Consider the following 72,089-nt stretch of genomic DNA (forward strand, 5'->3'; position numbering starts at 1 on the left):
TAATATTGTACTTTCCATAATCTATAGAATTATTAGGCAAGGATCAACAAAAATATAATTTATTTGAACATTATTAAAAAATAACTATATGATGAGCATTCATAGAACACTCCATCCAACAACACAGCACAGTAAATATTCTCTTCAATTTCACAAAGCATATTCTCTATGAAGAAAATGTTCTAGTCCATAAAACAAGACACAATAAATATAATATGAGAATAGAAATCATACAAACTATGTTTTCTAATGACAATGAAATTAAATTAGAAATCAAACAAGAATAAAAATTGGAGAAATAATAAATATGTGGATATTAAATAACAGACTTATAAATAACCAATTGGTTAAAAAGAAATTATAAAAAAATTAGAAAAATTTTTGTATTGATTAAAATAAAGACAACTTATTAACATATAGGAGAAACAGTTAACTGGTGAAATGGACAAATTTCTGTTACTAAATACTGAAAATAACTCAAAAAGAAATAGAGAATATGAATTCACCTATAACAAGTAAAAGTATTATTTAATAATATTTTAAAAACTATCCAAAGAAAGCATAGGTTGAAAGAAAACCCAATGAACTATACCCAATATTTTAAAAATGATTGACACCATTTTCTACAAATTCTTCAAAAAATAATAGAATGCAATACTCCCAACATATATATGAAGTTTGTTTTACCTTTATTCCAAAAATAGACCAAAACATAAAACAGGAATGCTTCAGACCAATACTTCTTATGAATAGAGATGTAAAAATTCTGAACAAAATATGAGAACACTGAATTGAACAACATACAATATTAAAGGGATTGGCCTTGGCTGGTTGGCTAAGTGGTAGAGCGTCGGCCTGGCGTGTAGAAGTCCCGGGTTCAATTCCCGGCCAGGGCACACAGGAGAAGTGCCCATCTGCTTCTCCACCCCTCTCCCTCTCCTTCCTCTCTTGTCTCTCTCTTCCCCTCCCGCAGCCAAGGCTCCATTGGAGCAAAGATGGCCCGGAGCTGGGGTGGCTCCTTGGCCTCTGCCCCAGGCGCTAGAGTGGCTCTGGTCACAACAGAGTGACACCCCGGAAGGGCAGAGCATCGCCCCCTGGTGGGCAGAGCGTCGCCCCTGGTGGGCGTGCCGGATGGAGCCCGGTTGGGCGCATGCGAGAATCTGTCTGACTGTCTCTCCCCGTTTCCAGCAACAGAAAAAAAAAAAAAAGAAAAAAAAGAAAAAAAAATTAAAGGGTTTATGCACCATGAATAACTGGAATTTATTCCAGGGACACAAATTTACTTTAACATCCATTAAATAAATGTATCATATCAATAGAATAAAGGACAGAAATCACATGATAATCTCAACAGATAAAGAGACAGTATTTGGCAAAATTTAGCACAGTTTCATTATATAAACATTAAACAAATGGATTAGAATAGAACTTCCTCAACTTTACAATAGGTGTCAACAATATACACTCAGCTTATATCATACTAACTGAGGAAAAAGTAAATGTTTTTCCTATAATATCAGGGATAAGACAGGATGTCTGCTCTCACAATTTCTATAACATTGCATTATAACTTCTTGTCTAGGCAATTTGGCAAGAAAATGAAATGAAAGTTATGCAGATTATAAAGGAAGAAATGAGTACCTCTAAATTTGTAGATACATGCTCTTGTATGTATAAAATCTTAAGGAAGTCACTAAAATAAACAATGAGAACTAATAAACAAGTTCGCATAGGTTGAAAGATAGAATTAATATAAAAAGTCAATTACACATCTATATACTTTCAATAAATAACTTAGAAAATGTTAAAATACAATTTTATTTGTAATAGTATCAAAAAGAATAAAATCTCAGAAATAAATTTAATAAAAGAAGTGTAAAACTTATACTCTGAAAATTACAAAATATTGTTGAAAGAAAAAAATCTAAATAAATGAAAAGACCTCATATTTATGAATTGGAAGAGTTAATATTAATAAGATGTGATTACTTTTACATTGATTTACAGACTCTATGACATTCCAACATCTCATCTAAATTCTATCTGATTTATTTGCAAATATTGACAAGCTGTTTCTAAAGTCATATAGAAACTCAAGAGTCCAGAATACTCAATCTGGAGAAGCACAAAGTTGAAAGACACATTCCTTGATTTCAAAATTTATTCCAAGATACTGCAATCAAGCCAGTGTGGTAATAACACAAGGAGAGGTATATAAATCAATGGAATATAATTGAGAATCCAAAGAAAAATTTTTGTCATTTACAGTCATTTGTTTTTTGACAAGGTTATTACAAGAAATAAAATAATAGTCTTTTCAACAAGTGGAGTTGGGAAAACCGCATAGTCAAATGAATAAGAATGAAGTTGAACCCCTATTTTACACTATACAAAAAAATTAATTCAAAGTGAAATAAATATCCAAATATAAGAACTATGATGGCCAAGACATGGAAACAGCGGGTGTCCTCTGAAAAGTAATTAAATAATGAAGATGTGGTACATATAAACAATATAATAATACCTAGCCAAAAGAAAAAATGAAATGCTGCCATTTGTGACAACATGGAAACATCTGGAGAATATCATGCTAAGAAAAATAAATTGGACAGGAAAAGCCACAAACCATATAATTTCGCTCACATGTGGAATATAAAACCGAAAGTAAAAAATTAATAAATGACAAACAAACAAACAAAACCTCATAGACACATCCCACATACAACAGTACGGTGGTTCCCAAATAGAAGTGGGAGTGAGAGGTTAGTAAGGGGTAAAAAGAGTCAAATAGATCTTGAAAGACGACTCGACTTTGGGTGATAAACACGCAATGCAGTATAAAGATGATGTTTCATAGAATTGTACACTTGAAACCTATATAACTTTATTAACCAATATCACTCCAATGCATTTAATTAACAAAAATGAAAATTTAAAACTAATAGAACATAACGGTTTCTTAGAAAAATAACATGGGAAATGATATTTTCAAACAACAACTCAGATAAGGGCCTAATATCCAAAATATACAAAGAACTCATAAAACTCAACAACAAATAAACAAACAATCCAATAAAAAAATGGGAAGAGGATATGAACAGACACTTCTCCCAGGAAGAAATACAAATGGCCAACAGATATATGAAAAGATGCTCATCTTCTTTAGTTATTAGAGAAATGCAAATCAAAACTGCAATGAGATACCACCTCACACCTGTTAGATTAGCTATTATTAACAAGACAGGTAATAGCAAATGTTGGAGAGGCTGTGGAGAAAAAGGAACCCTCATTCACTGTTGGTGGGAATGTAAAGTAGTACAACCATTATGGAAGAAAGTATGGTGGTTCCTCAAAAAACTGAAAATAGAACTACCTTATGACCCAGCAATCCCTCTACTGGGTATATACCCCAAAACCTCAGAAACATTGATACGTAAAGACACATGCAGCCCCATGTTTATTGCAGCATTGTTCACAGTGGCCAGGACATGGAAACAACCAAAAAGCCCGTCAATAGATGGCTGAATAAAGAAGATGTGGCACATATACACTATGGAATACTACTCAGCCATAAGAAATGATGACATCGGAACATTTACAGCAAAATGGTGGGATCTTGATAACATTATACGAAGTGAAATAAGTAAATCAGAAATAAACAGGAACTGCATTATTCCATACGTAGGTGGGACATAAAAGTGAGACTAAGAGACATTGATAAGAGTGTGGTGGTTATGGGGGGAGGGGGGAGAGGGAGAGGGAAAGGGGGAGAGGGAGGGGCACAAAGAAAACTAGATAGAAGGTGACAGAGGACAATCTGACTTTGGGTGATGGGTATGCAACATAATTGAACGACAAGATAACCTGGACATGTTATCTTTGAATATATGTATCCTGATTTATTGATGTTGCCCCATTAAAAAAATAAAATTATTAAAAAAAAAGAAAAATAACAAAACACAGGCAACAACAAAAATTAAATAAAAACTTGGACTTGATTAAAATTTAAAACTTTTGTGTTCAAATGATATCATTAAGAATGTGAAAAGACAACCCAGGGAGTCAGATAAAATATTTTCAAATTAGTATTTGATAAAGAATTTACATCTAGAATACATACAGAATTCTTACAAATTAATGATAAAAGTAAATAACTTAAAAATGGACAAATCATCTGAATGAATATTATTCAAAATTATGTACAAATGGTAATTAATTACATGAAAATATTTCCACATCATTACCTATCAGGGAAATGCAAACTCCAAACAGAAGATATAAATTCATACCTATACAGATGGATATAAGCAAAATAAAAGATAATGACAAGTGTTGGTAAGAATGTGAATACTTGGAAACCTTATACATTTTTGGTGAGATTATAATTAATGTACTCCTTGGAAAGCATACTGGTAGTTCCACAAAAGGCCAAACATAAAGTCACAATGTGACCTAAATATTCTACTAGATATACCCAAGAAAATGAAAACAGATATTCTTATAAAAACTTATACACAAATCTTTATAGCAAAATTATTCTTAATAGACCAAAAATGAAAACAATCCAAAAGTCCATGAACTGATTAATGGATAAACAAAGCATGTTGTATCCATTAAATGAAATATTACTTAGTAATGAAATAAAGTAGTAATAGATGGCATAAAATAGACAATCTCTAAAAGCATCATGCTACATGTAAGAACCAGTCACAAATACAATCTATTACATTATTACATGTATATTAGAATAGGCAAATTTATTGAGACAGAAAGTAGATTAGTTGTTGCCTAGTGCTTGGGGGAGGGGAGGAAATAAGGAGTTAAAGAGAAATAGAGTGATCTTAGTGTATATGTTGCTTTTTTCTGAAATGATAAAGATATGCTAAAATTCATAATAATTGTGAATGTACTAAATGGTGATATATACAAAATTGTGAATGTACTAAAAACTTGAATTGTATAGTTTTAAGTTGATGAATTGTATTATGTGAATTATAACTAATAAAAGTGTTATAAAGACAATATCTATTTTATAATTTTTTGTAACATTACATTATATATACTAAGTAATAAATTTATATATTTATGTCTATGAACAAAAATAACTATATACATATATTCATGTGTGAAGAAAGATAAAATGTACAGGATATACATCTATAGGTATATTGGGAATACTGAAAAATTGCTTTTATTTGTGCACATGAACATTGCATTTCCTGAAAACATTTACTTATTCTAACTTATTTTAGAATCAGTGCTGGCAAACTGAACATGTTTATGCTTCCATGAGACCTCTGATTGTTAGAAATGGAAATCCCAACTACTGAGTTTTTACCATTAAGACTCACAAAGCCATGGGGAAGGACAGTAAGAAGTGCAAAATTCCATAATATTTTAGAATTTACTTAAGGAGATATTAAGTTTGAATAAAACATGAACACTTTGATCCCATGGTTTTTAAACAAATGGTTGCTTAATTGAATACATGTCCTAAAGCACTAGGGTGATCATCTCACTTCCATAATATTATTCACATTTTTCCTCAAGTATGTGCATTTCAATACATATTTTGGCATTTTGCAATATATACATGTTACATAATCAAATGGCATGAAACATTCAAATAAAACATAGCAAATCCAAAGTGTTCTGACAAATAAAGTTATGACAAGTGTCTTCATTAGGAGATTATATTATATTATTGATATGGAAAAACCGAGTTTGTTTACAAAATTAGTATTTACAGAAATTATGTTTGTTTTCAGTAGAAATGTTATATGTATGTATTTTCCTATCCATTCACTGTTCAATTGGTAATTGCTTTTCCAAATGTCACAACTGCAATAACATATTTTAAACATGTTCTAACCATGAATATTAATCTTCTATTTTCTGAGAATTTTGACTTTATAGCCTACAATCATGTAATCTAATATTTCAATATATATTTTTTTATTTTCTATACAAGAATCAGGTCACAACCGCAGCTCATCCAATTTTGACATCCTTGAATGGGTTTGACTATTTCAACAAATATTGTTATTTTTGCTTACAACATTCTCCAAGACGTTCTTTAATTCTAGTTTATTTTTGTAAATTTTTCTAAAGTAAGTAAATGATAATCACGAAATATGTGCAGTGAGAGAATAGAAATCTGGGCTTTCCCACTTTACTTTTGCAATAATAGGAAAAAAATGTTTTTTCTTTAAATACATTTTTATTTTAAAACATTTTATTTTTAATCATGTAAATTAGTCAAAGAATAGTAATAAACCTCTGGTTTTGCAAAGTGTTATGATTCAGTCCCACCCAAAACGATTATTTTATATTCCCAAAAGATTTAACTCTAATGACTAGCAGTATGACTAAAAATGTTAGAAACTAATCCCCCTGAACTCTTGAAGGCTCACTTACTAGTGAGAACAATTACAAAGAATATTGCCAAATTAATCGGAAGAACGACTGCAGAGGTTCAGACAAGAGATGGTCCAAATAAAAGTGGAGGAAAGGAAGAAGACAAACATCACAGAAAGCAGTTTATGGTAAGCATTAACACTTCTCTAATATAACTAAAGGGGGAGCTCTGGGAAGTTAGAAACATTTAAGTCTAGCTTTTTCCCTCTATATTTGGGAAAACTAAATTTAAATAGAAATGTACAAACAGAAAAGTATCAAAGTCAAATACTATAGAAAATTATTTTAAAAGACTATAGAGTGTTATAGCATTCTTAGAGATATTAAAACTATTAAAATTCAAAGGAAAAAATAAATAAAATACCCAGATTTTATAGTACTATTTCAGATCAAATTAAACAATAAGAGAACAGACAAAAAATTAAATTACAATATAAGCAGAATTAAAAAATTTTAATAATAAAGTAATTTAAATCTATTTAAATTTAAATATTGAAAAACAATTTAAAGCAGAGCTAGAAATACTATCAAAATAATTGACTTTAAAAGTGAGGACTAAACTAGAAAAATGCATGATTAGATAAACACTGTAAAAATATCTTAAGAGAAGTAAATGTAGATAATAAAGAACAATTTTATATGTAAAGTAATAGAGAACGTGATAAAGAATAATTCAAGAGAAAGTGATGAAGTATTAAAGATTGATAAAGTTGAGCATAAAAATACCATAATTCCTAAAGAAACTTAAGGAAAGCATCAGAGAAAATTATGGAAATGTATATGTCAAGGACTTTTAAAAGGTTTAAGCTTTACATTAAAGTATTCATTATGTGCCAGAGAATGTTGACAATAAGGATCAGCAAGACCTAGTCCAGTATAATTATAGCACTCAAAAGAAAATGAAGAAAAATAATGAGTCTGTGAGTTGAAGGAAATAGATTATCATCAGACATTAGAGATTTCAATAACAACTTTAATGCAGAAAAAATAGGGTAGCATACTTAAGTTATTCAAGAAAAAAATCATAAAAACCGGGAATATTAACCTTCAAATACAAAGAGCACAGTAAAACTAATATCAACAAGTGTGAACTCAGAGAATATAGTTCTTAAGAGGCCCTCCTAAATATTTTATTTAAAAACAAACTTCAGGAAAACAAAATGACTAGAGAAATACAGAAATAGGGGAGAGGTAATAAGCATTAAATATGTTGTTTTTTTACAACAAAAAATATATAATAATTAAAAAAATAAATTAGCATGCAGTCATTATCTGATCTGATCATTTTGATAGAGTATGATGATTCAATATAGTAAAAATAATTGGTGATAACAATATTAATATTGTTAATCTAAAATAATTATATTAGAGAAAACATTGAAAATATGTAATTATGGGCTTTTTTTTTTTAATGTACCACCAATTTTTTTTTTAATTTTTTTTTCAATTTTTTATTTATTCATTTTAGAGAGGAGAAGGAGAGACAGACAGACAGACAGAGAGAGAGAGAGAGAGAGAGAGAGAGAAAGAGAGAGAGAAGGGGGAGGAGCTGGAAGCATCAACTCCCATATGTGCCTTGACCAGGCAAGCCCAGGGTTTTGAACCGGCGACCTCAGCATTTCCAGGTCTACGCTTTATCCACTGCGCCACCACAGGTCAGGCCTGGGCATTTTTTATTTTATCACTTCTATTGTTCTAGAAATCTGGAAGTCTCAGTGTAGTATTAAGGAGATACAGATATAATATGGATAAGTTTAAACAAAACAAAAACTCTGTAATTCCAATCTAGAATAAAAATATTAGTACTGAAACATGAGGTTATTTTGAGTTTAAGTATTTATACACAGTGTATATATACACACACAATTCCTAGCTATGATTTTGTATCCATATCTATCATCTATCTATATCTATCTATCTATCTATCTATCTATCTATCTATCTATCCATCTATCTATCTATCATCTATCTATCTGATCTATCTACCATCTCCTTAGCCTATCTATATATCTCCTTAGCTCTGTTATTTAAAAACATCATAGAAACAATTTGTTCCCTAGCACTCATAATGATCCTGATTTATCACTTCCCATTAGAAGAAACCAGAGATTTATGGAGAAATGACTGACTAGAACATCTTGAAATACCAGTTATCAAGAAAGTTCTTCAAGAAAATTGAAGGACTTAAGTGCCTTCTACCTTTACCCACTTAAAATAAAATTATAGATATTTAGATTGCATATATATTTATATATATGACATTATTGAATATAAATATTGAAAACTGAATATTTAACCATATATTGGGGTTAAAACACAGAGCACATAAAGTAAGACCTTATTCCAGACAAAATTTTCACAATAATTAATATTATCTTGTTGCTAATTTCTTTGAAAATGAACCTTTTTTTTTCCTTTTTTTAAAATTAATTTTAATGGGATGACATTAATAACTCAGGGTACATATGTTCAGAGAAAACATATCCAGGTTATTTTGACATTTAATTATGTTGCATACCCATCACCCAAAGTCAAATTGTCTTCCGTCACCTTCTATCTAGTTTTCTTTGGGCCTCTCCCCTCCCCCTCTCCCTCCCTCTCCTCCCTTCTCCCCCACCCGGTAACCACCTCACTCTTGTCCATGTCTCTTAGTCTGGTTTTTATGTCCCACCTATGTATGGAATCATGCAGTTCTTAGTTTTTTTCTGATTTACTTATTTCACTTCGTATAATGTTATCAAGATCCATCCATGTTGTAGTAAATGATCCGATGTCATCATTTCTTATGGCTGAGTAGTATTCCATAGTATACATCTTCTTTATCCAGTCATCTGTTGAAGGGATTTTTGGTTCTTTCCATGTCTTGGCCACTTTGAACAATGCTGCAATGGGAATGTAAAGGAATACAACCATTATGGAAGAAAGTATGGTGGTTCCTCAAAAAACTAAAAATAAAACTACCATATGATCCAGCAATCCCTCTACTGGGTATATACCACCAAAACTCGAAAATGAACTTTTGTGATGAAATAGTAATCTCCTAGATATGATAAAATTTTTGTTTCCTGAGCTACTTTTTTTGTTTTATGTGTTTTTTGGTTTTTTTTTTTTGTTGTTGTTGTTTTTGTTTTTTGTGACAGAAAAGAGAGAGCAGAGAGAGGGACAAACAGGCAGGAAAGGAGATGACAAGCATCAAGTCTTCCTTGGGACACCTTAGTTGTTCATTGATTGCTTTCTCGTATATGCCTTGACCAGGGTACTCCAGCAGAGTGAGCAATCCCTTGCTTAAGCTAGTGACTTTGGGCTCAAGCCAGTGGCCTTGGGCTTTAAGCCAGTGACCTTTGGGCTCAAGTCAGTGAACATGGGGTCATTTCTATGATTCCATGCTCAAGCCTGATGAGCTTGCTGTCAATCCAGCGACCCTGGGGTTTTAAACCTGGGTTTTCTGCATCCCAGTATGACACTCTATCCACTGCACCACCATGTCTATTCAGGCCTATGCCAACTTCTTTAAAAAATGCTAAAATACTTAAGAGATATTCTCATGGCTTGCTCACTGTATACTTAATAAAAACATGTTGATTTTTATACTATCTTCAAATAATATCTCAATAAAAATATACTGATTTTTATGCTATTTCTAAATAATTATTATAGATTCATTCTGCAAATGTATTTCTGTTTATTTTGAAGTAAGATTATGCATTCAAGTTGTGAATACCTACTACAGGTCATAGGATTTTAATATGTTTTAAGAGAAATTAAAAAATATTATCTAACAAGACATAAATAGAATAATAGATACATGTTTTATAGGATTATACTAAAAACAATTACTTCTCTAGTGATTTCTTACCATATCCAAATCTCGAAAAACAATTGTTACAGATAGTATAAAATAATTTTAGTCACAAAAGAAAGGATACATATTCATCTGTTATATATTTATAATATTTTTTTCTGAAGTGAGAAGTGGGGAGTCAGAATGACAGGCACCCGTTGGGGATCCACCTGGCATGCCAGCTAGGTGGAGGTGCTCTGTCCATCTGGAGCATTGCTCCATTGCAACTGGAGCCATTTTAGTGCCTGAGGCAGAGGCCATGGAGCCATCCTAAATGCCAGGGACAACTCTGCTCCAGTGGGGCCTTGGCTGCAGGAGGGGAAGAGAGAGATTGAGAAAAAGTAGAGGGGGGATGGGTGGAAAAGCAAATCAGTGCTTCTCCCGTGTGCCCTGGGACTTCCACACGCCGGGCCGATACTTTACTGCTAAGCCAACCAACCAGGGCAATATCTATAATAAAGTATTGGTACTTCCTAGTGTTACCATAACAAAGATTCAATATAATGCATAATTTTAAATGGACACAATCAGGGAATAATTATTACCTCTACTCCTCATACACCAACTCATCCAATTGCAGGAAACATGGATATTTTTAATATTCTAGTTTTTTTAAAGAGTCAGAAAATTATTTCATCATTATTATGCATTTACTTCAATTCAAATTTTAACTGATTCATTAAAATAATGAATATCATGGTAATGTTCTAGGATTCAGATGTTGATCGAAAAGAGTTCAGAAATTCAGCAGTAGAGTATCAGCCCAGTGTCTGGATGTCCCAGGTTTGATTTCTAGTCCAGACACAAAGAAGAAGTGACCATCTTCTCCACTTCCCTCTGTCCCCTTCTCTCTTTCTCTTTCTATCTCTCTCTTTCCATTCTGCAGCCATGGCTTTGGTTGGAGCAAGCTGGCCTCAGGAGCTGAGGATGGCTCCATAGCCTTGCCTCAGGTGCTAAAATATATAGCTCAACCCCCTTTCCCATAGAAGATTTGCTGGGTAGACCCCAGTCAGTGTGTATGCGGGAGTTTGTCTCTGTGCCTTTCTGCTTCTCATTTAAGAAAAATTAACATATATATATATATATATATACATATATATGTATATTTTTTCTTTTTTTTTTAGAGAGAGATAGAGAAATAAATAGAAAGAGAGATGAGAAGCATAAACTTGGCAGTTGTATCCTTTTAGTTCTTCATTGATTGCTTCTCAATCATGCCTTGACTGAGTCAGTGAACTTGGGCTTCAAATCAGTGACCTTTGGACTCAAGCTAGAGACCATGGAATTGTGTTGATGATCCCATGCACAAGCCAATGACCCTGTGTTCAATCTGAAGAGCCTGTGCTTAAGCCAGAGACTCAGGATCTTTATCCTGGGACCCCAGAATCCCAGGTCGATGTTCTATCCATTGTGCCACCATTTGTGAAGCTAAATATTAATTTTTAAATATTAGAATATTATGGAATGAAACAAAAGTTCTGTTTATTTTTTTTTTTGGAAGTTGGAAACAGGGAGGCAGTCAGACAGACTCCTGCATGCACCCGAGTGGGATCCACTCGGCATGCCCAACAGGGGGCGATGCTCTGCCCATCTGGGGTATTGCTCTGTTGCAACCAGAGCCATTCTAGCACCTGAGGCAGAGGCCACAGAGCCATCCTTAGCACCCGGGCCAACTTTGCTTCAATGGAGTCTTGGCTGCAGGAGGGGAAGAGACAGACAGAGAGGAAGGAGAGGGGGAGGGGTGGAGAAGCAGATGGGCGCTTCTCCTGTGTGCCCTGGCTGGAATCGAACCCAGGTCTCCTGCACACCAGGCCGATGCTCTACCACTGAGCCAACCGGCCAGGGCCCTGTTTATTCTTGATTACATCCTCACTCCCTGATTACTCTAGAAAAATAACTTCTTAACTGATTAGCAATGTCACTACTCTACAGATTTCTGGTCTTTCTTAGTAACCTTATCAATAGCTAGGTCAACGTTGCTTACCTATAACTGCATCTGTGTCAGTTTACTTTGTATGCCAGAGTCCCTTGAAACCTAAACACTTAACCCTTCTGTTTTCACAGTGCAAAGGGAAAACTTTCCACATAGAAGTGTCAGATAAGTTAGCAATTAGAAAAATAGTCAACTTGTTGATATTTTAACAATCCTGTCTTCTACTAATACTGTTTGATATTCTGATAAAACATTGCCACATTTTTATTCTACATGGCAAACTTGGCCCTAAACAGATATGTAAGACAAAGGTAATAAAATTTATGAAGATTAAGAACAAAGATATGATATTGTAATTTGTCAAAGATGTCTAAATGACTCAATAGACATACTTTTCTAATTAAAATTAGTCAAAAATTTTAAAACAAATTTATTATAGAAGACACAAAAGCATTTTAAGTAATGTTATTTATTACAGCTTTAGAAAACATCAAATGCCTATGAGTAAGTGTAACAAAATATGTAGAAAATTTCTACACTAATAAGTACAGAACTTCACTAAGTATGTATTTTTAAAAATTTAAATAAATTTTATTGGATTGGAAAGTGTTCAAAGATTAGAAACCTCTATATTTTAAAACTATCTGTTCTAGAAAACCATTAAAATAATATTTAATATCTTACAAAAGTTTGTACATTTATGTAAATCTACAACATCATTCTAAAATGTACTTGGTAATTAAAAGTCTTAATAGTCAAGTGAAACTAAAAATACCCCACAAACTGGAGAAGGTAAAAACTTAGGTAACGAAACCCATTATAAATATGAGTAATTCAAAAGTTGTGGTAAAATAAACAATAGAAAATATATTAATGGTCTTTGATTAATGACTATAGCCAAAATAATTTCTTTTTTTTTTTTTTTTTTTGTATTTTTTCTGAAGCTGGAAATGAGGAGAGACAGTCAGACAGACTCCCACATGTGCCCAACTGGGATCCACCCAGCACGCCCACCAGGGGGCGACGCTCTGCCCACCAGGGGGCGATGCTCTGCCCCTCCGGGGCGTCGCTCTGTTGCGACCAGAGCCATTCTAGCACCTAGGACAGAGGCCAAGGAGCCATCCCCAGCGCCCGGGCCATCTTTGCTCCAATGGAGCCTTGGCTGCGGGAGGGGAAGAGAGAGATACAGAGAGGAAGGTGAGGGGGAGGGGTGGAGAAGCAGATGGGCACCTCTCCTGTGTGCCCTGGCCGGGAATCGAACCCTGGACTTCTGCACGCCAGGCCGATACTCTACCACTGAGCCAACCGGCCAGGGCCAATAATTTCTTAAATAAATGGTTTTAGTTTAATTAGACATTTACATTTTAAAATGAAAATAACCCTTGATTAAACCATATTCAAAAGTCAATTATAGAAGTATCATAGATTATAGGAGAAAAGTAAAACAATAAAGAATAAAGATTTTAGATGAAAATATATTTAGATAAAACGAACTATTACATATTTAGGCAGGCAATGTTCATTCAGCAGAATACAATAAAAAGAATAGTTGAAAAATTAAATTCCATTCGTATAAAGACCTGGTATTAATTAAAATGCACCATTAAGAAGGTAAAAGTGAAACCAAATAGCATGAGATGTATTCAATGTATATATCTAACAAAGACCTGTACACAGATACTATAATTACCTTAACAAAATACTAAGAAAATTGTAGAAAGGCCAATTAAAAAACGGGTAAATGGCCTGTACTAGATCTTTAAATAAAGATTTTATATGCATTTTAAAAAGATGAGGGTCAATATGCATTTAAATAAATGGTCAAATACTTATTCATCAGAGGAATAAAAATTAGACACAACTAGACATCCAACAGAATGGGCAAAATAAAAATTATATACAGTACAAAAGTGTATTGAAGGTACGGACAAATGAAAATTCTATGAACTTCTCTTGGGAGTTTAAATTGTTAAAATCACTTTTAAAAAGTGTGCTGCAATATCTACTAACATGGAATATACATTTATTGAAATAATTGACACAAAATATTTTTTTTTACTCCAGAAATGCATGCACGTGTTTGAAACATTTCTAGAAACATTATTATTATTATTATTATTATTATTATTATTATTTTTAAAAAGACAGAGAGAGAGTCAGAGAGAGGTATAGACAGGGACAGACAGACAGGAACGGAGAGATGAGAAGCATCAATCGTTAGATTTTCGTTGCGCATTGCAACACCTTAATTGCTCATTCATTGCCTTCCCATATGTGCCTTGACCGCGGGCCTTCAGCAAACCTAGTAACCCCTTGCTCGAGCCAGCGACCTTGGGCTCAAGCTGGTGAGCTTTTGCTCAAACCAGATAAGTCCTCGCTCAAGTTGGCGACCTCGGGGTCTCAAATCTGGGTCTTCCGCATCCCAGTCCGACGCTCCATCCACTGCGCCACCACCCGGTCAGGCTAGAAACATTATTTATAATAACCAAACACTAGATAAAAATCCTCAACAGTAGAATACATAAATAAATTGTGGTACATTCAAACAACATTGAACAAATCTCATAGAGTAGATTTGAAATAATGTAATTTATTACAGCATTAAAAAACATCAAATACCTATGAATAAATGTAACAAAATGTACTTTTATATACAAAAGTGAGTAAATTTTTAAGTATAATTTGAATATATAAGGCTATAGTTAAAATAATAAATATCACTATTTTTATAAAGTTTTATGATTAGCAATAGAAAACATATTTCAAAATACATATTGAATTGGTAAAACGATTAAAAAATTAAATGGCATTTATTTACTTTTGCCATCAAAATAGTGGTTGTATAAAATGGGGAGGAAAGGAATTTTAATTACAAATAGTCATATAAGTACTATTAAAATTCTGGCAATATTTAATTTTTTGACTAGGTGGACATTCTGTAAGGCACCTTTAGAATAATTTGTTGAAAGTTACATACCTTTTTGTGTATTTTTATTATGCATATTATATATTTTGTAATGGGAAAGTTAAAAATTTTTATATAAAGCTGACATATATGTGTGACATTAAAAAATGTTACAGATTAAGTTGCCATTTGAATTTTTTCTCATGTAGTTTCTTAATGTAATGTTATTTCTGTGCAGTAAAGATCCATAGTACTACTGTGTCAGAAATCAAGATATAGAGATAATTAGTGAATTAGAGGCAGTACCATGACCATAACTGTGGTTTTTTAGTACTATTTATGTATTCAAAGAGCTAAGATATGAAAGCAACCCAAGTGTCCATCAACAAAAAAGTGGATAGAAAAGTGGTGGTACTTATATACAATAGAATACTACTTGTCCATGAAAAATAATAAAACCTTGCCTTTTGCAACAGCATAGGTAGATCTAAAGAGTATTATGCTAATTGAAATAAGTCAGACAAAGAAAAACAAATATCACATGAATTTCCTTGTATGTGGAATCTAAAGAACAAAATAAAATAAAAACTGACTCAGAAATACAGATAACTGACTGACAGTTGTCAGAGGGGAAGAGGATGAGAGGCTGGGTAAGAAAGGTGAGAGAATAAAGAAGTACAGATTAATTGGTACTGAACAGTCACAGATATGTAAATTAGAGCATAGGGAATATAGTCAATAATGTTCTAATAACTATGTGTGGAGCCAGGTGGTCATTCTAATTTTTTTTTATTTTTTGTATTTTTTCTGAAGTGAGAAGCAGAGAGGCAGAGAGACAGACTCCCACATCAGCCTGACCGGGATCCACCCAGCATGCCCACCAGGGAGCAATGCTCTGCCCATCCTGGCAGTTGTTCCAACGCAACCAGAGCCATTCTAGCACCTGAGGCAGAGGCCATGGAGACATCCTCAATCCCCTGGCCAACTCTGCTCCAATGGAGCCATGGCTGTGGGAGGGGAAGAGAGAGATAGACAGAAAGGAAATGAGGAGAAGTGGAGAAATAGATGAATGCTTTTCCTGTGTGCCTTGGCCAAGAATCAAACCCAGGACATCCACACACCAGGTCGATGCTCTACCATTGTCCAACTGGCCAGGGCAGTCATTCTAATTCTTAAAAGAAGATAGACTCTGTGAGAATGACATATTGTGTCATATTAATAAATTATTCCAATTTTAGTTTGAAAGATTCTTTCTAAAATATACTAGTTAAAGGTATATTAGCAAAGAAAACAGTTTAATTTTAACAATAATGACAAAGTCTAAGTGACAGTTACAATAAATAAGATAATTACACTTAAAATTGGAGTCAAAGTTCCTAAAGATATTTCAGGTACAGAGATAATTTTCTCTGATTTATTATCATTTGCTTATTATCTTTCTTATTGATTTGAATTTTAAATATGTTTTTGTACACATTGAATAAATTATAATTTACTTGATTGTCATTTCTTTAAATATAGTTTAACCTTTTAAATAATCTTCTAACTGAAAGGAAGTTTTTACTTTCTCTTAATGCAATACCCAACTTTTCAAATATTCACAGTATTTGAGGACCTGCTGACAAATATTCAAGACTACCTTCTATTTTCTAAGTTATGCTATTGTATAGTAAAACAAAAAATAAATACAATCCTTTTTTTAGTAACACTTCATACACAGCTCCTTAAAATGTCAGAAACTTACCTAAAAGAAACATATTTACTTTTAACTTCCTAATGAGAAAAAGCCTGAAAATTTTACTAATAAATGCCGTACATATTATATCCTACCATTATATGATGGATGTCATAAAACAATGACCATTTTAACTAACTATATCTTTTGGAGGCTTTCTTAATTTCATAATTTTTTTAAGCAATCATTTTACAAAGATGTTGGCTTATCTATCAGTGTACTTCTCAATCTTATCTCATCTTGGTACTTGGAAAATTATGGAATAAAACTGCATTGTGAGCCTGACCTGTGGTGGCGCAGTGGATTAGAGCATCAACCTGAAGTGTTGAGGTTGCTGGTTTGAAACCCTGGGCTGCCTGGTCAAGGCACATACAGGAGTTGATGTTTCCTGCTCCTCCCTCCTTCTCTCTCTCTCTTCTCTCTAAAATGAATAAATAATATCTAAAAAAAAATCTTAAAAAAACAAAACAAAACAAAAACTGCATTGTGAGAGTTTGGGATTAACCTGGCTGTGATAAGTGTATTATACTAGTTGAGAAATCTTTCACCATTACAAACTAGATATGTTTTTACATCTACTGGTCTTAAAAGTCAGTGGTTGCTTGGGAAATAATAATATATGTATATGCTTTGCAAAGTTGCTGACATGATAAACATTAGAACAGATTAGTTAAATTTACATAAGTATATTTTAGGCAGTCAACTATATTTCCAGAGGCACATATTCCAGAACATGGATCTGAGCCAAACACCTAGAACATCTATGAGGGAACCACATCTAGTGTTTTTCACTAGACCTAGATGCTCCCATATGTTTAATACAATTGATTTTGTTGTTGTTTTGTAACTTGAAGTTTCTAAGATTTGGGTACCTTAAAGAAGGAGTGAATTTTAAAGACTGCTTAGTTCTTATGGAAGTGGTTACTTGGCTTCAAAATCTAGTACATGTCAATTATGCATCAATTGACAATTAAGAGATTATTGAGATTTATTATGAGAGACACCATGTAATGAATTTTAAATTACAGGACACTAATATAATTATATTTTTAACACTAAAAATTGTAAGGAATATTTAGCCACTTAATAGGAATTTTAAAAGCCAGTCATAACATGTTAATAATTATGACAACTAAGAGTATCTAAATAAATGTCACTTTTTTATTAATTGATATTTAATTTGCTATAGGCTGCCTTGGTAAATGTTAATTAAATGCCAAAAAATTTCTTATAATTTTAACACATTAATAATCTTATAATTATACCTTTATTGCTTATATAATTATGAGTTAATTACACAGGTACTAGATTTACTGTAACTTTCATAGAGAGTTTGAAATATCCATTTTTCTCCATAGGTCAATAAAGTTGATTACCTAGTAATCACTGTTGATTATAGATCAAAAGCTGTTGGTGAATAAATATATATATCTACACAACATAGTGAATGTTATATAAAAACTATGAGAAATAAAATCTTTCATCATTCTTTTTATTAATTTATCATTTACCTTAGAAAATATATAAAATGAAATATGTAAAACAAGAGAATTGTTTCTCCTTGGACTTTAAAAATGGTGTAACATATTGAGTATTTCTTTCTCTCAAAATGCCTTCATATGTATAGTCTAATTTTATGTATGTAATAACTTGATAAATTTAATGATGCTCATTTTCCTAAAAAGAAAACTGGTTTGGAGATTGTTTTTCCAACATATTTCTACATTATTACTACTGCTTCCACACATTTGACATTTTATTCCTGGTATTTTCATTCCCACTTCCTTCCAACTATCAATTTCCAAACTAAGTAAATGGTCACTATCGTTTTTATTACTATTTCTAGTAAATAATAAACATATAAAAAACCCCATAAATATGGTAATTACTTCTTCAACAAAACCATGTTATCTAACTCTACATTCCATCATTGTGGTCAGGTTGGATAAAGAGATCATGCCTTATTCATCTTTCCATTTCTCCCTGAGGGTATAAGACATGTAGCATTTGACACAAAAGTATTAGTGAATTTAAAACTTTTATTCAATCAGCACAACAAGACACAGCTGAAAACAAGAACTGGAGAGGAGAGGCAGTAACTCATGTCTCTATGGAGTTCTGAGATATACCTCCCCCTATCAAAGAAGAGAAAACACCCCACCTCCACAAAGAGTAACTGGCAGATCAGGCCTTCAGAGTGTCAGGTTACACTTACTGCATTCTTGGATACAGTTTCAAATAAGCCCCCTGCTGAGATCAGTAAACAAGACTACCACCCTGCTAATAAAACTGAGAAGAAAACAAACAAATCAAGACTTCAAAGCAGCTCTACTAAAAAAAGCCAAATCCAACAATGAGGTACAAATAACAGTTGATGCCAACCCAAGAAGACCTAGAAATAACAAAACTAAAAATTGGAGGCAGAAAACACCAAGCCTAGACTCAACCAGCTCTACAAACAACACACTGAAACACACAGATATAATAAGAAGACAGAGAAGTGCAATCCAAATGAAACCACAAGAGAAACCTCCAGAAAATAAACTGAGTGATATGGAAATAACCAAACCTCCAGATGCAGAGTTTAAAATAATGATTGTTAGGATGCTTAGGGATCTTAGAACAACAATGGTTGGTCATTACAAACACCTAAATAATGAAATAGCAAATATTAAACAGTACATTGAAATATTAAAAAAGAATCAGTCACAGATGACAAATACAATATCAGAAATGAAGACCACAATGGAAGGAATTAAAAACAGGATGGATGAAGCTAAGGATCGAATCAGTGAGTTGGAGGATAAGTTGAACAAAAGCATGGAAGCGAGTGAAAAAAAAAAAGAGACTCAAAAATTCTGAGGAACCTCTAAGAGAGCTCTGTGACAACATGAAGAGAAATAACATCTGCACCATAGGGGTTCCTGAAGAAGAGAAAGAACAAGGGATAGAGACTTTGTTCAATCATATCATAGCTGAAAACTTCCCTCAATTAATGCAGGAAAAACTCTCACAAGTTTAAGAAGCACAGAGAACACCATTAAAGAAAAACTTAAAGAAATCTACACCAAGACACATCATAATAAAAATACCAAAGTTAAGTGATAAAGAGAAAATATTAAAAGCTGCTAGAGAGAAAAAGGCTACCACCTACAAAGGAGCCCCCATAAGGATGACATCGACTTCTCAACAGAAACACTCTAGGCCAGAAGGGAATGGCAAGAAATATCCAAAGTAATGCAGAACAAGAACCTACAACCAAGACTATTTTATCCAACAAGGCTATCATTTAAAATTGAAAAAAAAAAAATGGAAAGCTTCCTTTACAAAAAAAAAAAACCTCAAGGAATTCACTACAACCAAACCAATGCTACAAGAAATGTTAAGGGGCCTGTTGTAAACAGATCAAAGTGGGAAAAGAATATAGCAAAAGAAGAATACAGCTTTAAAGACTAAAATGGCAATGAACAACTACATATAAATAATAACCTTAAATGTAAATGGATTAAATGATCCAATCAAAAGACATAAGGTAGCTGCATGGATAAAAAAACAGGACCTGTACATATGCTGTCTACAAGAGACACACCTTAAAACAAAAGATGCACATAGACTGAAGGTAAAAATAGAAAAAAATATTTCATGCAAATTGAAATAAAAAAAAGCTGGGGTAGCAATACTTATATCAGACAAAATGGACTTTAAAACAAAGCCTATAATAAGAGATAAAGAAGGACTTTACATAATGATAAAGGGGGCAATCCAACAGGAAGATATAACCATTATAAATATCTATGCACCTAATATAGGAGCACCTAAATATATAAATATATGAATCAGACTTTGATGGATATAAAGGGTGAGATCAACAGCAATACTATAATAGTAAGGGATTTTAATTCCCCACTAACATCACTAGATAGATCCTCAAGAAAGAAAATTATCAAAGAAACAGCAGACTTAAAGGACACACTAGATCAACTGGATTTAATAGATATCTTCAGAACCTTTCACTCTAAAGCAGCAGAATATACATTCTTTTCAAGTGCTTATGGTATATTCTCTAGGCTAGACCACATGTTAGGGCACAAAAGTGATCTCAACAAATTAAGAAGATTGAAATCATATCTAGCACTTTATCTGATCACAATTACATGAAACTAGAAATCAACCACAACTAAAAACTCAAAAATTCTCAAGCACATGGAAGCTAAATAGCAGTATGTTAAATAAAAAATGGATTAACAATGAGATTGAAGAAGAAATAAAAAAAATTCCTAGAAATGAATGATAATGAGCATACAACAACTCAAAATTTATAGGACACAGCAAAAGCAGTACTGAGAGGGAAGTTCATAGCACTACAGCCATACTTTAAGAACCTAAAAAAAGCTCAAATAAACAACTTAACCCTGCATCTAAAAGAACCAGAAAAAGAATAGCAAGTAAAGCCCAGATGTAGTAGAAGGAAGGAAATAATAAAGATCAGAGTGGAAATAAATGACATAGAGTCTAAAGAAACAAAACAGAGGATCAATGAAACTAGGAGCTGGTTCTCTGAAAAGGTAAACAAGATCAATGAACCGTTAAATAGATGCACCAAAAAAAAAAAAAAAAAGAGAGAAAGGACTCAAATAAATAATATTAGAAATAAGAATGAAAAAATAACAACTGACAAAACAGAAATGCATAATATTGTAAGAAAATACTATGAAGAACTGTAGCCAAAAAACTAGACAACCTAGATGAAATAGACAAATTCCTTGAAACATGCAATTTACCAAAAATCAATCTGGAAGAATCAGAAAACCTAAACAGACTGATTATAACAAATGAGATTGAAGCAGTTATCAAAAAACTCCCAAGAAAGAAAAGTCCTGGGCATGATGGCTTCACAAGTGAATTCTACCAAATATTCAAAGAAGAACTAACTCCTATCATTCTCAAGCTATTTCAAAAAATTCAAGAGGAAGGATGTCTTCCAAGCTCCTTTTATGAGGCAAGCATAATTCTGATTCCAAAACCAGACAAAGACAGCACAAAGAAAGAAAATTATAGGCCAATATACCTGATGTATATAGATGCTAAAATCCTCAGCAAAATATTAGCAAACCAGATCCAGCAATATATGAAAAAAATCATACACCATGATCAAGTGGGATTTATTCTGGGGAGGCAAGGCTGGTACAATATTTGCAAATCAATCAATGTGATTCATCACATAAACAGAAAAAAGAAGGAAAACCACATGATAATTTCAATAAATGCAGAAAAAACATTTGATAAAATCCAGCACCCATTCGTTATCAAAACTCTCAGCAAAGTGAGAATACAGGAAACATACCTCAACATGATAAAGGCCATCTATGACAAACCCACAGCCAACATCATTCTCAATGGGCAAAATTAAAAACAATTCCTTTAAGATCAGGAACAAGGCAGGGGTGCCCCCTTTCACCACACTTATTCAGCATAGTTCTGGAAGTCCTAGCCACAGCAATCAGACAAGAATAAGAAATAAAAGGCTTCTAATTTGGAATATAAGAAGGAAAACTATTATTATTTGCAGATGATATGATATTGTATATAGAAAACACTAAAGTCTCAGTCAAAAAACTACTGAACCTGATAAATGAATTCAGCAAGGTGGCAGGATATGAAATTAATACTCAGAAATCAGAGGCATTTTTATACACCAACAATAAGCTGTCAGAAAGAGAAATTAAGGAAACAATCACCTTCATTATTGTAACCAAAAAAATATAATACCTAAAATTAAATTTAACCAAGGAGGTTAAAGACTTGTACTCAAAAAATTATAAAACAATGATAAGAGAAATCAAGGAAGATACAAACAAGTGGAAGCATATACTGTGCTCATGATTAGGAAGAATAAACATCATTAAAATGTCTATATTACCCAAAGCAATTTATAAATTCAATGCAATACTAATTAAAATACCAATGACATACTTCAAAGGTATAGAGCACATATTCCAAAAATTTATATGGAACCACAAAAGAATACGAATAGCCTCAGCAATCATGAAAATGAAGAATAAAGCAGGAGGTACCACACTTCCCGATACCAAGTTATACTACAAGGCCATTGTACTCAAAACAGCCTGGTACTGGCATAAGAACAGTCATATAGATCGATGGAAAAGAACTGAGAACCCAGAAATAAACCCACACTTATATGAACAACTGATATTTGACAAAGAGGTAAGAACATACAATGGAGTAAAAACAGCCTCTTTAATAAATAATGTTGGGAAAATTGGACATCTACCTGCAAAAAAATGAAAGTAGACCACCAACTTACACCATTTACAAAAATAAACTCAAAATGGATAAAAGACTTAAATGTAAGCCGTGAAACCATAAGCATCTTAGAAGAAAACATAGGCAGTAAGCTCTCTGACATCTCTCGCAGCAATATGTTTGCCAATTTATTTCCAAGGGCAAGTAAAATTAAAGACTGGATAAACAAATGAGACTATATCTAACTAAAAATCTTTTGCACAGCTAAAGACAATAAGAACAGAATAAAAAAACAAACTACACAATGGGAGAACATATTTGACAATACGTCTGATAAGGGGTTAATAACCAAAATTTATAAAGTACCTGTAAAACTCAACAGGAGGAAGACAAACAATCCAGTCAAAAAATGGGCAAAGAAATGAATAGACACTTCAAAGAGGACATACAGATGGCCAATAGGCATATGAAAAAATGCTCAACATCACTAATTATTAGAGAAATGGAAATTAAAACCACAATGAGATATCACCTCATACCAGTCAAAATGGTGCTCATCAACAAAACAATACAGAATAAGTGCTGGCCAGGATGTGGAGAAAAGGGAACTCTCCTGCACTGCTGGTGGGAATGCAGACTAGTGCAGCCACTATGGAAAACAGTATGGAGATTCTTCAAAAAATTAAAAATCGAACTGCCTTTTTCCAAGTTGTCCCACTTTTAGGATTATACCCGATGAACACCACAGCAGTTTCAAAAGGAGGAATGCCCCTCCATGTTTATGGAAGCATTGTTCACAATAGCAAAGATCTGGAAACAGCCCAAGTGTCATTCAGTGGACAAGTGGATTAAAAAGCTGTGGTACATATATAATATGGAATACTACATCAGGAAATGATGTCATCGGATCTTTTACAACATGGATGGACCTTGATAACATTATACTGAGTGAAATAAGTAAATCAGAAAAAAACTAAGAACTGTATGATTCTGTACATAGATGGGACACAAAAATGAGACTCAGAATCATGGACAAGTGTGTGATGATTACCAGGAGGGGAGGGGGGATGGAGAGGGAGGGGGTTGGTGGTGGGGAGGGGCACAAAGAAAACCAAATAGAAGGTGACGAAAGACAATTTGACTTTGGGTGAGGGGTATGCAACATAATCAAATGTCAAAATAAGCTGGAAATGTTTTCTGTGAACATATGTACCCTGATTTATCAATGTCACCCCATTAAAATTAATAATAAAAATAATTAAAATTAAAAATATATTTTATTCAAGTCAGGTTTATTTTTTATTTCTCCTGGTGATTGTAACAGAACCACAATTCTCCTCAAATTTTAAATGTTAAGCCTGATGATCCTTTATTAGTGGGACAATATTTTCTCCTAGAAAGAGTTTTCCACAATAAGTCTATCATAATTGACTCTCATCTTCAAACTTCAACCCATTCTCTTATGCTTTTTAACTGCTCAAGAAATCACCTATATGTCTTATGGTAAATCTTTCATTTATGTTTTTGATTATCTTTATTTACATCTAGCATTTATAGGAACTGCTGATCTTATAAAATGTACAAATAAAAAGAATATATCACTAAAAAGAATAAAATTTGCATATCAAAATCACAGAGAAACCTTTTTATTACTGAATTTAAGAAATATTTAACTGCATGTTCTAAAATAAGGTAATCATAACTCAGTAGCCTATAGATATCAATTCATAATAGTCTTTTTCAAACATATTATATTGATGTGCTGAAAAAAAATTGGGTATTATGCCATCTACCATCCAAATTGTGCATTTGGAAAATACAATAAGTGGATTAGAAAGCTTTTGTGATGCCTGACAAGGCAGTGGTGCAGTAGGTAGAGTATCAAACTGAGATACAGAGGACCCAGGTTCAAAACCCCAAAGTTGCCAGCTTGAGTACTGGCTCATCTGGTTTGAGCAAGGTTCACCAGATTGAGCCCAAACTTGCTGGCTTGAGCAAGAGGTCACTCGCTCTGCTGTAGCACCAACCACCCTGGCCTGATTACGGCACATATGAGAAAGCAATCAATGAACAACTAAGGTGCTGCAACGAAGAACTGACACTTCTCATCACTCTCCCTTTCTGTCTGTCTGTCCTCTCTGTTTCTGTCACAGAAAACAAACAAACAAACAAAAAACAAATTATGTGTTTTGCTCTGCATAGTGTATTAAGATTAGAATTGATTGTTAAATAAGCAACAATCATTTATTTCATATTTTAATTCTTAACCTTATAAAACAATATTTTATTCACGTTTACTCAGTTTAATCAGTCACTCTTGTTGCTGAAACAGTCTGAATATTCTGACAACGAAAGAGACAGAGTTTCATAGTACTCAGTACAGAACCTGACGTTTGCCTGGTTTTCAATTTTCTTCATAATCTGTTGTTACACAATTTACTCAATTTACCCTCTCAGTTCTCTTTAACATGCATATAGTATTTTAACCTAATACTACATTCATTTCTTGCAAGTCTAGAGTTTTGACCAAAAGATCTTTTCCGAGTGTTCAAATTGCTCTCATTTTTAAAGGACCAATCAAATTTTAAATTTTATCATCTTTATGACTCACTGTCAGATAAGTCTGCCCTTCACTGAGCTCCTTTAATACTAACATCTCTCAGTAAATACTGTTTAATTGATTATTCCTTCAATGTTACTTGTCTCATATGTTATTTTATTTTTGACAAACTATATCATTAGTTTTTTCAGATTAATAGGCATGATTTCTGTTTTATTTTTAATAATCTAAAGCATTGTATTATGCATATAGCAGAAATAACCATTAATTAATTTAATTTTTTGGAATCTTATATAAGTGCAGCATTTTTTGTCTGTTTTATGATATTTTATTTTTCAATGAATTTATTGATATGACATTGGTTAATGCAATTATATAAATTTCAGGGGTACTATTCTATAGCACATCATCTATATATTCTATTGTGAGTTTACCACTCCAAGCCAAGTCTCATTTTATCATCATTTATTTGCCACAGCATTTTTTATTCTGTGGTTTGTTGGTGGAAAAAATAGAATTGCCAAGAGTCCTTTTAAAATATATTATCCTCTGTTCTACTCTGGACTGGGAATCACAGAGTGAGGCCCAACACTTTTTAGAAGTAGCCTCAGATAATTCTTATGCACACTATAGACTTGGAATAACTGAGTCTGGTGTTATGTTCTAATACACAAAAATTATTCCTCACCTTATCTTACTGTTGATCAGCATTAAAGGGAAAGGCTCTTGCAATTCATCAAGTATTTTTAGACTCTTTTACTGACAAGATATTATTAGGATTAATAGTAGATGTATTTCAGTTTTTTATATACCCTTTTCATGTATAACATTCAGATTACCACAAAAAAGAGAATATCAAAAGAAAGTTTCTTTGATAATCAGATCTCATAGTTGGTATGTTTGTATAATCTAGTTTGTATAGTGAAAACACTTTATATGCTAAACAGAAAATTTATTTTAAACCAGAGTAGATAAACAGATAAAATACAAGACCCATATATATACTGTCTAAAAGAGATCCATCTCAGAGTGTAAGATACATACAAACTAAAAGTAAAGGGATGCTGTCCCTATCTGTCCCTCTCGCTGACTCTCTCTGTCTCTGCCACAAAGAGATAAAAAAAAAGTAAATGGATGGATTGTATTTCATGTAAATAGAAATAAAAAAACTTGGATAACAATCCTTATATTTGATAAATTAGACTTTAAAACAAAGGTTATAGTAAGAGACAAAGAAAGATATTATACAGTGATAAAGAGAACAATCCAACAAGACAATATAAATATTGTAAACATTTATGTATTCAGTGTAGGTGCACCTAAATATGTAAAGCAAATCTTGATGGACATAAAAGGAGATATCAAGAGTAACACAGTCATAATATGGGAATTTAGCATAATATTGACATCAATGGATAGATCTTCCAGACAGAAAATCAACAAGGAAATTCTGGCATTAAGAGACACATTAGATTAGCTGGATTTAATTGATATTTTCAAAGCATTTTATAGCAAAGCAGAAGACTACACATTCTTTTCTTTCTTTTTTTTTTTTATTTTATTAATTTTTAGAGAGGAGAGAGAGTGAGAGAGAGAGAGAGAGAGAAGGGGGAGGGAGGAGCAGGAAGCATCAACTCCCATATGTGCCTTGACCAGGCAAGCCCAGGGTTTTGAACCGGCGACCTCAGTGTTTCCAGGTCGATGCTTTATCCACTGCGCCACCACAGGTCAGGCTACACATTCTTTTCAAGTGCACATGGGACATTTTCTAGGATAACCAACTCTTAGAATATAAAATAAGTCTCAATAATGTTAAAAAGATTAATATCATATCAAGTGTCTTCTCTGACCATAATGGTATGAAATTAGAAATCAATCACAAGAAAAAAACCATAAAATACATGAAGACATGGAGATTAAATAACATGTTACTAAACAATGAATGGGTTAACAATGACATCAAGGAAGCAATCAAAAGATACCTTGTGGATGAAAATGAGAACATAATAACCCAAACTTTATAGAACAGTGCAAAGACATTCTTAAAAAGAAAAGTCATAGGCCCTGGCCGGTTGGCTCAGTGGTAGAGCATCGGCCTGGTGTGCGGGAGTCCCGGGTACAATTCCTGGCCAGGGCACACAGGAGAAGCGCCGGTCTGCTTCTCCACCCCTCCCCCTCTCTTTCCTCTCTGTCTCTCTCTTCCCCTCCCATAGCTGGGGCTCCATTGGAGCAAAGTTTGCCCGGGCGCTGAGGATGGCTCCATGGCCTCTGCCTCAGGCGCTACAATGGCTCTGATTGCGGAAGACCAAGGCCCCAAGATGGGCATCTCCCCCTAGTGGGCATGCCAGGTGGATCCTGGTCAGGCGCATGCGGAAGTCTGTCTAGCTGCCTCCTCGTTTCCAACTTCAGAAAATACAAAAAAAAAAGAAAAGAAAAAGCCATAGCACATGAATGCCTACCTCAAGAAACGATAAGAAAATTAAATAAATAATCTAGCTTTACACTTAAAGGAACTTGAAGAGTAATAGCCAACAAAACCCAAAGTGAGTAGAAGAAAAAAGGATAATACAGATCAGAGCAAAAATAAACAAAATAGTGCCTAAAACACAATACAAAAAATCAATAAAACCAAAACAAACAAGATTGGCAAACTTTCTGCAAGACTCATTAAGTAAAAAAGAAAGAGGATCCAAAATAAATAAAATAAGAATTAAATAAATAGAAATAACAGCTGACAACAAAGAAATACCAAGGATTGTAAAAAAGTATTATGAAAAAATATATGCCAACAAATTGGAAAATCAGGATTAAATCGACAAATTTCTAGAAACATACAATTTTCCAAAACTGAATTAGATTCAGAAAACCTAAATAGGCAAATTATAGCTAGTGAAATAGAAGCACTAATAAAATATTCTCAGCAAATGAACATTCCAGACCAGACGGCTTCTCTGGTGAATTTAACCAAATAGTCAAAGAAGAATTAACACTTACCCTTCTCAAAGTATGCCAAATAATTTAAAAGGAGAGAAGACTACCAAGCTCATTTTATGAGGCCATTATCTTAATTCCAAAACCAGATAAAGATACTACAAAATAAAATATATATAGACCAATAATGATGAACATAGCTGTTAATATCCTCAACAAAATATTATCAAAGTGGATCTAACAATACATTGCAAAGATCATACACCATGGTCAAGTGTGATTTATACTAGAGATGCAAAGATGGTACAACACCTGCAAAACAATAAATGTGATACACCACATGAACAAAATGAATGATAAAAATCTCATGATCATACCAATAAATGCAGAAAAACAATTTGATGAAAATCCAGCACTCATTTATGTTTACTATTCTCAAAAAGTGGGTATAGAGGGAATGTAACTCAATGTAATAAAGCCCATGTATGACAAATCCACAGCCAACATCATACACAACGGACAAATATTTACAAGTATTTCCCCTAAGATCAGGAACAAGACAAGAACGTCCACAGTTATCACTCACGCAACATGGTACTTGAAAGCCTAGCCAAATTAATCAGAAAACAAGAAAAAATAAAAGATATTAAAAATGGAAATAAAAAAGTAAAACAGTCATTATTTGCAGATGACATGATACTGTATATAAAGAACCTAAAAATTTCACCAAAACTATTAAAACTGTTAAATGAATTCAGTACAATAGTAGGGTATAAAATAAATATCCAGAAATCAATTGCATTTTTATATACCAATAGTAAACTATCAGAAAGGGAAACTAAGAAAATCCCTTTCACAGTTGCTTAAAAAAAAAAAAAAAGAATAAATTTAGCCCCTGGCCAGTTCGCTCAGTGGTAGAGCATTGGCCCGGCATGTGGAGAAGAAATCATCTGCTTCTCCACCTCCGTCTCCTCTCTATTCTCTCTTTCTGTCTTCCCCTTCCTGCAGCCATGGTTAGATTGGTTTGAGGGAGTTGGCCTTGGGTGCTGAGGATGGCTCCATGGCTTCCACCTCAGGCACTGAAACAATGGCTTGGTTGCTCAGCAATGGAGCAACACCCCAGATGGGCAGAGCATCGCTACCTATTGAGCTTGTCAGGTGGATCTCAGTCAGGGTACATGCAGAGATCTATCTCTCTTCCTCCCCTCCTCTCACTTAAAATAAATAAATAAATTTAACCAAATACATAATAGATCTGTACTCAATACTCAGAAAATCATAAGACATTGAAGAAAGAAATTGAAGAAGGTACAAATAAATGAAAGCATTATCATGTTTATGGATGGGAAGAATTAACATAATTAAAATGTCCATATTACCCAAAGAAATCTATAAATTCAATATAGTTCCTATCAAGATACCAATGGTGTATTTCAATAAATGAGAACAAATATTCCAAAACTTTACATGGAACCACAAAAGACCCTAAATAGCCACAGCAATCTTGAGAGAGAAAACAAAGATGGAGAAATCATGCACCCTGATATCAAACTATACTATAAGTTTATAGTAATCAAAACAACAGGGTACTGACATAAAAAACATACAGATAGATCAAAGAGACAGAACAGAGAAGATAGAAATAAACCCACAACTGTATGGTTAATTAATATTTAGCAAAGGAGGCAAGAACATACAACGGGGTAAAAATAATCTATTCTATAAATGATGTTGGAAAAATTGGACAAATATTTGCAAAAAAAATTGAAACTAGATGACCTCCTTACACTATACACAAGAGTAAGCTCAAAATGGATTAAAGACTTAAATATTATATTCAAAAGCTATAAAAATTCTAAAAGAAAACATAGGCAATTAAATCTCAGATATTTATATAGCAATATTTCTTATAGCAATATTTTTTCTGATATATCTCCTCAGGCAATGGAAACAAAAGAAAAATTAAATAAATGAGATTATATCAAACTAAAAAGTTTTGCACAGCAAAAGAAATCATTTACAAAATGAAAAGACAGCCCATTGAATGAGAGAACATATTCACCAATACACCTGATAAGGGTTTAATATAAAAAATTTATTAAGAACTTATAAACCTCAACACCAAAAATAAACAAAATCCAATTAAATATTGGGCGAAGGACTCAAATAAGTATTTTTTTAAAGAGAATATACAGATGGACCATTAACATGAGAAAAGATGCTCAACATCACTAATTATCGGAGAAAAGAAAATTGAAACCATGAGATATCACTTCACACTTGTCAGAATGGCTATCATCAATAAGTCAACAAACAAATGTTGGTAGCCTAATGCACTATTGGTGCAAATACCATTACAGCCACTGTGGAAAACAATATTGAGTCACTTCAAAAAATTAAAGACGTAACTGCCTTATGACCCAGTGATTCTATTAATACTTCCAGGAGTTTATCTAAAGAAATCCAAAATACTAATTCAAAAACAGTACATGCATCCTTATGTCCATTGAAGCATTACTTAAAATAGCCAAAATTTGGAAGTAGCCATGACGCTTATCAGTAGATGAATGGATAAAATGCTATGGTACATTTACACAATGGAATACTATTGATACATAACCATAAAAAGAAGGATATTTTTACCTTCTGTGATAGCATGAATAGATCTGGCAAGCATTATGCTAAGTGAAATAAGAAAGTCACAGAAAGACAAGTACAATATGATTTTATTCTTATTTGGAATCTAATGAACAAAACTGATAAAATAGAAACACACTCATACATAGAAGTAGGCTGACTACTGTTGGGGGTGGAGACTGGGTGAGGGGGCTGGAGAGATTGAGCAAAATTGACAAAAAAAACTTATGGACATAAACAACAGTTTGGTGATTGTGGGGTATGGTGTAAAATGATATAAGGGCATTTACTTTTGGGGTGTGAACACATAGTACAGTGTACAGAAATGTGTTGTAATATATATTAGGCACTTCAAAACTGTATAATTATGTTAACCAGTGTTACCCCAACAAATTCAATGAAAAAAATAAAAGTGACCTATTCCAAAAAAGAGATTAAAAAATATCAATGTATATCACTTTTTTCTCCCTAAAGATACTTTTTTTTAAAGAGGCAGAAACTTATACAAAATATAATTGGAGAAATGTATTTATCCTGTTTGTCTTTTGTTACTTTCCTATGGGTTATAGCCAGAAATCATTTTGTAAATTTTATGAAGAAAAAAATATGCCTTGTAATCCTACATAGGTGAGACTCCATTCTAGAGTAAAAAATTAAATTTTATTGGAAACCAATTACTCAGAAGCTTTTCAGCTTAAAAATAGTTTTTAAAATGACCTATTCATCACTGTTAGTTTAATTCATGGTAGGCTAATCAATTTAACTTTATGAACATACTTTACAGAAGAAGGTGGCCCATAGATAGAAACTTTGATTTTATTTTTAAAAAATTTTTGTGTGTAGAGGAAGAAAATGTACTTTCCAGATGTGCGTTTAATTTGTAACTAATACGTGTGCCATTCTCCAAGCCACTGTTTAGCTTCATCTTGGTACACAGGCACCATTCCCACAGAAGTGGACATCTATATGGACACCGTAAATGAACAGCTGCACCATGCTAATCCATGTATCATATATTTGCAAATTGTTATGATCATTGCTCAGAAATTGCATCAGTTGCAGCTGCAGCGTTCTGAAAATATTTCAGACTTGTGACGGCTGGAACAACACAGAAATTATAATCATCTGACATCCATCACCAGTGCTGCTTCACTTGATTACATCAGTCAACAAATCCTGTGTAAGAAGACAGTGAAATAAGAAATAGCACAACCTTATCAATGAAAGAAATCTTCATCTTTTTTTCCCGATTCTAACTACTTCAAATTTCTACCATCTTCCTTTTCCATTTCAAACAATATCAAATACACAAACAGAATAAGAAAAAATATATATAGAGATTTTTAAATGTCCATTAATGTACTACTTTTTAAGAAATGAATCAATAAGGGGCCCTAAAAAATCCTTGTCCCATGTGATGTAAGGTTGCTAAATATTAGTCTGAATATGATTTTATTTTTAATAGAGACTTATTAATCTTCTTATTTTTCTCTTTTATCCCCTTTGTTTTCTATTGTTTTCTTACTAAGAGACTAAGTATTTTCAATGTACAGGATACATAGAATTTCTTTTTCAATGCTGCTGTTTTATCTCTTAATACATATACTATGGTTCAATAATGCCCTACGGAAGGCTATCCAGAGCATTGATGTCTATGATGTCACAATACACAATTCAAGCTAGTGCATTTTATTAATAGCTCAGTTGTAACCTTTGTATTACTAGTTTTTCCTTAATTTCTCAGACAAGCTAGGTGACTTCATAAGGTCTACCACCAAGCAAAGTGATTTTACTTAACATGTGCTAAATAAATATTGTGGAATAAATTAATAAATAAATCTATCTGATGAGCTGTTATAAAATTATATTTTGTCTTATCAAATTAAGATTCAATTAGACAAAAAATCCTAGTGTTGTAGCATGTAACACAAAACTTTCCATTGCCTGACCAGGAGGTGGCACAGTGGATAGAGTGTCGGACTGGGATGCCGAGGACCCAGGTTCAGATCCCAAGGTCGCCAGCCTGAGTGTGGGCTCATCTGGTTCGAGCAAAAGCTCACCAGCTTGGACCCAAGATCGCTGGCTTGAGCAAGGGGATACTCGGTCTGCTGAAGGCCTGCAGTCAAGGCACATATGAGAAAGCGATCAATGAACAACTAAGCTGTCGCAATGCGCAACAAAAAACTAATGATTGATGCTTCTCATCTCTCCATTCCTGTCTGTCTGTCCCTGTCTATCCCTCTCTCTGACTCTCTATCTCTGTAAAAAAAAAACAACCCAAAAAAACCTTTCCATTGGCTGACCTTTGCTTGTCTTTTACCGTGGTTGCAAACTCCATGATTTGCTGTACCACATATTATGTGGGAACATTCAGGATAAGAGCAGTATTTTAAGTCTCGTATATTAAGTCCTCTCTGTGAGAATTTTATCAATTAATAACATATTTCAAATGACACTTTCTCCAGAAATCCATTTAAAGTATATAATTCCTTTTTTATTTTTTTAGTAAAGTTACAGAGTTGGACAACCACTACCAAAATCTAATATAGAATATTTTCATCACCTCATTTGATTCTCTTCATTTCTTTCTGTAGATTTGTATCAATATTGCCATCTGGTTTTACATTTTTTCCTCCAATATATCTTTGTTCTCACTTGTCTCCTTTATATTGATATTGTATATTTATATTGTATAATACTATGCAAATTATGTATATATATGCAATAACAAAAGTAGATACATATTTTAATTAATTTTTTAAACAGTTAAGAAAATGGAGAGGAAATATATAATTACACTGTTTTTTGTAACTACCTACATAATTTATTTTGTTAGCCCTCTTTGTTTTCTTATGTAGCTTTGAATTTGTCTGCTGTCAGTTGATTTCAACCTGAAAATTTTTTCATTATTTATTGTAATAGAGATAGCACAAATTAGCTTCATTTCATTTCCATTAGGATAATTTCCTTTTATTATTTCTTGTAACATAGTCACAACAAATTATCTTTATTTTATTTTCATTTATAAATGACCTTTAGTTTTTACTTTCAGAACTTTGAGTTTTGCTGCTCATTGCCTCTGGTCTCCATTGCTTCTGATAAAAAGTCAATGATTAATCTTATTAGGTTTCCCTCAAATGTAATGAGTAGTTTTTCTGCCTTCAAACTATTTGCTTTATTTTTGGCTTTCAACATTTAACTGTAAGTAGCTGAGTGCAGATCTCTTTGTATTTATCTTACTTGGAGTTAGTTATACTTTTGTATGTGTAAAATAGTATTTTTCATCAAATTTGGAATATTTTTTATAGCCATTACTTGTTAAAATATATTTTCTGTCCCTGATCTTTTTTTTCTCTTTTTGATATCATGCGTACGTTGGTCTTCTTCATGATTACCCCCATATTTCTGCGATTCTGTTCATCATTGCTTTATTTATTTTTAACTCTTCTTTAGATTGATAATATCTATCATCTATATTCAAGTTTGCTGAATATTTTTTTGCCTGCAAAATCTACTGTTGACCATTTAGTTATTTTCTATTTTAATTAACTCTAGAATTTCATTTAGTCATTTATTATAATTTAGATCTCATTATTGATATTCATTGTTTGCTGAGAATTTGTCATTATGATTTCCTTTAATTCTTTTCATGTGATTTCTTTATTTCCTAAAACAAATTAATATCAGCTGCTTGGAATTATGCTAAATACAAAATTGGGTCCCACAAAAACAGTTTATGTTATACTAGAAAGCCCGGCGGTCATACAAAATGACCGCTGTTCTAGATACTATAAATTGTAATTAAAATGATTTGTGCAAAGGTGTCTGCTAATTCAAACTGAATTACTCAGGGCAGGCAGTGAGGATGCCCCTTTGCTTAGTGCCCCATGGGGTTTCCCCCTTCTACTTGCTTAATTGCTTAAAGTAGAGTGCAATGAAGGAAACCACTGGCGGTACATTTCTTAAGAGCCACCGCTAGCTTTATAAGTAAGGTCTCAGGAACTCTTTTATTCCATTCTAAACATGCCGAACTGGCTTCTGAGGGATCAAGTATATATAATTGAGCAAACTTTCTTTTCCCGTCAGAAGGATGCAAAGTTCCAGTTTGATGGTAAACTTGACCATGAAGTCAAAAGCAATAAAGTCCTGGTCCAGGCAAGTCAATTGGTTTGTTTCCCATGGACGCAAAAGCAAACGAAATATTAATGGATCGAATGCTATCCATGTACTGTTTGCTATTTGGATGCTGATTAGTCAATAATTTATTCAAGAGTGGTGGATAATTCTCAATTAGTGGAACTACAATGTTTCCATACTTGCAACATTGAGAAAATCCTTTCTTGCCACGGTCAAATCGATTAGTTTCTAACTTGAAGTTTAAGGACTGACAGTGTTCACATTTAATATTCATGTCACCAGAGGAATGCTCAAAAATTAAAGTTTCTCTGTTTGAAATTCTTTGAATCCTTTTTGCGTTTCGGTCAGCATTACTCTGTCATTTTTTTGCATTTCTCTCCTGCCTTTGTTCAAGGGACTCATTTTGTCAAGACAGGCTTTTTTGTCTTGCATCTGAGGCAAGCCTTGTTTCTCTATGCTCATCAGTCTCATTTTGTCGAGAAAGACGCATTTGCTCTGCGACTGAAGCAAGCCTTGTCTTTCTCTGCTCAGTAGTTTCTTTTTGTTGAGAAAGCCATTTTTGTGCAGCTTTAGCTCCTTTTCTCTCCTCTTCAGTGCTGTATTTTCTAGGAGGCATTCTTAAAAGAAATTACGTTAAGACATAGTTTATGTAAAACAGATGATTGCCAATGCAAACAAATGTTCACCTTCCCCCTGACCTGCTCAATTTGTGTTCAGCCGTGGCAACTTCACCCTATTGGCTAGTACAGTTACGCAAGCAACCAATAAGCTATCAGCGACAAACAGACACTTAAGCCGCATATAATAAAGATATCTCTCTCCCATTTGTATAAAGTACACTTTCCAGAACTTTGCATATCTCATTATTTTGGGTTAAAAACTGTATCTTGGATAATATGTTCTCAAAACTATGGAGACTGAGTCCCACACCCACAAACCCATATAAGGAGTAGTTTTTGCTTTTGTGGTTAGTTGCATTAGTCATTTTTTTATTTATTAAGTGACTTGGTTGAACCTGTTTTGTAAAGTTTATTTTTCCTGCAGTTTTTTTTTGCTTAGGTTTTTCTCTTGTTTTTATCTTTTACCATGCTTATCAAGAGTTGCCCTTTGGTCAGCATAAGTCACTTATTGATCAAGAGTTTTTTAAGCCCAAACTCCTTACTCTATTGTTGCATATGTTAATTACAGTTTGTTTTTGGCAAATTTTCAGCCATGAACTAGTAGCTTGGAAGTTCCCACTCTAGTTACTTCTGAGAGGACAAAACCTCTAATACAAACACAATTTTTCAGACTCCCAAGAGCACATCTAATTTTATTTTTAAGTATATAAATTTCTTAGAAGTTGTTCTTTGGTTAGTGTAGCTTAATGGTCAGCGAACATTTGATTAATTAAGTCCCCTGTGCAGGTGGTTTTCTGCCCTTTGTTAATGAATGTGTGTGTTACTTGGTGACTGCTTTCAAGTATGTTCTATATCTTGTTCTGAGATTGAGTACAGACTGGTTCACAATCTTTCTGATTCTTTAGGTTGAGTATGATCTCAAGGCAGTTCTTCCTGTATTTTTCCCTATTGCTCTCTCTTAAATTTTTAAATTATATGTTGTCTCTTTTGTTGTTATCACTGTTATGGAGCTATCAGACTCTCTTGATTGCTCTTCCCAAGATCATCATTATTTTTGACAATGAATGGAGCATCAGTCCTTTTGATAGTGTGCACCCAGAAGACAGTTTCTGCAGCAAGGGCCTGGGAGAACATGCGTAGGTGACCTGCTTCCTTAGGGTAAAATCACAAGCATAGACTGGGAGTTAGGTGGAAAGTGAGCTACTTCTTTCTGCCATTGAGTTTCCATTGACATAGCTGGGGAATAGATTGTAGTATAAATGCTATACTATCACTATTTTTACTAAGGCTTAGAAGATTTTCTTTAGTAAATGTTTTTCTATTGACTGTATAGGCCTAGGAAAATATCCAGAGATTATAATTTATTGTTGTAATTATGTCTACTTAAATTGTTGTTGTTGTTGTTGAGGACAGTATCATCAAGTTCTTACTCCACCATTCTAGAAATATTAATAGGGTTTATTACAAGAATGTAATGCTTTATAAACATTCATCATATTAACAGACCAATCCATTTAATAATATGATTAGATTATCAGTCTCAAAACAGGACTAATAAAGATAGTCATTTGCTAAAAAAAACTCTAATTTTAATGGTTGTTTTAGGCTTTTCATAGCATGAATGAATAGGCTATACAGCTAACTAATCAACCAACCACTTTATTAGGTTTTATCTACCATATAAGTTTAACAAAGAATATCTATGGTTTTATTTTTGTCTCTATTTGTATCATTATTATTTTTATGATTTATTAAAGACTCATCATTTCTAAGAAAAATAAAATACTGTTACATTTAATATAATTTTTATGGAACAATCCAGAAGTACATCAAAAGGATATAATAAAGTAAGACTCATTCTTGCCCTGGCCAGTTGGCTCAATGGAAGAGCGTTGGCCTGCCGTACAGAGGTCCAGGGTTTGATTCCCGGCCAGGGCACACAGGAGAAGCGCCCATCTGCTTCTCCACCCCTCCCCCTCTCCTTCCTCTCTGTCTCTCTATTCCCCTCCCATAGCCAAGGCTCCATTGGAGCAAAGATGGCCCGGGCGCTGGGGATGGCTCCTTGGCCTCTGCCCCATGCACTAGAGTGGCTCTGGTCGTGGCAGAGCGACGCCCTGGAGGGGCAGAGCATCGCCCCCTGGTGGGCAGAGCGTCGCCCCTAGTGGGCATGCTGGGTGGATCCCGGTCCGGCGCATGCGGGAGTCTGTCTAACTGTCTCTCCCCGTTTCCAGCTTCAGAAAAAAAAAAAAAAAGACTTATTCTAGGAATATAAGAATTTCTTTTTATTAATGTACCTATTAATATAATTTACTATAGCAATAGACCAAAAACTTTTAAGTGTATCTTTATCTCCTTAGATTCTAAAGCCTAAATGATAAGAAAGATAATTTGTAAAAATCTCATTAAACCACTTCCTCATAAAAAGTATTTTGTAATTGTAATCTGATTTATCATCAAGGAACAACATAAGGACCCTTTTTATCATAACAAACATATAAAAGTATGTAAAATATATAAAGTATAAAAGTTATACAGGAGAAAGTAAAATTATTTTTGTAGCTGATATTAGTTTTTATTTTGAATACTGAAGAGAATTAATGAAAACTACAAGTGATATGATAATTCAATAAAAAGGTAGGCTAAAAGAACCAGTGAAGTAAAAAATAATGGAATAGATTTTTATATATATATCAATATATATAAACAAAAAGCAAAGAAAAGGATGCCTAAGAATTAATAAAAAATGTATAATATTTCTTGGAATAATAATTTTAAATGTTACCAAAAGTCAAAAAAGAAGATGAACAAATATAAAGGCATGGGTGCTTCTGTCTAAAGTTGCATGGCAGGTAGAACTGAGCTCTAAACAGTGGGTGATTTGTTAACTGAAAAGCCAGTCTGTTTGATGACCAGATATTCTCTCACAAGAACTGAGTGTTTGCCTGACATCTCTACCTTGTTAAAGCAAACAGTAAAAAGTATATATATTCTGTCCTATGAAGGCATATTAAAATTTCAAAGGAAGTAATCTCTGTAGGAACTGAACTGCAGTTTTCAGTGTGGGGCTGAGTATTTTTTTTAATACCATGCTTTAACTTCATAGAGATCTCCAACAACAACCACCATCTACCCAGAGGTGTAATAATTGATGTACAGTAACTCCTAGAGGAAGTAAAACTACTCTAAGGCACTGGATTGTCATCTTGTAAATGAGAGGATATATAGCTGAATCCTACAAATGAATTTAATGTGCTCTATTTACTGATATTAAAATATATATATATATTAACTTTGCTTTGTAAGGTTAAATAACAGTATCTTAAAAAGATATTTATTTTTTATATAAATAATGCCCAAATATAGTGCTTCCATATATGGGTAATGCTAATAAAGCATTTTCTTTTTCTGGAGGCCAGAATAGAAATGTTTCAATGGTTCTGCTTTTATAGAGGAAATTTATTGTATTAGGCCACAGCTGTAAATTTTTTCCCTCCAATTCTATAAATTTCTCCTAACTATTTAAAGGTTTATAACTGTGATTATTCTTGTGTGCTAACATTAAACTTTAAAAAGTTTAATTTGGAGATTATTTGGAGAAATTCATCTTTTTTACTGCCTCATAAATAGTTCTTTGATGAAATGAGCAGAGGCTCTGTGTCTGCCCGAGGTGAATACAAATGACACCACATAGACTAATGCTTATGGAGATGAAACAAATGCATTGATGACTAAAGTTATCAGCTGGTGCTCAAGAGCAATGGAGAGAGATTTGCTAAAAGATGTGAAATGGCATGGTTCTCAATCCTTATGTTTGTTTGTTTTTTATTCTCCTTATTCTCTTTTTCATCTTTTAGTTCTTCTTCATTTTTAAAAAGTTTTCAATATTTCTAACTAGCTCTACTAAACAGGGGTAGCCAACACTGGACATACAAATTCCCAGTCCAGAATATGTAGTTTATGGCTTCTTTTTAGTTGTTATATTTCTGTGCCTTTTGAATACTATCTAACAGAGAAGGAAGAGCTATATTATATATTACTAAGAATATAACTGCTTTGCAAAGTTCATTTGTTGTGTCATACCATTTCATGAACAGAGGTGAATGATAACTTCTTTAGTTTCAAAGTAGACTATGAACATTGAGATAACTATTGGAACAGTCATGTGAACAGTTTTTCATAGAATACTGCTAAGTGTACACTATACATAGTAGTTCTTTTAAACTCAATTAAGATAAAATAACCAGTATATTTTATTTTATTAAATCAAAAGAAAAATTGAAAATTTGCTTCCTAAAGGTACATGAAAAGATATGTGCATACCTTGAAAAACATTGAAGATTCAGTTTTCATTTTTAAATTACTAGATAATTTTTAAATCTATATTTTGCCACAAAATGATGCATTTTTATTTTGTATAATTGTTTGAATTGAAAATTTTTAAATTAATTTGTGCTATATTTACATCCTACCTTAGTCCAAAAGTTATTTAAGATGACAAATATTAACCTATAGCTTAAATTAATGTTTCTTCTATAAATGTAATATATACATATGTAGGATATCTATTTTTCTAGTTTTAAAATTAATATATGGTAAACAAAAAATAAAATACAGAAAAATATATTTAAGCCAAACTAAAATATTCTGATTTTCTTTTCAAAATAGTCTGTTCACTCTGTGGGTGTAATTCAAATACAATGGAAATTGTTTAGCTCAGTGAGACCTGAATCATATATCTCACTTATAGAAATATTAGGTAATAAATTTATTTTGTTTTACGCCACTAATTTTGTGATGATTTATTATAACAGTAAGAGAACACTAATACAGTAAGAAGGCAGCCTAGGTATTATAATATGTGTAAAGGTATGTATTACAATTTACCTTTGAAATGACAAAGAGGGAGAAATGGAGGTATAATATTATAAATGTCTTACTATATGCATAAAGTAATATAAAATCACCTAGAGGCAGTTATTATAAATTAAGGTATATATTATAAAATCTACATAAACCACTAAAATAATAAGACAATTATATACAACAAGGAAACAAACTCAATAAATTAGAATTACAAAATGATAAATTAATCTAAAAAAATTGGAAAAAGAGAACAAATACACCAAACAAAGGAGATCAGTAGTAAACAAGATATAACAAGATGATAGATTTAAAGGCAAAGATGGCAATAATCACATTAAATATAAATATATACAAATTAAATATCAGATTATAATACTGAATAAAATTGTACTAGCACTTATAATGCTGTGTATAAAAAATGATGAATACACAACATAATCAACAGTTCAAATGCTATAGAAATGTTACCTGAAACCTATGTGCTATTATTGATCAATGTCACCTCATAAATTTAATTTTCTAAATAATGTTGTTTAAAAATATTTTTTAAATATAGATATAAATTTAAAGAAAATATATGGAAAAATATACACTATGATAACAATAATTGTAAAGGTATTGGTCAATCATATTAATACAGACAAAGTAGATTATAGATCTAAGAATATTTTCAGAAATAAAAAAGATATTTTATAATGGTAAAAGGTCAATTATTGAAGAGGTTACACAGAACTTCAAAATACATGAAAGAAAAATGATAGAACTGAAAGGAGGAAAAGCCAAATTCACAGTTATTAGGACAGGTTTTAATGTACTTCTCTCAGTAGTAGATAAATCAAATAGACAGAAAATCAGTAAGTGTAGAGAAGATTTTATCAATGTTATCAAAAAGATTAACCTAATTCAAATTTATATATTATAAAATATCAGCAGCAGATAGATAATCTTCTTAAGGATATATGAAACATTTGCCAAGATAGACCATATAATGTGATATAAAATAAGTCTTAGTTGTTTAAAAGGATCCAAGGCATGTAAAGCTGACCACAATAGAATTAAAAAAGAAATCAATACAAAAAGATCTCCAGAAAATCCAAACATATGAAAACATCAAAATAAAAATGAGATAGCATTCTGAATTGAATAAAAATGAAAACACAACATAAAATGTATGGAGTGCTGTTAAAACATTACATCAAAAGTAATGAATAGCAATAAGGCCTATATTTGTAAAGAAAAAAATGTCTTAAATAAATGAACTCAGTTTTCATGCTAATATACTACAAAGATAAAAGAAAATTAAATGCACATTAGTAGAAATAAAAAAATATCAAAATGAAAATATAAAATCAAAAAAAGAAAATAAATTTAGGAAAATCAATAAAACTAAAATTTTATTTGAGAATATGAATAAAAAGTACTTCCAGCCTGACCAAGTGGTGGTGCAATGGATAAAGTGTTGGCCTGGGATGCTTAGGATCCAGGTTCAAAACCCTATGATGAACAGATTGAATGCAGGGTCATCCAACTTAAGCGCTGAATCACCAGATTGAATGTGGGGTTGCTGGCTTAAACATGGAATCATAGATATGACCCTATGACCCCATGGTCACTGGCTAGAGCTCAAAGGTCAATGGCTGGAAACCCAAGCTTATTGGCTTGATCCCAAGGTTTTCGGATTGAGTAAGGGATCACTAGCTCATCTGGAAGGCTCTTCCTAGCCCACCCACCCATCAAAGCACATATGAGAGAGAAATCAGTGAACAAGTAAGGTGCCACAACTCCGAATTGATGCTTCTCATCTCTCTTTTTTCCTGTTTGTCTGACCTTGTTGGTCCTCTCTCTATCTCACTTTCTTTCTCTCTCAATAAAATTTTTAAATGAATAAAGGAGTTTTCATTATATATATATATATATTTAGATACCAGTTCTAAATATATATATATTTAGATACCAGTTCTTTATTTGATATGTGTTTTGAAAATACCTTCCCCAAGTCAGTGGTTTACATAAAAATTGGTTAGAAAACTGACATCCACAAAAATGTTTTCTAATGTTCTTCTCTCTCCTGTTTCACCTATCATAATGGGCTTGTCTTTCTTCTTCCAGGAAGAGCCTAGTGAGTCCCCTCCTCGAGGACCAATATTCCCTGCTTGAGTTGTTCATTACTGGGCAGATATGAGAAATGTTGGTGATCATCCATGGCTTCATCTGGCACACTCAACACAATGATCCCACCTGACCTGACTTTAAAAGACATGAGTGCTCTCTCTCTCTCTCTCTCACCCCACTGAGCAGAGCACCCTCCCTCACAGAACCTGAAAATGCTAGAAATGTGGGCTAGAGGCTAGCACAGGGCTGGGTCAGTGGTCACTGCTGGAGGACCTGGCGGTGTGGTTTGGGCACTGTGGCCTGCCACAAAGCCCCAAGCCTGACTTTCTATGTGAAACCCTCAATGAAACCCTCAATGAAAGCCCTTGTTAGGTCCCTTCACTTCACACAAGCTCTAGTGTGTCTTGCTGTGGCCACTGCAAGGACTTCTTCTGGATTGAGCATGTTCACGGCGGTCCCTGTGACTAACTCAGTCTCCTTAGACCTGCTTTTATGATGGAGAGAAAGCCTCTCCCCACTTGGAAAGATAGTGAGCAGACCAGCTTGTCCAGGTCTGCACTCTCTTGTGATTGGATGCTCAGCTCAGCTGAGTTATGGAGGAGGGCGGGGTTCTTGTGGACTAGGAGGAAGAGGGGAGGTAGGAGACATGGAGCAGAACAGAAGCATGTCAGGTGGAACATTCCAGTTGAACATGTCACTCCAAGGTGACTTCATGTCCTCCAGTCCCTCCTCTTCTCCCTTCCCTGAGGACTGAGCCCCAGGAATCAGGGCCCCTGCTTTTCAAAAAAGAGTTAAAATGGACAAGGTGACCTTGGATGGAGGAAAATGTACCCAATGCCTTAAAATCCTGTATAAATTAGACCAAGAATCTCGACTTCTAGGAACTGTCTTAAATAAATAGAAATTTCTGGACATAGATGTTCCCTTCAGCACATGATGGGAGTCAAAATCAGAAATGACCCATGTTTTACAGAATAAGCTTTGAAAATTCTGATGTGGGGACACCAGAAAGTGCAAGGACACTGGTATTGTTCAGCACTAGGAAAATGAGGTTTGGAAGAAGACATGCACAGGAATCCTCGCTGCCCAACACCCACCAGTGCGCACACACATGTAAATATGCACAGGAACCCATATGTGTACATGTGGAGTGGGAACACTGATGCGGACACATGCATATGCCAACACCGAGTGTGCAACTGTGGACCTACACCGGGTCTTGCACATTGTCCTCCCAGAGGAAGGGACTTCCCTATTTCCGTCCAGGGAGCTGCTTGAGCCTCTGCATCCTCACTTTGTCCCCAGTGCTGGTTGCAACCAGAACTGAAGCCTTCCATTGTGATGGAGACAGGGGCTTCCTTACTGGTCTTTAAAGAGCATGTGTTCCCATCGGAGAGGTAGGTCATCATCTGACGTGCACAGTCCTGTGCACTGCCTCTCATTAGAAGTGCTTGCCCTCAGTCCCTTTAAAAAACACCACAGGAATGTAAAACCTCTCTCTGGCCTTGGGTTATGAGGAATGATTTTCAACTTGTGGTGCGTCTTCACAGATTTCTGCATTTTTCTCATTTTTTTAGGCCCAGGAAAGGCCAGCCTTTGCCTGACTAGCTTGTGGCCCTGGGGTCACCCTTAGCACAGCGGTGTCTACACCTAGATAATGCACACATTTATGACAAGGGCATCTTTTCTGGTCTGTATTCCACCTGGAATTTCCATTTTAAATGAAAAAAGTGGCATTTCAAATAAAAGCAAAGCAAAAGTATGTGAGAAGACACAATAAGGCACATTTTATAAGAGTCCACTTATTTAAAAAAAAAAAGTCCAGAACAGGTAAAGGAGCAGAGACACAAAGCAGGTGAGGGGTTGTAGGGTGGGAGGAGTGGGGAGTGAGTCTTTTGGTGCAGGGTTTCCATTTGAGGTGATGGAACATTCTGCAATGAGATAGAAGCGATGCTTAAAGAGTATCATGAAGGTATTTCACACTCAGGAATGACACATCTTAAAACATAAACAGTAACTTTTGTTACTTAGAATAGATCACTCTATGGAAACACAAAAGATAGAAAATGAACAAGAACCAAATATAAAAGTGCAGAACAATTAAAAAGTTAAAATAATAAAAGCATAAATCACACCATGGAAAAAAATAAAAACGTAACATAAAGAAAAGATAAGACCTGTGGTGGCGCAGTGGATAAAGCATCGACCTGGAAATGCTGAGGTCGCTGGTTCGAAACCCTGGGCTTGCCTGGTCAAGGCACATATGGGAGTTGATGCTTCCAGCTCCTCCCCCGCTTCTCTCTCTTTCTCTCCTCTCTCTCTCTCTGTCTCTCTCCTCTCTAAAATGAATAAATAAAAATTGAAAAAAAATGTTAAAAAAAAAGAAAAGATAAAACTATCAAAGAGAGGTGGTAAAACAAAATTTTTTGATGTTTGGGACAGTTTGTTGAAGAACAAGCAGATCTAGAGCTGGCCTAATGGGTTGTTCTGAGGCAGCTCCTCCTGTCTGGCTATAATCATTGCACCTGATTTTCTACCAGACCACCCCATCTCTGCCTGGCAGACAAAATCTCCCCTAATTTTCATAGCTATTCAATAGATGTTAGGTTGATGCCTCTTACCAGCTCTGGTTCCCTGGGCTGAGGATCCCAGTATTAGATCAAGACCCCTAGCTTCTCTGGGGGTACCTTTGCCACTGAGATATCTCTGTGGAGTCTTTACCATCATGTGAGAAGGTGGGCCAGGCCTTTTCACATCTCCTCCTTCCTACCAGTCTAGATGTGGGTCCTTTTGTAGTGCTTGTTTATAAGACTTCTGTTCAGGAACCTTCCATTGATTATTCAGGGTGATTATTCTCATATCTCTCTCAGCCCTTTCATCTCTTGAAAACATCTCTTTTGATTGACTGAATAGCATGAGGATATTCTGCATTCCCCTTTGCCTTTTGGGTCTTTATTTCCAAGAACAATTCTGAAATGATACAATATATCTCTACTGTATAGGAAGAATACATATAAAAATTTTACATTGACTTTAATTTTGGTCTTAATTATACTGTTCAAATTATCAAAATAAAATTTATTAAGAAAATGGAAAAATAAATTTTGGGTTTTGTCCTGGAAAAGAGTGTAACATTCACCTAATCCACCTACATCTTCGATCTCCTGCCATCTGTGTGTCTATTGTAAGTTCAGGTCTTTGTCCAAAGCTGATGCTCATTTTTAAATCAGGTTGCTTGTCTCCATATCGTTGAGCATTAAGAGGTTTTATTATAACCTGATCATGTGGAGACATGGTGGTTAGAGCATCAGCCTGGAATGCTGACTCAGGTTCAAAACCCTGAGGTTGCCGGTTTAGTGTGGGCTCACCAACTTGAGCATGGGATCATAGACATGATGTCATGGTTTCTGGCTTAAGCCCAAAGGTCATTGGCTGAAAGCCCAAGGTTGTTGGCTTGAGCAAGGGGTCACTGGCTTGAGTTCCCCAGTCAAGGCACATATGAGAAAGCAATCAATGAACCACTAAGGTGCCACAACTATGAGCTGATGCTTCTCATCTCTCTCCTTTCCTGTCGGCCAGTCCCTGTCTGTCTGTCTCTCTCTCTTGATCATTCAAAAAATAAAAAATACTTCCACCTGAAACTAATATATAGTATACCAACTATACTTAAATTAAAAAATAAACTTCTAACCAAACTAATCAGAAAAAAATAAAGATATACTTTTTTTTTTTTTTTCTGAATACTGGAAACAGGGAGAGACAGTCAAACAGACTCCCGCATGCGCCCGACTGGGATCCACCCAGCACGCCCACCAGGGGTGATGCTCTGCCCATCCTGGGCATCGCCATGTTGTGTCCAGAGCCACTCTAGCACCTGAGGCAGAGGCCACAGAGCCATCCCCAGCACCCGGGCCATCTTTATTCCAATGGAGCCTTGGCTGCGGGAGGGGAAGAGAGAGACAGAGAGGAAGGTGCGGCAGAGGGGTGGAGAAGCAAATGGGCGCTTCTCCTGTGTGCCCTGGCCGGGAATCGAACCCGGGTCCTTCGCACGCTAGGCTGACGCTCTACCGCTGAGCCAACTGGCCAGGGCAAGATATACTTTTTCAAAATTAAGAATGGAGAGTTGCCTGTCCAGGTAGGTGGTGGCACAGTGGATGGAGCGTCAGACTGGGATGCCGAGGACCCAGGTTGGAGACCCCAAGATCGCCAGTTTGAGCACGGGCTCATCTGGTTTGAGCAAAGTTCACCAGCTTGGACTCAAGGTCTCTGGCTCGAGCAAGGGGTTACTCGGTCTACTGAAGGCACATGGTCAAGGCACATATGAGAAAGCAATCAATGAACGAAGGTGTCGCAACAAAAAACTGATGATTGATTTTTCACATCTTTCTCCGTTCCTGTCTGTCTGTCCCTGTCTATCCCTCTCTCTTTGTCTCTGTAAAAAAGAAAAAAAAAAGAATGGAGAGTTTACATCACAATTGATTCTATAAATAATAAAAGTATAAGGTAATAAATCTTATAAACAATTTTATGTCAATAATTTTTAAAACCTAGATAAAATAGACAATTCCTTGAAAGGCACTAACTACTCTACCATACTCAAAAAGAAATTGATAGCCTACATCATTCTATATCTATTAAGGGAATTGGATTTATATGTAAAAACCTTCCCACAAAGAAAACTCCATAACCAAATAAATTTATTGGTGAATTCTACCAAATGTTTAAGGAAAACATAGTGCAATTATATAAAATTTTTCTGAAAATTAAAGAGAAAGAAAGTCCCAAGTAATTCAATGAGGCCTTGATAACCACCCTCCTGAATGACATTAACTGAAATACAGTACTTTTTTTGAATATATGTGCAAAAATTCTAAACAAAATTTAGAGAAAAAAATCTAATATCATATATAAAATACATACTATACATGAATATATGGGTATTATCATAGGAATAAAAGATTAGTTTAAAATGCAAATATCAATCAAAATGTAATTCAACATATTTACATTTTTATAAAAAGAAGAAAAACCATGTGATCATCTGAATTGACATAGGAAAAAATTTACAAATCCCAGCATTCACTCAAATGAAAATCTCTGAAACTGAGAATAGTAGGGAACATCCTGCACCTGATATGCATATTCTCATAACTTTATACAACTTCCTTTTGCACCATGCAATCTCATTTCCTTTACCTTCTGTATTTCTTCATTACCTTGTCATCTCTTAATTTTTTAAAAACAGAAGTATTAAGGTATGGTTACCATAAAATAAACTATCTATATATATTTTTATTATTATTATTATTATTTACAGAGACAGAGAGAGACTCAGAAAGAGGGATAGATAGAGACAGACAGATAGGAACTGAGAGAGATGAGAAGCATTAATCATCAGTTTTTCATTGCGACACCTTAGTTGTTCATTGATTGCTTTCTCATATGTGCCTTGAGCAGGGGGCTTCAGCAGACTGAGTAACCCCTTGCTCAAGCCAGTGACCTTGGGTCCAAGCTGGTGAGCTTTGCTCAAACCAGATGAGCCCGCGCTCAAGCTGGTAACCTCAGGGTCTTGAACCTGTGTCCTGCTCATCCCATCCAAAACTCTATCCACTGTGCCACCACCTGGTCAGGCAAACTGTGCATAATTAAATTGTACAATTTTATTATTTATCAAATGAGAGGCAGGGAGGCGGAGAGACAGATTCCCATATGTGCCTCAACTTGGATCCTCCGGCAAACCCTGTCTGGGGCCGATGTTCTTCCCATCTGAGATACTGCTCTGTTGCTCAGCAATCCAGTTGTTTTAGTACCTGAGGCTAAGCCATGGAGCCATCCTCAGAGCCTGTGGCCAACATGCTCATTCAAGCCATGGCTGAAGGAGGAGAGTAGAGAGAGAGAGAGAGAGAGAGAGAGAGAGAGAGGGGTGGACAAGCAGATGGTCACTTCTCCTGTTGGCCCTGACCAGAATGGAAGCCAGGACTTCCACATGCCAGGCTGATGCTCTATTGCTGAGCCAACCAGCCAGGGCCTAAAGTGTACAATTTAATAAGTTTTATATATATATATATATATATATATATATATATATATATATCTGAAAAATGATGACAATCATGATAATTAACATAATAATCATCAACCCAGTGACTGTGCGTACCCCACTGTATTCTCTTATTCTGGTTCTGTCCACCCTCGCTGCTCATCAGCAAGGAGTCATGGATCAGCTGTCAACATAACATTTCCACTTAGTTTAATATACTTTTTAATTCCTTTTTTGATTTATTCTTTGATATATTTATTATTTAAAATGTGTATTTCTTAATCTCTGAGTATTTGGGAATCCTCCAGAGATCTTTCTCTATTGGTATATTATATCTTATATATTTATTCACACATTTATCAGTGCTCAATATTTATTTGTGATATCATTTTTTTAATATTTCATCTCTGAAGATGTGTCCTATATAATATGTCATGATGTAACAGAATATTAAAAATTTAGTGTGAAGTCCAAGTAAAATATGGAGGGAGCAAAAGTAGGTTTACAGTTTTAATACAAATAAATGATACAGTAATTAATAAATAATAATACAATAGTAAACTGTGTTTTCTGTAACCACAGTTGTAAACTTATTTTCCAAATTTTTGTATATATAATAGATGTAATATTTATTTTAAAAGAAATTAATTTTATTTCATGTAACATATTAATGTCAGTTCACATAACACTCGTCACAGATAATTGATCATTAAGCATGTTAATTATTAGTCATTGCACAGTTCAGGCCCCCAAAATACATTTTAATAATGATCAGTTAATAATAAGGCAAGACTTCAATAACTAGATCTTCATAGAATTTAATTATATTTATTAAATAATAAATTATTAATATAAGATGTTAAGGATTTACAACCACATACTAAACATTGCTTTATACACTCATAGTGTCTTTTCAAAAATCAGTAATGTATTTTTAACCTTAATAATGATCCCATTAATTTCAATTTAATGCCTAATTAAGTATGTCTAGGGTAAATAATTTAGTTTATAGGTATACAGATGAAAAAAAATTGAAAACCAACATAGCTTTCTGAGTAATTTCAGCCAAAAGTAAATTTTTAGATACAAATTAGGATAAATCTCTTCTCTGATCATATATGTTTAGATACCTCATAATTCTTGGATATTTTTGCTTTCAAAAAATGAAGTTTAGGTGTCATTAAAACTATAATGAAATCTTTTTAAAGTAGTAAAAACTTTTTCTTCCATATGTTTCATGATGCCATATACCAATTGAATTAATCAGAATGTATAGATGTGATACACAATAAAATCTTAATTAAAACTACTTAACCTGAATTAGAAACCATAAATATTTATATAACATCAATTTTCATGGAGTATGAAATTTTATAGGTTTTATTAGAAGTTTCATAAAATAATACTATACAACAATATTCTAAGTGTTCCTTAATGCAAAACTATTGAAGATGTTGCCTTAGTATTTATTTTTGCGTGTGTATTTTTCTGAAGGAAGAAGTGAGGGGGCAGCAGACAGACACTCACATGCACCCTACTACGGTCAACAGGTTATGCCCATCAGGGGGCAATGTTTGGCCCATCTGGTGTGTTGCTCTGCTGCAATCAGAGTCATTTTAACGCCTGAGGTGGAGGCCATGGAGACTTTCTCAGCACCCCGGCCAACTTTGCTCCAATGGAGCTTTGGCTGTGGGAGGGGAAGAGACAGATAGAGAGAAAGGAGAAGAGGAAGGGTGGAAAAGTAGATGGGTGCTTTTCTTGTGTGCCTTGACCAAGAATTGAACCCGGGACATCCACATGCCGGGCTGATGCTCTACTGCTGATCCAACCGGCCAGGGCTCCTTAGTATTTTTTGTGTTTGTATAAAACATGAAGATTAGGCTACTAAATACTTTAAACTGAAATTGTTTCAACGATATAGCACAGAATTTTTTTATTGATTCATTATTTTGAGTATCTAAAAATAATTCATCATACATTAAAATATAAACCGAGGCATTTTAAAAATGTTAATAGTTTATGAGAGCAAAAATAATCTCAATTCCAGCAGTACCAAACTGAAAGAGGTTAGGAGGACCCCTCAGGTAGGAGCTAGGAAAAAGGCTTGTACAGAGATAAGGAAGAAGCATATGAGGGAATTTGACTGGCTACAGCTTAAAACCTCATTTGGCCGTTTGTGACTTGATTAGTTGTCTATAAATTTTGATTTCTTAACCTCGAGGCATTTATAAGCTTAGGTTTTTGGTTTTCTTACATAAACCAAAGCATTAAAACCCCTTTAGTCTAATGGCTCCTTGTGTAATTAATTTAACATATAACATATAATGTATATGTTATATACATTATGTAAATACCACTCTTGTGAATGCTGAATCATATTTGAAGATTAAGACTATGTAAAAAACATTTTCAGTCTTAAAGGATGTAATATACATGCAAATAAAACCACTAAAATATAGCTATATTGTGATAGGTACAAAAATAGTGAAGAGATGAAAATATTTGGGGGTTTAGAGCAAAAAGTAAATATTTCTAAAGGAAAGACTGAAGGGAGGTTTTGTAATAGAATGTATCATGTTCTTGGTAACATTTTGGAAACAGAGAAATCATCAAATAAAGAGCTGAAACTATTCTAAAAAGAGTTAAATTATGAGAATGGAAAAGACTTAAAAACTTAATACAAGTCCAGGAAATAATTAACTTTAAGTTTGTCAGAGGTAGACTATGAAATGAAGGAAAATAGTGTGAAAAATAAGTTAGCAATTATCAGCCTAAGAGTGTGGATATTGATGAAATTTTAAAAAATGAGTAAATTATAATTTTTCAAAGAACAGGTAATATTAATTAATCCAAGTGTTTTTATTGAGTTTGTGTAACTCATATTATTTATTTAAATAACTTTTAATATATTTATTCTTTAGCAGATTTATTTCTCTCTCTCTAAAATTAATAAATAAATTTAAAATCTTGTTTTTAGTGTTATTTTATTGATTTTTAGAAATAGAAGAAGGAGAGAGAGAAGCAGAAACATCAATCTGTTCCTGTATGTGCCCTGACACATACAGGCGACCTTTAAGCTTCAGGACCAACCAAGTTATCTGGCCAGGACTAAAATCAATAAATAAATTTACAAACTAAATACTACAGCAGGGAATAAATGAAACCCAAAATGTTTCTTCAGGAAACTTAATCTAAAGTCAGGATGACCTAGAGAGTATAACTAATAACCTCTTATATCCAATTCAATCAAAAAATATTAGGCTCTGAAATTCTGTCTCCAGTTATTTTCTTAACTCTCTTCCTACATTGTTTCCATCATGTCACTCACCTCAGGTCCCTACATTTTTATGGTGCAACACCTTCTCTAGTTGTCATAAAAAGTGGCATCAAATGATTTCAAATCTCTGGTTTATAAGTAATATAATGCAAACCGAACTAGTTTAAAAGGGAAATTATTGATTGATGATGTAACTAGAATATTAAGTGTAAGGTTAGCACAGGAAGCAGTTAGATGGAAGCACTCCAACAATGTCTCCTGGCAACAGTATTTATTTATTTTCTTTTATCTCTCCAACTCAACTTTCTCCTGATTCCCTCCGTATTCAGCAAGACTTCCTGTGATTTCAAGACACTTATCACAGCTTTAGATCCAACAGACCTCAGCTTGAATCAAGTGCTAGAATGTTTGTTTCTTTCCTAAAAGCTCCATCAACAGTAATATTTTGTTTCCATGGTTCTGATGGACTCAAGTGTTTGTCGTGAATAGTTAATGAATTGCTCAGATGGCCCTTGGCCTGGTACACGTGCTCTATTCCCCACTTATTGGTGAAAAGGATGTCCCCAGAGAACAAATTGATGATGCTGTTAAGAGATGAGAAAGAAAATGAGAGAAAGCAAATAATAATTTTAAAACAACCAAACCTAACTTTTAACTGATCCCAATCTGATAAGTGGAAATTATTTTCTTCTGTAATTTCATTAATTTTGTAACAAAACTGAAATAGTGTTTTGTCAAAATATAAAGTTGACTTTAACTAAAATTTTATACTTTATGTATTATCTGTGCTTTCAATAATAGTGTCAATTGTGGGGAATTTACATGGCAAGATGAAATATTCCTGACGCTTACTTCTTTTCCAACTCAAAAAACTCATTTTGTTTAGTGTCAAACTTCAAACTTCATGAAAGGCGATACTTGAGGTTTGACTTAATATTTCAGGTTCAGAGACTTTTAATTTATCTTCCCCTTTTACTATTTTGCAACAGCACTATCAAATGAGGCCAATTGGCTCCTGGTACAATTTCTGGATCCAGATACCTCATCTCATTATTAAAATATCAATATATATTTTGTCTTTTGCACTGCACTTATTTCTGAAAGTAGTCATTTAAAAAAAACTCTAATTTTTAGAAAAGTACTTTTATATGTATGGTAGTAGTGCTACAAGAGAAGACTTTATAATATTTATTTATTATTTATTTATGTATTTATTTTAAGTGAGAGGGGCAGAGATAGAGAGACAGACTGCCATATGTGCCTCTATAAGGATCCAACTGACAGCACCCATTTGGGGCCAATGCTCAAATCAACAAAGCTACTTTTAGCACCTAGGCTGATGCGTTTGGACCAATCGATCTATCCTCAGCAACCAGGCCAATGCTCCAATAAGCCACTGGCTGCAGGAAGGAAAAGGGGAGAGAAAGTGGAGGAGAGAGAGAAGCAGAGAGTTGCTTCTCATGTGTGCCCAGACCTGATATCAAACCTAGGACATCCATATACCAGGCTTACACTCTATACATTAAGCCAATTGACCAGGGCTTATAATCTTTTTTTTTTTTTTGACTATAAATTAAGAGTCACCTCTAGTCAAAAATTGTGTACAAGATTATGAACCAGTTTACCTCTACCTTTTCTGCCTCAAAATTATGATCTCTCATCAGACTGAATAATCCCATTACAGTAATCAAAGAACTAGTGGCAAGAGAGTTTCATACATTATTATGTAGTACACAGAAGGAATGGAAAAACAAATATCCTTCTAAATGATAAGACCATCTAAGACTTCACACAATATTTATTGAAAATGAAGTGAATCTATGTTGTGTTGTTTTTCTCCATCCTACTTATGTTTTAGAACACACTAATATTTAGAATGTTTAGAAGTGTTATAATTATTTTTAAATAAGTTCAATTTTAAAATTGATCTTTATCATTTATGTTATTTTTCTTTTATGTCATTATATTTATATCATTTTTCTTTTATGTAATTTTTCCAAGTCTACTTATATCTCTTTTGTTTAGGGTCTTTTCTTGTTGGTCACCTCTCTTCTCCCTATCTTACACATTGTTATTGTAAGAACTAAGCTGATATTCTGTCTCTATAATCTTAATACTCAGGGGGAAAGAAAAATTTCCCTTTCCTTCCTTTAGTTCTGTTGACTGGTCAAATAATTAAAATGACGTAGAATAGATTAACAGAAGAAAATCATATTTAATATGTACATAAGGGGAGTTTGCACAAACATGAAAGATTCCAAGAATAGTAAGGCAAAATGAAGTATATATGTCCTTCTGGATTAAGGAGGAGATTGAGTTCTGCAACTTCAATAAGAAGTAGAGCAATTCACAGGAAGATGAAAAGATTTAATCTTTGGAAACAAATGTTTTCTGGGCAATATAAAAACAATGAGAGGAAGAAAGACCTTTGATCAAATGGACCTTGCTAAGTTCCTCCCTGTCTATTACACCTATCATATTAAAATACATTTGTCTGTGGTGATAGCTGTCTTCCTGAAGCAGGTCTTCTATGTAAATTCTTTTAGACAAATACGGAAGGTCAAATGATCTTTCTGAGTATTTTTTTTAAATTAATCATCCTAAAATAATTCTTAAGTCAAAGAGAAATGTCTAGGGGTGGCAAATTTTGTTTCCCTACAATAGCTTAAATAATATTTCTATGTGAGATTCTGTGATCAGGCACACAACACTCAATAAAAGTCTTCTGTTTTATGATACGAAGCGAAATAAGTAAATCAGAAAAAACCAGGAACTGCATTATTCCATACGTAGGTGGGACATAAAAGTGAAACTAAGAGACATTGATAAGAGTGTGGTGGTTATGGGGGGGAGGGGGGAATGGGAGAGGGAAAGGGGGAGGAGGAGGGGCACAAAGAAAACAAGATAGAAGGTGACAGAGGACAATCTGACTTTGGGTGATGGGTATGCAACATAATTGAACGACAAGATAACCTGGACTTGTTATCTTTGAATATATGTATCCTGATTTATTGATGTCACCCCATTAAAAAATAAAATTATTATATAAAAAAAGTCTTCTGTTTTATTCTTTTTTAATGCATTTTCTTTTCTTTGATCTGTCAGCAGAGAACCTATTCACAAGGTCAGAAACAAATTTTTCAAACCTTAATGCAATTAAAGTAAAAAAAGGCAGTCATTTTTACTCCCTAAAATTTTGCTCTGATGCAAATACTAATATATTTTCTATGTATTTATATGTAAATTTATATTAATTATGGGCATTTATATTTATCAAAATACTTATGCAGATAATTATACTTTTTGTTCATCTCCCATATTTTTTTACACAGATATAAATAATTTGGGATTTACATAGAGGTTCTATCATACTAGCTGCAGTATTAAAATATGGAAAAAAAAGTCAAAAGCTGCATAAAATTTTGTATTTCTTAGAGGAAACTCAAAGACACAAAATACAATGTTACATTCTTCCACTAAGTAGTTGCCTTATTTTATGTTAAACATCAAAAATGGAAAAAAAATATTTTAATTAAAGGGAAGCAGTATTTGTCACCCCAGAATCTTCTTTGGCATAAGAATTATTTCCAGTTGATTATTATTAAGAAATACCAGACAAAGTAGAGACTGAAAATAGAGTAGAAGTTACCCTTGTGTAAGAAAACTTTACATTTATAAGGAAAATCTCTTTTGTAAGATTGCTTCCCTTTCTATACCAAAAAGAAAGGAGTGATCAACTGTCTAAAAACTCTTACAAAAGAAGGCAGAGACTTAGAGCTGCATAACAACCGAATTCTTGTTTACAGTCTTTTTCTGGTAACCTCCAATAATTGGCTTTCCCTGTCCTCAAAATCGTTCTTTTGTCTTTAGCTGTAGTTGATATATCAGGTGGTGGCTTTAGCCATTTTAGGGAGTTACTCAATTTTCGTAGGTCTCTCCATGTATGCAGGAGGCATAAATGTTATTAAACTTCAGTTTGTTTCTCCCCATTAATCATTTATTCCAGGGAAGTCTCATCCATAAACCTAGAAGAGTAAAGGGAAAATTATTTTTCCTTACCTACACAATCAAAAAGAACTAAACTTTAACTCTCAGGTGGGGTTTCAGAGTTTGCTACAAGAATCAGTATACTTCTGGATTGTCCATTGTGTTTACTGAAGAAACACACCCTTTTTTTTGGTAGATGCTAAACTCTTTTTTTTTTTTTTATCCTCAGCACTGTATATCTGCTGAAAGATCCATTGAGCTTTCAACATTCTTTACAGGCTCCTAGTTCTCTTATGTTATACATTTTATGAATAGCAAATCATTTCTGGAGAAACTGGCACACTGTCCAGATCATTCTCTGATGTCTCCCTCCTCTTTGGGTTTTGGACTCCCCAATTCCATCCTCCTTTTAGCAGGCTAGAAATTTTTTCTTTTTCTACCTGTCCTATGAAGATTGTCTAAAGTTCCGGTGGTTTCCTTCCTCATGGCAGCCATGCTTAGCTGGGAATCTGAGACTAGTTACAGCTTAAGAAACTGTAGAACGCCAAAGGGGGAAAGTGGCAAAAGGTGATACAGGATTTTGTTCAATGACCTATTCTTCCAAAGATATTGGCCTCTTTAATTTGACTGCCCTTGAAGCTCATTAATGTTTATAAATAGATTTTTGGAAATATTTCATTCAGCTTTCTAGGGCTTCTCAGCCAGAGTACCAGTCTATTAAAATCCACCCCATTATAGCCAGAAGAAGCCCCCTTATTCTAAAATAATCTATTTTTATTTAAACACATGTGTGTTAAATATTAAACCTATATATTTGGCATTTTCTAATTTCTATTCAAAATCTGTTTATATAATCATACATACTATAAGGAAGAAATACATCTTTGGATTGTATGGATAAATAAATAAAAGTTTCAGAAACTTTTATTTCTGAAAACATTGGCTACAAGTAGAAACTTATTTTCAAAAGCATAAAAGCTTTAAATATGTGGCAAACATCTTATTTATACACTCAATAGCTCTCCCTCCCCAGTTTATGTCAGTAGAAGCAGAAAAATAAAACAAAACAATTCTGATCAGTTACTTAGTATCCAAGTGTTTTAGCCACTGTCCCCAGTTTAAATGGGTGAAATTTCATTAGTTTCAGCAGTACTCAGTAACCCTATTTACCTTGCCAATGACTGGACTACAAAAAAACCCCTAATGCATTTCTGGCTAAGGAGATGTAATGAAAAACCTTCTTCACAGCCTTAAGGTATGTTTCCTCCTTTTTTTTTTTCTTTCTTTCTTTTTTTTTTTTTTTTTTTTTTACACAGAGAGTCAGAGAGAGGGATAGATAGGGACTGACAGACAGGAACGGAGAGAGATGAGAAGCATCAATCGTCAGTTTTTTGTTGCGACACCTTAGTTGTTCATTGATTACTTTCTCATATGTGCCTTGACAATGGGGCTACAGCAGACCAAGTAACCCCTTGTTCGAGCCAGCGATCTTGGTTCCAAGCTGGTGAGTTTTACTCAAACCAGATGAGCTGGCAACCTCGGGGTCTCGAACCTGGGTCCTCCGCATCCCAGTCTGGTGCTCTATCCACTGCGCCACTGCCTGGTCACGCTGTTTCTCTTCTTTTAAGTGTTATATAAAGATTAGATGCTATTCTAACGCTCTTCTGTTTTGGGGACAGTTTCGTTTGAAAATGTTACTTTTGGATGTTTCAGTAGACCTAACAATCTGGAACCTTAGGGTTAAGGGAGAAATCAACAAGTTACAAATGTCAGAATGGTAAACTGAAAGGAACTGGTGTCCATAAAAATTTAGTTGAGTTACTGAAATAATTTGCCTTTGATTCAGAATCCATCACTAGGCATCATAATAAGGGAAAAATTTTGGCCCTGTTGTATAATATACTTTAAGTTGTGTCACTTTTAAAGTCAAAAGTATTCTTTTATAGGGGCATCTCCAGATACCATATTACTATCTTCATACTTGTATATGTTAATTAATAAAAAAACTAAATGCAGTATCACAAAGTGAGATTATTACTTTTAGCTCAATTTAATATTTTTTTTCAATTTAATATTAAGAGTGAAAAATTACTTAAGGTTGCCATTTGTCTTTTAGTAGGCTTCTGTTTACCCCAATCTCTTGTAACTTATCTATTTTTGTTCTTTATTGCTTTATTTCTAGATTCTTACTTGACGCTTTTGCCCAAGAGTCTCTTTCCCTGAAATTTCTCTACTGCTCTGTCACCTCCATCTGTAAAAATGTTACATTTGTTCAATCTTCATATCAAATGTCTTCTCAAAATGTTTTTTTTCTTAACCAATAAAATTGTTGTTGTTTTTTTTTATTTTTGTACCATTCTTATGCCCATTCTTATAGTTGGCTTCAAATTTTACCGTGGCAACATTATGTAAGGTCAAAGACTGCCTCATGTATCACTGAGATCTTTGGAAAAGGGAAGCTTTTTTATTTGTTCTTCTATCAACAGTTCCTGGTACAGGTTATGTGTCTAATAAGTTTTTATTGAGTGAATGATATTAAAATATTGATTGAGAAACAAAATTATCCCAGAGACTCTCTCCTCTCAGCTCCTTACCTGGAATAATTTACATTGCAGGTATCTCTGAGAGTAGTTTCTCCCTGTGGATTCATTTAACATTTAACTTTTGCTTACAAGAACAATTCAATCTTGAAAGAAGTATCTACCATAAAAGTGTGGTACAAAAATTAGCTTTAAAAAAATTCAATTTCCTTTAAGAGGCAAACAGATAGAAAAATAAATGAAATTAGCATTCTTATCTCTTCTCCTAGCATAGATCTTAAGACACTCTGAATGAGTTTGCAAGATTAACATGCTAGAATATCACATAAGAGTTGTTCACAGCTTCATGGATGAATTTAAATGTTATTCAGAAATATCATCAAATAATGTAATTTTTTAAACTAACACTGACATTGCAAGGATTAGAATGCAAGATACCTACTAATTTCTGGAAGTATTTGCTGGAATTAACCTTGCTGTATATAAATATTCCATAATATAGTATATACCACTTACTTCTCTATTAGAGGTAGTAATTAATTTTTAATCTAAATGCTGAGAACTTATAGTTTCTTAATTTAGAAGGTAAGAACATACTGCAGAGACCTCCATCTCTGACTAACTTTTTTTTTTCCAAAGAGAACACATTTTATATATTTTGAGATTAACAATCTTATTCCTCCATAGCAAAAACAGATGTGACCTAAGTCTAGTGGCATCTAGAAGGATATTACTTTGTGGACCTAGCAACTAATTTCATTCAGTTCTCTAATTCCTTTAATAGTGATGATGAAGAACGAATTACTAATATGTACTGAATGCTTATTGTGTTTCACGTATCATTCTTAGTACTCAGCATGCATTATTTCACTGAGGATCATAGACACAACCGTGGGAAATAAGCTAAGAACCCTTACTTTTATCATTCTTGAAAACACTCTGCCTCCAGTCATCTTTTAACTTTCATCTTGTACACCAAGTCATTTTGTAACTATCAAAAAGGGGGGCAAATTAGTCCACAACATAAATTTTACATTTTATTTTAATCAATGTACCTTGTGATAGTACTTAATCATAAGGACTTAAAATCTGGGCAAAAAATGGAAGCGCTTTTCCTTTTTTCTAATTTATTATATTCAATTTCACCAAGTCCATACCAGATATATTTTGTTTATGTTGTCCACAGGATTAACTGAATCACTAGTCCTTCAGGAAATAAAAATAAAAAATGAAGGAAATTATAAACAATGAAAAATGTTTCCTTAAGTGGCATAATGGGGGGTGCAGTGAAATGAGTGATGCAGTTTGGTTTGGCCTTGGCCACGAGCTGCATAAAAGTGTGTGGCTCTGAGCTTCAGCTTTGCATCTGTAAAATGAAGAAGAGTGAATCCCATTTTCCCTAATGTCCATTTAATTTAAAGTATTACATGGTACTAGGAAAGAAAACGAAAGAAACTAATTTTTCCAAAGACTTGAACAGAGTTGAACATGTTAATGTTGAGATTTTCTGAATATTTGAACACTGGGAAAGGAAAGTAATTTATTTTGGGCTTTTTGCCTTCTGATATTTTATACTATAATCAAAGAAAAGTTAGTATACTTGGTATTGAATAGAAAACCACTGAATGATACTTAGACTTAGGCTGATTCCCGTTACCTATCATTACAGGATGATGCTATAACAAACACTAGAAAGGAAGTTCACTGGAGTTTTCGCAAGAATGAGAAAACTTGGTCTACCACACAAAGCAAAATATTCTACTCAGTCGCTAAATCAATGAATGTTGTTATCTTCTCAGTCTCTTCAAGCCTCAATGTGAGACAATAGGATAGCCCAACTTCAGAATTGTCTTCTTTCTTTTCACAGCTTTGGTGGGATATTTTTACTTTCTTTAGCACCTGAAGGCAAAATGTTTTTTAAAAGGTTGCAAACTATTCTTTGTTTTGCTTTTGTAATTCTTCTGTGTAAAATATAAAATAGTAGTTTTAAAGACAAAAATCACAATATAGAATTAATTTGCAGATTCCGAAGCTCACAATTCTGTCATGTTTAGTTATGAAAACACTAAAAGAAAACCACACAGAAATAAGTAGAAAACCTCTGAACCACAGAGAGAACTTGCAAAATGCACACACTAATTTCCAGCCTAACAAACAAAGTACAGGCTTTCATTTCAGACAGCATTAAAAGTAATAGCACATAAATGAATGCTCGAGGCAAACTATTTTGCAACGTCAATATAAACACATATTGAGCACTTACTATTTGACATTTATTATACTAAGTGCTATATCACCACCATGAAATAGAATTATTTTATAAATTATTACTATGAGTTATTATTTATTTTCACTTTAGAGATGATGAACCTGAAGATCAGAAAGGTGACATAACTTACCCCAAGTCATACAGTTGAAAATGATGTTGCCAGAATTTAAACTCAGGCTATCTTAGCATAGAGCTCATACTTGAAGTCATGACATGTTATCACTTTACTGACAAAGGAAAAGGATAATAATTGTAGCTTAATAATAGATATAAAATATTAAATACACATTTAAAATATCAATTAAGAAAGGAACAGACTGGTCAAATATAAACAAAGATTTATCTATTAATGTATTTGCTATAACTACATGTTAATTTCTTCAGCATTTTATTCTTTCCTTGGATTTAGGTAATTTGTGAGCATTCCATGGCAAAGCATATTAGTGAATTTACTGATCATAATTTTTTCATATATATAATTAGGTTGTTTTTTTTGTAAGAGGTGCTGTGATAATTAAATTTCTCTCAACATCTGACATATTTTGCACACTCAATATATGATAACTACTACTTTTAGTCATTGGTTAATGACAACATAACATAGAATGTGCTCCAATTATGGTATGAAGATTCTAGCAGATTATATCACATTTTTTTACCTGATGCTTGTCAAAGTTCATAATGTATTTTATCTTTTAGAAAGGGTTTACAAAAGGTATTTTTATATTTCCAAATATATTTGAGAATAAAATGAAATGTCATAATCTATGACCAAGATTAAAGCAAATAATTCTTTATTTGAATTCATCCAAAATAGATTGTTGGTTATTTGAGGTCATTTTCTAAAATGCGGATGCAATGTAAATGATCACATTAAACATAAATTACCTATATCAGAAGCAAACCATTCATACAACACAATTACAGATATCATTGTTTTTTTAAAAACAATCCTTTGGCAAATCTCTTTGAAATATTAAACCTATCTAGAAAATATATTTTTTCATGTCAACTCAACTTGAAAAAATGTCTCTTTTTTAATCTTAAGAGGTGAATCTTATGAATAAAGAACTGATAGATAAGCTATTTTAAAATGATGTTCATTATCGCTATAATCATTTTCATCTTTTGAGGTAAACACCTAAAATGCCAGATACATATAAAAACATTAATTTTAATTTTAAAATATGGCTGATCTGTTGACTTATATAAAGAACATTTTCAGGAACAAGAACAAAAATCAATGAAGTATTGTAGCTGAAGATTGCCCTAAAGGTATTTGCAGATCGCTGTACTGAATTAGGACATAAATGCATTTAAAGGTGTGTCTAAACAGGGACACAACAGAACCTGAATCTATATCAGAATAACCTGTTAAAAATACCTTAAGCCAAGACCCAAGACTGAGAAGAGTCAACACTTTCAGTAAGAGATATAAGCATCAATCCCAGCACTCCAGTCCTACTACCATCATACACAAACATCCCTATGAAATCTACGAAGAGAGACAGTAAGCATACATGGTCTTCTTATTCAAGATTTACACTGACAACTTGAATGCTGCACAAGTAAGATTTAAGGTGACTTAAAAGTTGGTCCCAGATTAGTAATATTTCCCAGAGCCTGACAAAGGAATCACAAGTCTAACATAGAGAAACTATTCATTTATTAAATTTATTTATTTTAATTAAATTTAGTGGGGTGATATTAGTTAAATTTACATAATCTAATACATAATCTGTATATTGCATTGTGTGTCCTTTTCATGCTTCATTTATATTTCCTTAACTACACCTTTCACTCTTCTCTATATTCTTATAGGCAATGGCTGAAATGTAAATATATGTCTTTGAACTGGTATATAATATTGTAACTACATAGTGAGGTTTTGGGGTCTATATATATTTATTTAGATACATTCTACTTTTGTTTTATGTAATTTACACTGTGTGGGTTTTTTTTTATTTACTTATTGATTTTAGAGAAAGATGAGGGGAGAAAGAAAAATATCAATTTGTTCTTTCTGTTCCTGTATGTACCTTGATTGGGGATTAAACCTACAACCTTGGTGTATGCGGATGATGCCCTAACCAACCAAGCTATCTGGCCAGGGCTACTCATTTCTATGTTTTAAGAATCTATTCATATTACTGTGTTTCCATCTAGTTGTTTTCTACAATATGTAACTGTTCTTTTTTTTTTTCACAGAAACACTATTAGATAAATATCTTACATGTTTCCTTACAGAATTTTATGAATGAAAGAGAACAAATATAAATTAGAGAAATGCTTGCTCTTAGGTACTTACTAAATTTGTTACTCTAAACATGGATCTTTAAGTCTTCGATTTATTTAATCTGACTTGATTCTTTTCACTAAGATTCTAGAGCTTATGGTGGTTGAAACAATAAAAGCCAATTCTTAATTTGTGGTTGGCATTTTAAGGTTTGCTTAAGTCTTTAATCAAGATTGCCAAAAAGGAAGACATGTTGTCATTACTACAAAATGTCTAGGGAAATGATCTTTGCTCTTTGGCTCTTAAGTCATGCTAGTAGAAAGATATGAAATTTGGTTTCTGACCTGAACCTAATCTCTACCTCTACTGCTTTTTAGCTATGTAGCATTGGGCTGGTGACTTAACTGACTTAGAAGCTTTAATTTTATAATCTGCAGTATGGGAACAGCTATTTTATATAATCATTGCCACAGTTAGTAGAAATGATATACATACAATGTCTATCACAGAGCAATCCTGATGCAAATTTTATTCCTCTTCTCATACTCCCCCTTTTCACCTTCTATAATGCTTTTAGGATAGTGGCTTTTGAGGGCATTAACTATTTTGAAAGGTAAATGAAAGTAATCTACCAGTTCCTTTATTAAAAATTATATATATATATATTAAATACAAAATATCAAGATGATCTTAGACATTTTTTAAAGACTAAATATGTTATTCAAAATATTTTCAAAGTTTTCATCAGAGCCTCTGGCATGTTACACTTTTTCTGGAGCATAGACCCAAAATATAAATGGATTCACAATGCCATGGTTGGGATGAAGGAACTGTTTATTGGGAACTGATGTAACTAGGCCAGAGTTAAGCTGAACAGTCACAGCACTACAGCATAGCAGAACACATTATGCTCTTTTCCACTGTTAAGAGATAATGAATGAGACCTTTCTCTATGCCTTCTGCAAATCATAATTTGCTTTACATGCAACATTCATTAATGTGTTTTGTTTTCTTGTCCTGAGGCACACATTTTTGTCTACGCCTTTGCTAAATGGTTTCATTTTTTGCCATTATTTATCATTTGTCCTTGTCAGATTTTTAATTGTATATTTAAGATGCTGTTGGTCTTCACTAATGAAAAAGCATCAAAGTGTTGTGAGTGTTGTACCAAATAATTTTTGAGGTCACTGAGTATCAGAGGAAATTTAGATTTTTAAGATACAAGGTATGTATCACATTTTATTTAAAGGCAAACTTAATCAGGTCTAGGAAATAACCAGTTTTGCTAATAGCTATTGGAACACAGACAATTATTAGCTCTGTATTGTTAATGAAGTGACATTAGAATAGTGACCAATGTTTGAAATGGGGAATTTTAGGAAAATAAAATTAGAGCAAACAAATAGACACTTTTTCCATTTCTTTTTTATGGAGACAGCAATATTGAGAAATGAATACAATCAATTTAGAACAACAAGAGTATTCTTTGCGATAAAAAAACCCGAGATCTAGAAATTTTTTCATTTGTACAAGATCATGCGATCGTACACTGATGGGTTTTTTTTCATACCATTCTCAATCCAGTCAACTTTAATGTTTAGATTTTTATTCCTTTCATTTTTTCTTGTTTTAGTTTTTTTGTTGTTGTTATCACTACACTTTTGACATGCTATTGTTTGGCCCCACTAGTAGCAGTATAGTTTCCACACCGATGTCTCTAGGATATGGAGGTTTGGAAGTGGAGATTAAAACATTTACAGAAAATTTCACAGAGCTATATTGAGGTAGCTTTTTTGAAATAATTTTTCTTACAAAGAAGTATTAACATACACATATACAAGTTGCTTAGTTACAAAAAAAAAATCTGAATTTATATAGATTAACATTGTCAGTTGAAACATGACCATAGGAGCTTATGTAGATGACACAATGTATAACTATTTGATTATGAACTATTTTTATCTTCAAGATAACTTTCATTTTCTTATTTTGGATTAATTGTTTCTGAGCCATGTCCTTTTTTTCTCAATGTTGTGATATGAGACTTTTTTAAAAAGTGGTTTTATATTTTTTCTTGTGCATGAACCATATCGTAAAACCAGTTTGTTTGTTTTTGTTTTGGCCTTTTCCCCCCTTTTAATGTGAAAAACTCTGAGACAGATGAGTTAGTGGAACAAAGCATTCCCAATTCTCAGTGTAAGAAATCTGCTGACACCTAAGCTGGCATCTCTTGGAATTTGTTTTTGGCTGATCTTTACATGACCTTTGAAATCCTGGCATCTGACCTACCTCAGGCTTGGACTCCATGGCTCTAAGCCTAGCATCTTCAGGGACCTGTCCTCCCAATCTAGTATTTTCTGGATCTATCTCTTTGTCTTAACCCTATGAAAGCCAAGATATGAGAAGCTAATATTTTTGGACCTCTTTTTCAGTATTAAACCTATGAAAGATATAAAGCAAAATACTACACACCTCTTCCAAGTGGTTTTTTGGTTGTTGTTTTTTTTTTTTTTTTTGTCCTAATGAATGCACCATTGCTGGAAGATATGGTCATTGAAGGAAAACTATGAGCTAAACTGAAAAAATGCTAGATACTAGGAGATCTTTCATACAAAAAAAAAAAAAAAAGGAAAAAAAAGGCCTCAGCCAGGTGATTTAATATTTTACTTGAAGAGTTCTAAATGAAAGATGGTTCAAGTTAACAGATAGATTAAAATTTTATAAAATGTCCAAGACTATGAGTTCAAAAACAATATTTGTAATAATTCATTGTTTCACACTCCAATGGACTTATTGATTCTGGCTTGAGCTTTGACAGATGTGCCAACATTCTCCCAGGGGAAACAGTGGAATCCTCACAGGGCTTCTGCCTAACCAGAAGAAAAAAAAAAAAATTCAGCCATCTCTTAATAAAACATAAGCTCCAGAGATTTGCAACTCAATTTTATAGACCTAATGAGTTTGAAGATGTTTGGAATAAACAATGAAACTCTGGAAGGGGCTTAGCCAAATTCTGGCTAATCTCTGTGTCCTCTGTGGTTTGCCTTTCACACATGCAAACTCCTTATAGCTATTACTAACCAAGATCATTTCTGCCATACAAAGCCAATTGAAAATAAGTCAAGTGACAGTCCTAGTTGTATATTTTTAATTTACGAAGGGAAATTCTCTGGGCAGTTTTCATCAGCTTCTAGCAAGTTTAATTGGATGAAAACATTGCTTTCATGATCTTTGATACCATGTGTTGGTACAAATTAATGCATAGCAGCTTTTAGTCACGGAATTTTGCTTTTCAAATGCCTCAAGAGGGTTAGGCTAGACAAAGAAGGGTCCTTAACAGGATTATTATAAATCTCTAAGGGTGCAAATTGATACTTATAAATATCAAGATTCAGTACCAAACAAAAGAACAAAGTTCAGATAAACACATGCATAAAGAAAAATTCACAAAAAACATATAATGTATTTAAGACCATGCATTCAAGAGTCTTACATTAGATGAAATGGTGACAGGAACTTTTATAGGAAAATTTGTTTTAATATATTATAGTGTATGAATCTTATCTATGTGGTATCATAGCACATTGACATTTTCTGACCGATTTGAATTTATATAAGAGCTAGTGGCCTATTAACAAATTTGGTCAATAGAAAGCATTCAACCTTGATTATTTTTTGTATGATTACATTGATTACTTTGATAGAATAATCTGTAGCCTACAAATTAAATTAATCTTCTGCAGTAGGAGAAGATAAATGGTAAGAAACTGCAAATTATGATTTAATATATTTTTATTAAGATAATTATAAAGATATTCATATCTAGATTTTTGTGGTTAAAAAACTATTATGCTAATATTTCCTGAGATGTTCAATTTTTGGAAGGCAGACACTGTCTAACCATAATCACAAATTTCTAAAGCAATTACAATTATTAGTTAGAAAATATACCTACCTCTGCAAATCAGAATACTTAGATTGGCTTTACTGACATTTGCTTCCTAAAAAAAGTCTTGCATCTCTTGATAAATTCCTACAAAAGAGCAAGGAGAATCCTAAGAGAAGTGTCACAGTTTTGATAATGCACATTATCCACTTTCACTGTCTAGGGTTATATCTGCCAAACAAAATGAATGTTTATTTCATCTACTAACTTTTCTGAGCATAGACATAGTCAGACTTTACATCTTTCATTGATTAGACTTCAGCTGGTAAGTTTATGCTTTCATGTTTTGAAAAAAGATTATTACTTTTAAAAAACATTTTTAATGACTCTATGAATGCTTTTTGGAAACATCACAAATATGTATCAGGGTTGTCTCCACTTCCTGTTTCATTGATCATAGCAAACATCACACACTACGGTTTTATTAGAAAAAATATACCCAAGCAGTCTCTTATGGAAGAATCTCCTAAATGGCAATCCACTTTCAATGTTTCTTAGTGATTCCAGATTCCAATGGTAACACTTTCAGAATTTACTTAATTCTAGTGGACATGCTCTATTTAGTAATGTGGTCCATTTTTTTAAAGTAATAGATTCAACTAGACAACGGTCATTTGAACAAAAAAATAAAACAGTTTGAAAGCATTCAAGTGGTGTCTAGCAACATTTAAACTTTCTTTTTTGGTATAAATTATGCATTCAATTAAAACATTGCTAATAATTCACTTGCCTGAATAGTTATAAACTTTAAATATGATATATAGATATTTGATTCAACTCCATTTTTAATTAAAAAAAGTGAAATGATTTTTAGCATTAAAAATCTTTAATAATGTTTTAAACGAAAAACCATGCCAGTGGTTGTAAAGAAGTAATTCTAATGCTGAATAAATCAGCAAAACACATTTTTAATATTTAGAAAATGCTTCCTAAAAGAAAAAAAAATGCATTTGTATGCAAGCACATGCATTCTCTTTTTGTGCAAGTCTCAAAAATGCATTCATTTTCCTGAATATTTAATTGACATTATACATTGCAGTGAAGGATTCACACATAATCACGTTTCTGTGAAAGTGAAGGCTCCTGTTGAACAGTACAAACCTGAAGGCCAAACCAGGAAATTATAATAAGCAACTAGGTAAACATTTAATTAAAACATGTGCTGCAATGATGGTGGTATAAGGGATTGATTCTTAATAGGTGCAGAAGAAACAAATAACAAAAAGAAATGCTGCTTGAGTTTATCTTTCTCTTTGTCCCCAAAAGTTCACAGTAGATGAAGAAATGAATGTTTTCCCAAATCCAAGAGAACAATTTCATTATGTCTCATCATTCTCTACTTCTGACAACTTCTTCTCAGACACCTGTGGATCACAGTTAACACTGAAGGGGAGAGCTGGGCATTGAGGAGCTCAAGGTGATGCTGTGCGCACACCTAGGTAGTTTTTTGTCTTGTTGCTTACTGACACTGCTCAACTGGATGCTGCTTCTTTCTGTGTACCAAATGCGGAAAAGTTTAATAGGTTTCAGACTTTGTCTGAAAAGTAGTTTTAATTCTTTTGATTCATAAAAGGCAGAATTTAACTCTCCTTATAACTGTAAAATTATACTGAATTCCCTAGGATCCAGACCAGGAAGCTATTCTTATTATCACATTTTGTATAGAACCATTAACTTTTCTAATTTATGCTAATTTCATATTCTCAAATTGGGCACAGAACTCCCAGTGTCACTCCTGCCTCACATCCTTGCCATTCTAGAACACTATCCCCTTCATGGATCTAGATAGATTTAGTTAAAGGCCTTAAAGAGTAATTTTGTCTTGTATGTTAGTGTCCACATCTCCTATATTGATAATTCACATTAGGAGATAGCTCAAGCATGTCAAAGGTAAGGAGGAATCAGTCAACAAAAATTTCAAAAGAAAATAAGTTTTATTTATACGTGATTTTCAAATCATAAAATGTAGCTCTTGGTATGCAATAAAGATATGTTCCAAGGTGCAGGGACAACAGGGTTTTAAAAAGAAGAGTTGCTAGTGAACCAAAGTTAAAAACTCATATCGTTCATTTTCTGATTGGTGGGGGTCACTGGACTTACCATGATAAAAACAATATAATTAAGCATTTATCAACATCTTAGTTTCGGTTCAGGTTCACAGAACAAAAGCTTTTGGAAAAGAGTTCCTATATAAAGGGTATTGCTTATTAATGGTTCAGGGAGTATACGGTAATTTATCAAACAGCACAATCAGGACAGAAGAGCTGCTTGCCCTGTAGGCAGTTTCAGAGCCCCAAAGAGCAAAGTTAGGCCTTGTAAGTAGCTTCAGAGCTCAAGCGGTAAAAATTCAAATTTTAGATTGTAAGTGATAATATTAATGTTCTCGAACATCCTCAGATCTAATGTGTGTTTTGGTTATTTCCTGTGGTACAAAAGAGTGCTGACTGGAGCAGATTATGCAGTCAGGAAACCATAGAAGCTAAGATTGAATCTTTTGAGTTTGAATCCTGACTCTGCCACATACTAGCTGAGTGATTTCAGGCAAGTGACTTATACTTTCATACTTAAAAAATAAACAACAGAAAACAAATAACAACAAAAAACTTATCTGCAAAACAAGCGTTAAATTCAAAACAAAACCTTAGTGTTACAAAGAGGAATAAATACTACATTAATATATGTAAAACAACTACATAATAACTTGGGATTTAGTAAAGTACAGTGTAGCTATTCCAACTGTTATTTAAAAAATAAAACATTTTAATTACAGTTAAATCATCTAACATTCCCTCTATAAATACATAACTTCCTTCACTCCAATGGTATCTATTATCTTCAACTGTTTACTTTTATATATGTGTGTGTATCTATATATATGTAGAGAGGAATATAAATATTTTATATGCTACATATAAACATATATAAAGAGGATAATACATTTAACATACAATACACACAATTATATACTAATAACATAAAACAGAAGCAGTCCATAATATTGCATATGTTTTAAATTTAACTGTCATTATATTATATATATACTTGGCTGTCATTATATTATATATATACTATAGCCAAGTATATATATATACTTGGCTAACTCATTTTTTGGCCTCAATATAATTAGCTTTATTTGTTTATACTGATTTACACTGGTTTATTTATTTATACTGGTGGCTGTAATTAATAATTTCTAATTAGTTCATTTAAGTATTCTAGTATGTGAATATACCACAATTTTATTATTGATTCTTGTGTTATTAAATGTTTAGGTTATTTTCAGTTTTTTTCTATAAAAACACCACTGCTATAATCATTCTTTAGATGTCACTTTCATCCCATGCCTAAAATTTTCTGTCGAGTACATATGTATAAAAATGGAAATGTTGTCATAGAGGATGTACTATTTTTATACTCTTACATAATAAGAAATTGTTTTTCAAAGTAAGTTAATTTGCACTTCTGATAGCTTGAATAAGACTTCCTGTTGCACCATATTTTAACCCAAACTCATTAATTAACTTTTTCAGACTTTAATATTTTAGTGAATATCCTAGTGTGATTTATTCTTTGTGGATATTTTGAAATATTTTTATTCTACTTCAATTCAACATTTTTACTTGGTTTTACTGATTATTCTGTTTTTCTCTTCTATGATTGTTGTTTGCTCACATTTTCATATTAGCTTCTTCTTGATTAGATTACTATATTTTTCAATCATCTGTTGTTTTTATGTTTCAAATATGTTAAATAGTAACTATATTTTCATTATTTTTAGCTATATGATGTACACAAGTTCTTATATTTTAATATAATCACAAATTTCAGCAATCAATGAACAAATAAGGTGCCGCAACAAAGAATTGATGCTTTTCACCTCTCTCTGTCCATATCTGTCCCTCTCTCTGTCTCTGTCACAAATATAAATATATATAATCAAAAATTTCAGTATTTTTAAAATTAATTTAGATCTTTTTATCATTCAGAATTTCCTGAAATTCAGCTGAACAGAAGTCCTACAGCTAAAGATATAAAAAAGAAGCAACATCAATACAGCTGCCATGCAGAATGGGCTGGTAAAATTGTGAGGGATATCTCGGCTGTGGTGGTTCCCCTGAGGAGCAAAGGGTCTTAACCCTACACCACAACATTCAGCCCAAGGTTCCAGTACTGGGAAGAGAAGCCTCATAATTTCCAGATGTAAAAGCAATGTGGATTATGGCTGAGTGAGATGGAAGGCTGTGGAGTCTTGTGCATTCTTCTTTAAAGGTTCGCACATAGACTTCAGTGGACTCACTTGCTCTGAGCACCAGCACTGGGGCAGCAACTTGAAAGACACAAGTGACATATGGGAGGAACTGAATTATCTGACATCTGGACAAAAACTGAGGGGCAACCTTCTCCCAGACACAGTGTTGACAGAAGCCATTGTTTGTTTTCTAAGCTCTCCACTCACAGAGCTGGCAGGTGAATGATATATCTGAGTCTCCATCAACCTGGCTATCACTGTTCACCCTGCCCTGGTAATTCCCTGAGATCCTACCCTACCCAACTTTCAGGCCCAACCCAACATGTTTCCCATAACTTTTCCATAGGAATGGACTGCCTTAGCTCATGCTTCAGACTTTCCTCAAATCTCTCAAGCAAGCTGCATCTGGCCTTGGCTTACCCCATACCTCTTGCTACATGGCTCTAAGCCTGGCACTAGAAGGAGAGGGCCTTGGTTCTCATTTTATCCTCTTTTGGGCATCTCTAAGCCCAACACAAGTATCAGCCATCTGAGATCGCTCTGTAGTTCATGCTGAGTGGCCCCAGGTAGAGCACAGGTGGTGGCTAACC

Source organism: Saccopteryx bilineata, chromosome 2 (assembly GCF_036850765.1).
Source record: "Saccopteryx bilineata isolate mSacBil1 chromosome 2, mSacBil1_pri_phased_curated, whole genome shotgun sequence".
Lineage (NCBI taxonomy): Eukaryota > Metazoa > Chordata > Mammalia > Chiroptera > Emballonuridae > Saccopteryx > Saccopteryx bilineata.